Here is a 72,089-nt window from a genome sequence, read left to right as displayed (position 1 = left end):
CGACCCAGCACAGACCTCCACAAAGATTTCCACAACAAAATTTTAACAATACAAGCCAACAAAATGCCCCGTTAGCCATAAAACAAGAACCTAGATCACAAGTTGGATTTAAATCCACATTCCGACAACGACCAATCAATTTTCATGAACAACCATACGATTTCCCCGACTATCCTCCGCACTGTGGGACGCAGCAATATGAATACAACCCAGATGACAATTGTGAAAACGGCCAAGAAAATCAACAATACACAACAGACGAATCTTTTCCTGCACCAACCTTTTCTCACGAAGAGTAGGCAATAAATCACGATGTAAATTTTTCAACGGAATCAGAGTCCAATCAACAAACATAACAAACAATTTTTTACCATTCATCGAGATTACCACCGGTCTAGGAAAAATTCGTCTATTAGTGGACACCGGTGCTAACAAAAATTATTTATCGCCTAAGTGGGTAGACCCGAAATATCGGAAAAAGTTTGTGAATCATCATGTAAAAAATATTAACGGTTCATTTGAAATCGACGAATATGTTGAATGGAACGCCTTCGAAACTCTTCTAAAAGACCAACCTCTTCCTAAACAAATATTTTTCTTATTTAAATTTCATTCGTATGGTTCGGGTCATTTGTATTCGATGAAATCTTAAGAAGGCACTATTTCCCCAATATGAAAAGGAAAATCAGATTATTCATAATTATGTGCGAGATTTGTAATCGGAACAAATACGAAAGAAAACCATATAAGATCAAACATGGCGAAACCCCGTTACCGAAAGCTCCCCTGGACATTGTACATTGTGACATTTTTATAGCACAACCCGACATTTTCTTATCCTTTATCGATAAGTTTTCTAGATTTGGGTCGCTCATCTCGATCAAGTCAAGAGCAATCCCACATGTACGAAAGGGATTGATAAAGTATTTTTCTCTCTATGGAAAAACGAAATTATTAATATCTGATAACGAACCATCTATTAACTCAATAGAAATTCGTGGTTTACTAAATGAACTTAACATACAGCAATACTTTATTCCTGCCAATCACAGTGAAAGCAATGGCATGGTAGAAAGATTTCACTCGACTTTGAGTGAAATCTTCCGCTGTAACAAACATAAGTTTGAGAATGTAAGCCAAAAAGAAATTTTTTTATTGGCATGCACTATGTACAATAATGCTATACACACATCCACTAAACTTAAGCCCAGAGAACTATTCTATGGACTTAAAGATGGAAGTGAAAGATCGTTAGACGTAGAAGAAATGCTTCGAGCCAGAAATTGATTATATGACGCAGCAATTTTAAGAATGACAGAAAGCCAACAAAAACAAATCAGTTGGCATAACAGAAGGAGAGAAGACCCACCTCCTCTGGACCCTGGCCAGGATGTTCTGAATAGACGGCAAGGGATCAAGAAGAAAACAAGAGAATTGTTCGAAAACGTAGAAGTAACCACAGACCCTCACCACTCATATGTAGATGGTTCAAGTCGCAACTTGCACAAAGGCGAATTGCGCCGCGTTAGAAACTAGAACAGTTCTCTTTAACGACGATAAATCAACAATCATATTAATTTTTTTTTCTTTACTCCCGTAGGTTAGAAATAGAACAAAAGAAAATAGTAATTGAACAAGAATATCAAAAAGGGATTTTTGATACCTAAAGGAGGGAGGGGAGGTTTTTATTAACCAAACAAAAAATAAGGAAAAGCTTTTTCGCACAAGAACAATTGATCAGAAAGATAACAAAATTTAGAATGTTAAAACGACCAAAAAGACAATTAACAACCAAACCTTTTGTAAAAATTAAAATATTAAAATTCAGCTTAGATAGCACAATCAAAAAATCAATTATCAGAAAACAAACAATCAAAAATCTACAAGCAATTTAAATAACCCATGAAAATATTCAATTAATTCTCTCCTCCGAAACTATTCTTTTACACTAACACCAATACTAACACTAGTTTTAAAAATTTTCAGGCATAATGCTGCTCACCATAATTTTATTATGTACCGCTTTCCAATCAATACTTACTGAACCGATGCTACATATTATTGGTCCCCTAAACAGTCCAATTGTTCAGATTAAAGAGACAAATTGTAAAATCCAAACTGGTTCTATCAAAGTCATTCACCCTGTAAATTTAGACAAGATAGAAGAGACGATAGAAGAAATTACAAATGCCTTTTATAATAAACTAACCCCTACTAACCCACTACACGAGGTTATAAAATTTCGAATCAAGAAGCTGTATTCGACTCTCTATACGCTGAAACCGCAACGAGCACATAGACGAAGACGATGGGACTCCGTAGGAGCCGCCTGGAAATGGATCGCCGGATCACCTGATGCCAACGACCTGAGGATCATAAATTCTACAATGAACGATATAATCGAACAAAACAATCAACAGTACCAGATCAACGAGAACATTAACAACAGGATCACCCAGCTAACACAAACCATCAACCAAATAGTCGGATCTCTAAATAATAACAAAGACAGCTTGGACACCATAGTTGCAATCACTACAATGCTAAATATCGATGTCATCAATGAACTACTCGACAACATCCAGGAAGCAATCACCCTTACAAAAATTTCCGTCACCAACAATAAAATACTTTCCACACGTGAGGTAAATATCATCAAGTCTGCACTCCAGGATCAAGGAGTGGAAATCAACTATCCAGATGAGGCACTACAGTTCGTCACACCCAAAATCGCCGTGAAAAATGGAGACTTGCTGTATATCTTACAGGTCCCTCAACTCGAAAAATCTACATCAACCATCGTAAGGATTTTTCCACTAATCATAAACAACCAGATCATCTACCAATACCCCAAACACATCATACGACATGGAACAAAACTCTTTACAACGGATAAACCAAAAGATTTTGTTCAGAAATCAATCAACATTAAAGAGTACGAAGACGAATGCATCCGAAAAATTATATTCGGTAAGCAATCTCGTTGTAGCTCGATATACAAAAACGTTACAACCCTACAACTGGTAAACGAAAACACCATAATTGTTTCGAATGCCAGAAATAATACTCTAAAGACGAATTGTGGGCCTGATGATAGAACCCTCACAGGAAATTTTTATCATCAAATTCTCGAATTGCTCCATTAACCAGACCTTCCGAAGCTTGGAAACCCAAGCCGACCTCGAAGTTCTGAACGGTGCATTTCACAATACCCTTATCCATTGGATTCCACTGAAACAACATGACATTGCAGAAATTAGTGACACAGCAGTTAACAACCGGAGGAAGTTGGATCACGTGTACCTGCGGCAAGACAGTTGGAATTTCAAACTGTGGACGACGTTTGGAGGATTTTCCGTGACAACGATACTTTGCTTCATCATCAGTGTTTTTATCAAGCTAAGGTTTAGACGACGAGGATCATCAACCGAACCGAGACGGCTCGATCTTAAGGAGGGAGGAGTTAACGCCGATCCAGTAGAATCACCACCAACACCAACGGGCACACGAGGAGCGGAGTCAGCAGCAGCACCAGCAACACCAGCAGCGGGGTCAGGTTTCACCTCAGAGTCGCCGACGGGTCGGAATACCACCTTAGCAAAGTTGTTAGGGACCAGCATAGGGACGGTTAGGCCTCTGTAGTTAATTATCAGAATAATAAATTTAGTCTAGAGTTAACAGTCGGAACGTGCAGTTCTAATTTTTTAAAAAGAAATTTTCGATCGATGAAAGTTTAATTTATAAACGGGACCCAAGTGGGAAATGATATTCTAGTTTAACTGAAAATCGGTCAACAACGCTGATTTATCCCAGCAATAGAATAATTTCTGTAAAAAAATGTGGATCTGAGAAAAGATTGTTCGATCCGAGTTGTCCAATGCGAAAATGAACTTCGGTACGACATCGTTCTTAACTGAAAGCTAATCCCACATCTGCCGATATCATCCGATCGGCTCTCAACAAATAAAAGATCGAGAAAAATTTAGAAAACCACCTGTCCGATCGGATGATATCGGGTAGGTGCGGATTAAGCTTAAGGGGAGGTTCGTTTAGATTTTGTCGAAAAAATCTATTTTTTTTTACATAAAATGAAAACTACACATGTGCAGAATATATGTGTCAAAGGATATTCCGATACAATACGTATTTTTCGAGTTAGAGCGTCTCGAACGGACCCATGTCACGACAAAATTTTTAAACGCCTTCTCCTCGGAACCATGTTTTGAGAACTCTTGTCAATGATAAGTCTTGTTCTATTCATCCGATTCGCTTCATTCAAACATAGTTTTAAAGTGAATACTTTTCTTTACGGCTTACACCTATTATTGACATGAACAATTGTTTTTGAATAATTTTTAAACGAGATCAAAGTAAAAAAAGAGAAAAAATTAACTTTTTTTTTAATGTTAGGTTAGGTTTTTTTCGTTTAAAATTTGTTTAGGTTAGGTATATGCCGTAGGAAATTTTATGTATTTTCATAATATATGACAGTTACTCATTTCAGTTTACCACGGAAGGCCCTACAATTGGGTTCTTTAATTTTTAAAAATCTATCGGTTTTTATACATCATCTGAAAGAGCTTCGTGTTCTGAGTACAGCGATATTTTTTCGAAAACATACACTTTCATCTCGATTTTAGATCAATATTTAAAGCAAAATAATAACTTCACTGTTTGACACTAAACTAACAAACTGACCGCTCGCTCGCATGCAAAGTGCCACCGATGGTAATTTTTGCAAATGTAATCGTGCTTATTTAAAATAGTTCCAGTGTACCACAATTGATGAAATTATGGATTTGGGTTCTATTTTTAATGCAGATTTCGAATATGCATTTACCTCAATAGCCTTAAAGAACCCAATTGACAGCAGGGGACATTGTTTCGTGCGCAGAGGCCGACGAGATCCGCCATTTTGAAGCCCGCATTTTGAATTCTTCAAAAAAAAAAAAAAAAAAAAACATGTTGTGGTCATCAATGTATAACGCATTAAAACTCAATAAATAGCATAACTTTGTATGTCTTTTCGTTTTCTAACAAAAAATTTGCAAAGTTTGCACGATTTTCGGCCAAATCCAGATGAATCTCTCCTTAATGCAAAAACAGCTCGTTGAAAAGGTGAGTCTCGTTCCACCCCACGGCTGGATGTCATCCATTCATCATGCCATCCACTGCACGACGGAAGAGGGAAAAGTCCACTTTTTACCGCTAACTTGCTCCTGATACCACTCATTGATATGAAAAAATGGCACTCTTTTATAACTTTCCAGGTTCAAGCAGTGTGATCAAGTGGTACTCGATTATGACGACTGGGTTGGGGGGAAAAAGTTTTTTTTTTATGAAATCAGTTACGACATTTTCAAATTGTATTTTTAGATTTAAAAGAGTTGTTCTATGTTAAATTGTAAAATTATTCGTCGATTTATTTTTTATCGATTGGTGTATTTGGATTTTAATTTCATCTAAAAGTGACAAAGTTATACGCGTTCAAAAGCTGACACCTTTTAGTGACGGTTACAATTTTAGATTTTTAATTTACTCCCTGAACCTTCCTGTTGGACGTAGTTCGTGTCAAAACAGTCAAATGCCCTACAATATGGATATTTTCGAAACAGGGACGTCGTGTAGATGATGGAAATCGATTATTGACACCATTTTGGGATCAATATGGCGGATTGTGAAAATATGGATTCCGTCACGTGTAAAAATAGTTACTTCTAAGTGTGCACCTTTGCCGGCACCGGTGGTGTAGTGGTAAGCGTGACTGTTTTCTAACACCCCAATGGGTCTGGGTTCAATCCCAGCCGAGGTCGGTGGGATTTTTCTGAGGCATAAAAATCTCTGGTCACGTCTTCCTTCGGAAGGGAAGTAAAGCCGTTGGTCCCGGCCAATGTGTGTTGTGAATGGGTGCGATATCCTACGCAGGTGTGGAAGCTGCCTTCTTGCACATTCGATTGCCGTCAATGGATGACAATCGATGTCCGTCGGTGATTGGCACTAGATTGCGGAACAGAGACCGACGTTAAATAAAGGAAAGAAGTGTGCACCTTTTTAATTTGTCAACTCATTTCACACGCCCAATATCTGCACACCCGTCCAAAACGTATATCCTCCATTCGTATGCGAGCGGTCAATTGGAAAGACGGGGAGCGTGGAGGAAAACGACATTGACGACGTAACCCGAGTGTTTTATACACCACCCATCGCATCGCACAGCAGAGATGAGATTAATTTCATTATAATTTACGAGGCCCTCGGTGAGCGGCATAAAAGCTCAACGAAAATTAGTGTTATCGAGCTTGAAATGCCATCGTTCGGTACGCCAAACATCGACATTCTGTCCGCCCCTCTCACTCTCTCTGAACTGAAAATGCGTTAAAGTTCCAATGTGCCGGGCCGTTGAGGAGGATAGCGTATTTTTTTTTTGCATTTCCATTTCTCTTGAATCTTTTCGGTTGTTGTAACTGCGCGGCCTAATGACTGGCAATAAACATTAATTCACTAGCTTCCGCTTTTCAACGACTGCGTTCTTCCCGCACTGATGGTTCTGAAAAGGGCGACTTCCTGAAGAAAGGAGCAACAGTCAAACATTTCTGCGCGTTGAGTCAGATCAGTGGTAATGTGGCGTGGCTCGGTCCTACGGAAGGCTCGTGAGAGGGTACAAATGATTCAATTATGAGATGTATGCGCGAGTTTTTCAACGAGGAATGCTGGTGAGAGGGTTAGTTGTATGGTAGGTAGTATATTTTGGAATGTAACAATTTATTTACAGCTGCTGAAGAGGGTAATTCTCGGGTAGCGATATTTCATTCGGGTGAGAGATTGTTATTTGCTTCCGAATCAAATATTTAGATGGTGTAAAGGAATGTTTACAATGAGAATTGAAGTTCTAGACCGTACGAAGGGTTCCTTTATAGGAGGGGTTAACCATGATTAATTTATAATTTCAAGTTGATGCACGAACATTTTCCTGTGAACCGCCACAGTCAGGATAGTCCAAATCATAGCCATTTTTGCTACTGGAGCGTAGGTTTCAGTGTAGTCCTAGACGCGCTTTATAACGGGCAGCTTTCCCAAGTAACATTTTAAGCTTATGGAACACTACAAAGCAACTATAAAACTACATTCATAAAACCCTGGTCAAGGCTATTTTGTCATCAATGTATCCACCAAAACCTCATTAGGACTAGAATATGTCTAGTTGGCCCACCCTGGAGAAGGTTCTGAAGGGTGTATTCTCGAAGCTCTTCAAGGTTGATTTACTGCAAAAAGTTAACTATAACAAAAGCTATTTAGCGACAATAAAAACCCTTTCCGAGCCATTTCCCATAGCTACTTGCTAAATTCACTAGGAAAACATCAATCAAGATAGAAAAGGATTTATCAATCCGATTTTATCAAAATAATTAAAATAATTAAAAAACTGATGGATAAAAATCTTGATGAATATTCAAATTTATTACAATAGTTCTCAAAACGAGGCCACTTATCGTTTTAAGTGCCTTATCAAATTTTATGTGAAATGTACGTGAAAACAACGGAAAAAATAAATCCGCCCTCGTAAAACGTCGATTTGACTAATAATTTTACGTTGAAAAATAAGGTATATTTTTCAGATCGAGCTTTTCCGACTTTTTTTTTATGATTTTGGCATTTAAATGTTTGCTTATTGCTAAATTTACCAAAATATAGTTGTATCCAAGGAAATGTACACTGAAAATCGAAGATTGTAAAAAACAAGCAAACTAATTGTAACATGGCGGTGGCATAAAAGTTGATTTTCATGGGTCATTTGTGAAAAAATTGTTTTACTTTCAAGAAATCCTTAACAAATTCATGAGGTTTTTAAATGGCTTTTATGAAGACAATTTACAGGCTGAATTGTATTTATCTAAAGCCATTTTGCTTGATCCTAATCCGTTCAGATTTATGACAGCATTTATGGAGGCAAAGTTGCCACCAATTACCTACATTCCCTAGCACAGTCGTCAGAGAGTAGTAAGTAGACGAAACAAGTCGAAGTGGCATTCGCCTCCGATCCTCGGGCGCGTGCGAATAGGCAGGATGGAATTGCGTAATATTTTGCACACTCATCGCCATACTCAGAACCACACGCTCCCAACGACCACACCACTGTGTGGTGGTGTTCGATGGTCGAAATTAGTAGCAGCAGTAGCAGTGCTTTCGGCGTGTGGCGTTGAAAATTGTTCAACAGTAACAACGAAAGGCTGCTTGCAAGCAGCGAGCTGCAGAGCCCCCATAAGCAACCATCAAAGGAGGAAGAAGCTGCACCGCTATGCTACGGATCGGAATCAGTAGCTCTTAGTGAGTCGGTGCGAGTCGGTCATCTATGCCAAGCGTGTCAACCTCGCTCCAAACGACATACAGCTCGACAGCCTCATCCGTGTTGAACACCCAGCACAGAATTACTCAACCATCACTACAAAACGGTCCTTTTCAGGGCCACCAAATATTTGTTAAAGAGTATTATTTGGACATTGGTCAAGGTCATCAGTTCCCGCAAGCAGCTAGCTATCAAGGCTCAACCTGTCTATAGAAGGTGTGGAATTGTAGGCCTGAATATATTGGTGCAATTAGTTTTTCCCCGGCTTTCATTCCGCACGATTCGTTTCTTTCGTTTAATCAATCACCCTTGTAGTGACGTCGAAAAGATTGCTTCAATCGGCGCTTACATATGAAATTTAATGCGGATTATAGAATTTTTTGTATGTTACCAAAATTTATGAATGGTTTGCCACTAAATGTTGAGATAATTTATTGATTATTGAATTATCACACTGTAATCCATGAAAAACAGCCTGTTTGTGAGTTTTTGCCTGTTTTCAAGTAAGGAGTTATCAAAAAAAAAACAAATCGTCAGCTGGTATTTCCCGGCGACTTTACAAATAAATAAAATCAAACAAAATCATCATGCAGAACTAGCTAAGATTTGTTTTACTTCATATTTCACAAAATTGCTTTCGAGTGTTAGTCGTCTCCCGCAAAGTTTACATTTTTCCCTCTTCCAATACATACATCAGGGCTAGATAGATCTCCACAGGATCTATAGAATACAGGCAATTTCGAAAAACCAAAATGCACAGCATTACGAAAAGAGGTCAGGTTTCGACCAATAGCAGATAGATTTTAATTCTAGACAAGCCAAACGATTGGAAATGTATCTACCAATCTGCTAAAATGCACACTTAGTCAATTTTCTATAGGTCACTATTGAAAAATACCGAGGGGGACGACTCTATCTACGATGCAGAAAAGATTGCGTTTTGCTGTGGCTGGCTGCGCGCACGCTGAGTGGATAGAAAGAAGATTGCAAAAAGATGATGCGCGATGCAAGTAGATGCGAGAAATGAAAGAAGATTTTTCGACGATTGATTCGCTAGTGTGAGATTTGTTGAGCATCTAGACTTGAGATTTAGATGTGTCGCCCCCCTCGAAAAATACCAAATGTCCAACTGTTGCAATGGTGATCACAATAGGCTGGTAGGAAGTTTTAAAAATCCATATAGAATTTGAGAGAAGTGTTAATAATTCGCTTTGGGTGTATATTCAGTCCCCAGAAAGCCAATAAAATCAAATTTGTGAGAAAATTAGCTCTCACGAGTTCAATCTCTCCGAAATCCCTCCTTTTTAACATATTCTGCACAAACGATACTTTCCGCCCACCCTATTCATATAATTCAGAAGGAAAACCTGTGAGGGGTTAATTGAATACACTTTAATACCAAAATGCACAAAACTTAAAAATTCATAAAGTCAAAATACATTTTAAAGTCGGGTAGATGAATCGAAAATACTCAAGTTGACAGTCCCTTAGATTCTCTTCATCAACTTTCTCTTTGAAATAAATACTACAAATTTGATACGCTTACAAATAAAAAAACGGAATGAGTTAAGATGATTGATCATTTTGTCAAGCTTCTGCATTCATGTTCCATCAGATGTCACTGCTGTTGTCTGCGGTGACATCTATCGGAAACTACACACAATCTGTGTTCCTATAATTGTTCACAGAGGACACTGGCACTGCAGTACAAAACATGTCTGGCAGCTCTATATATGCATTTAGATTATTATTCGAAGTCCCTCCTGTTTTTACACATTTTGCACACAAAATAGCTCACCCCTCACAGAGTTGCCCGCCAAATTTTATGTATGAGGCGGGGCATAAAGTATCTTTTGCGCAGAATATGTAAAACAAGAGGGACTTCAAATGTTAAAGCAAATGCATATATAGAGGTACCAGACATGTTTTGTAGTGACAGATACTCAATTGTATAATCTGTGAAAGGGAAATCACAAATCGAGTGTCAACAAAATACATGGCATTGAGGTCGTGAGAGCAAATTTTCGTTCTCAAATTTGAATTTTTTGGCTTGTGGAAAAATCATTTTTATTTAATTGTAGCTTGTTTAACAATAATTTCTTGGAAAAAAACTGAACGACAAAGTCCCTGATTTATTTCTTTAGGTTGTCGTTCACTTGTTTTTTTTCCCTGAATATGCACCGAAAGCGAATTATTCCCACTTTTCTCAATTTTTATTTTTATATGGTGATTTTTATCACTTCCTACCAACGGAACAGCGCCATATCTGTGGAAAATGGTCGAACAAAATGGTTGATTGATGATTGATCAATTAAAAAATGTTCACATTTGTTCCGTCCACTAGCGGTCCTACGTCAAGCTTCCGTTTGTGCCCCTAGGCACAGACCCTTCTACTTTTTTTTTAAACTTTCGACAATGTTTTATGAATTCAAAGGCCCGCTCACTTAACTCTTATCTGTCAGTCTTTGATGGTGTGCTGGTTCTTCTTAAAGAGTTAATTTGGCTGAAATCGACTTGAATTTTTCATCCTACTTCGTCTATCTTTCGAGATATCCTTGTCATAAATTTGGCTTTTATTAACAATGAGAAACCATCTTTTAATCTCAATTTGTAAACAGAGTAATCGGGGAATTTATGATGCACTTTAAAAAGCCTCAAAAGCAACAATAAATGCTTTTTGCTCTAACGCAACACCTAATGGTTTGATGGTTGCTTTTATAATGATAGAACACGTTTATAAAGTATTTTATCAAGACATTAATAAACAAATGGTAATGACGTTTATGCTTGAATTACAGAACAGTTTTAAGGAGGGATTTAGAACTGTTTTAAATTTATTTTTAAAACGAGACAGTTTTTGACTTTCTTGCCATACTATAAAAGGTTTTTAAAACAGCAAAAATCTGATTTACGAAGCAGGAATTTTTACACTTTGAAAAGCGATATTAAAACTAAATGGATTATTTATTGCCGTTATAAAACCATCATAAATCAGAGAGGATGCTAAATGGTTACTGAATTGTTACCTAGGTTGCCATCTTCATCCTCCTTGATGCGAAACACCCACTTTGTATTGATAAGAACAGCATTGCTTGAGCGTTCCACCAGACACTAGACGTCGTTTTTGTCCCACAGGCTTCCAAGCTTCCAACCCATCGGTCCTTTTTCAGGACTACAAATGACTGATAAAAGAGTTAATTAAAGAGTTCAAGTAAGAGCTTGTATCCTAGACATATCGTCCAGGACACCGATAAGGCACCACAAAAACAGAACTCTCAAATTTCCGAATTTCAACCTATCGAACTTTTTCACTGATAAATAAAGAGTTAAGAAATAAATTTAATATTTACTATACTTGTGACATCAAAACTAACTTTCGTAATTCTACGTCAAATCTACGGTCGTGTCTTGGATGCAACCTCTTACTTTTTTATAGTCATCCTCACGCCTTGAAGATTTACTCCGCAAATCGTTCCTTGATGCCAAGCAGTCATTGATTGGTCTTCCTTGGCATCAACAACCGATCACCACAGGTTGTTTGAGCGTCTCCAGTGACTCGAAAACTTTCCAGCCCCGGAATTTACTGCCAATAATCGCATATCAGTCCCATATGGATAAGAAATCAAGCAAAGATGGGACTGATATGCAAATATGGGTAGTCTAGCTTGAACGAAGCTTTGCTGTGGCTGGCATCCGCAGACAACAGCATTTTTAGTTATGTTATGGTCAACAGGTTAAATATTCACCACAATGACAGTATACTTATTCTAGACAAATTAACATAAAATACTCTGGAAATTGCACTTATTTCTAAAAGGGTAAACATTGAAGTCAAATACAATGAGCATGGGCTCATTCCAGCCGTAGTTGGTTCGTGAGAGGCGGTTGTTAAGGAAAACATGCGATCGTAGATAACGGTGGTGGGTGCAACGCCCCATTTTCCGTGAACCCAATATTCACTGACTCAGCGTAAACGTAAGCATAGAAAAGATTAGCAAATGAATAACCACCACACGCCAAACAGGTGAGAATGTTTTCATTCGGTTATGTAAACGAATAAACATTGAAGGGCAGCGTAACGTTCATAGTGACGCTCCAAATGGGAACAAATAACAGGGCCATGCAGAGTAGCAAAATTAAAAATCAATATAAACAAATGAAGACGCCAGAGTATATCGCTACGTTCGCACAGGGTATATGACTCATGAGAGAGACTAATGAATTAATGAATGAACACTATGTACTAAGAATTAAGAGAGAGAAAATGTCAGCCATATGGAAAGTTCTATTAGCAGGCGGGTTCAGGTGACTTAAGAAAGGCACAGTAGGAGTAAGAACCATAATAAGAAGATCCAGTAAAAAAAATATAGCAAATATAGAATAGTTACCAGCGCATATCCTTGAGTAGAATCTCTTCGATATTATTCTCAAGCTGGTTAAGTAAGAGGGGATGCAAGGCCTCAAATTCCAATATCAATCTGAGTAAGAAATTAACCAGTAATAGACCCCCATACGGTAGGAGCAAATACACAACTTAACAGCAGCAGTGACAATGTCGCACATTTCCAGGGTCAGTTGTTTATAAACAGTTGCTACCGCGTCGTCAGCGATGCGCGCTGGCTTAACTAGGTGCTTCGAGAAAGGTCAAAGTAAACATTGGTGAGTAAGCATCCTACATAGCCGTTCCTACCGCGAGGAGCATTAATTCTTGTTAAAAAAACAGACACCGACTTTCCAAGAGAAAAACTATCTGTCTCGCTTTATATGTACATACTGGAGAAAAACTATTGTGTAGAGTTTAAGTAACAAATTCATGTATAAAAGGTTTCGAAGAATAAAGAATCGGGGCAGTTGTTCTGATGAGTTTATTATCCGAGGTTTGCTAGGTGCGGACGAGCACAGTTCCAACCTCAGGATAACTGATTCATCAAAGAGCTTTTTCCATACAGTAGAAATGGAATTGCACTGTCTTTCATTTTACGAAGAAAGAAAGACCACGCGAGTTGTTGCTCTACGTTGGGCACTTCAACACGGGAGTGAAACATGGATGCGCAACGGAGTATGGGCGCTTCATCTGGTGACAGCGGAAACTAAACCGCTATTTTCAAGTGTTGGAACGCCAAAATTTTGACTGGCTAAAATCAGTAAGTGTTAAAAAACCAAAAAGTGACTTTGATTAAATTACAAAAAAAGGGAAAAAGTGAACTAGTGATTAATAAAGAGTACAGCACATTGGTGCACATCTGGTCAACTATAAAGATATGGGGACTTCATCTGGGAACTTCATCGCAGACTCAACAAGGAATAACCCTGATCCTGCTCCTGATAGGGTGAGTACACAGTTTAAAAAAAAATGGTAAGGTTCTATTCTAGATACACATAAATGGAGCGTCTTATATCATACAAGTGAACATTAAAAATTGAGTAAAGTTCTGATACATTTCATACAATATTATAAATAGTATACATTTCATCTTTGTAAGCAACATTTCTTGCAAGATGCTTAATGCTTAATCAACCACTTTAAGGGAACGTTAAATTAATTTCAACAAATTTAAAAGGTCAGCAGGCAAATTTAATTAACAAAGCACAAAACATGAAAAAAATAAAATTTGTCTTGAATTTACGCTGAAAGCGTTTTTGATCCAATTATATTCGTGAAAAGGCAAGATAATAGCAATATCCATAATTTAATAAGGGACTGAGAAGCAGTTGCATTTTTTCTCGTTTGCTTTGAAAAACAAACAAAAAATGGCAGAGTTCCCAACTGAAAGAGCTATTCAATGCATTCCAGAGTTCAGAGGCGCGGCCTCAGAATTACGATCGTTTTTATACCAGTGCGATTTCTTCGCTAAGAAATTGCCAGTAGAAGAATCGCATGAACCTTTAATTCAGGTAATTTTGATGAAATTGAAAGATCCGGCATCAGGGTATTTCAAACGCATTTATGCGGAAACATGGCCCGAAGTGAGAACCAATCTCGAAAGAGAATTTGGGACAAATATTAAACTGGAAGAAATTTTTCAGAAAATCGAAACTTTGGAGCAAGGACCAAACGAATCCTTTCAAGATTACAAAGATAGGGCATTAACATTAAAAGAACACGTGGATGAATATGAAGAAAATAATGCCAAAGGCAGAGAGTCATATGCACTACGGAATTTGAGGATACATTTTTTGGGAGGTTTGAAAAATAGGAACTTGAAAAATATGGCAAAATCACAGAAAAATAACACCTTCAATGAACTAGTCAAATGTTTACAGGAAGAGTGTATCTACGAAAAACAAATTGAGGATATCGAAAAAAGACTTCAGTGTATTCACATCGCTGAAAAATCAAAATCACAAAGGAACCGCAATAATTGGGATAATCATGTTAATCAACCCAAATATTTTAACCGGTATCAACGAAAACATCAACAAAACAATTCGTTTGATAGAAAATTCAGAGAAAATTTAGAGATTTTCCGAATAATTTCGTTAGGTCTAATCAAAGACCGATCAATGGAAATCAAAATGGTTACAGAGGCACGAGTTACGAATACCAAGAAAATAATAATTTTAGCAGAAATATGAATAACAATAATTCACCGACTAGGTCAGACAATTACAACAGGAATGATAACGGAAACTACAACATAAATTACCAAGGTGAATACAGCAATAGATACAATGACGAAAACCGCATCGAAAATTTCAGTTTCAGAGATAATTTCAACACAAGACATAAAAAACTAAAATTCCGGAATCCTGGAAAGACACATGTTACAGATTCCCAATGTTTTCACGCTGGGATAAAATTTGACCCAATCATTACAACAAAGCATAAATATCCAATGTTCGGCGGAAATAACGGGGATTTCTACTGGTATATGTCAACAGCAGAAAACCCGGAGTTCTTTTGCAGATACTATTTTAACACAAGTAAAACCGAAAATTTTATGCACAAAAGTATAGCATTGAAAGTGGGAGCAAAACTGATAAACCCACTTAGTGTGGCATATACAGAAATAGACGGAGAAGAAGAAGAATCATTTGGAGACATTTGGGTCAATTTAAAAATAGGCAGAAGCAACATACCAATAAAATTTAACTTAGTTCATAATTTAGCTGTACCAGCCACAATAGGCACAGCATTCGCAAGAGATCATATCGAAAGTATAGGTGGGAGCTTCAGATTTGCAATCTTCAAAAGCTTCTCTCATCCTATAAATAAAAAATATATTGATTATAAACATAGAGAAAGTAGTGTGAAAGACATTAAACGATATGTGGAAATTGAACCATACGTTTTTAAAAAGGACATGGTAGGAATCACAGCGGATGAAAATATAATTGAGAGAAATAAGGAGCTCTCAAGTAAAAATAGTCATGAAATAGAATTTAATTTTCATGCAATAATGGGGAAACAAAATAAAAATAAGCAATATAATAACAGCGAATCACCCCTTTATAATATAATATCAAATAAAATAGCACTTAAAAAAATCTATTCTAGAGATAACTTATTTTTTGTCGAGATACCTACATCTAATAGCCCCGCATATAGGCTGAGATGTTTACTCGATACAGGTTCATCAGTAAATCTCCTCAGATATGAAGCAGTCAAATCACTAAGAATAGACCAAGTAAATACAAATGATACTATAACAATAGCGGGAATTGGTGGAAATACAAAAACAATGGGATCAGTTAACATAGGTTTAATCATAGGAAACATAGTATTTCCAGCAAAATTTCATTTAATGACACATTTATTAGTACCATGTATACTCGGAGGAGAGTTCCTTCAAAAACATGTAGCACAAATTGGAAGAAATTTTGAATATGCTATTTTCGAGCTTGACACTTGCAAGAAAAACTATAATGAAGAAGACTGTAAAGATTTTACACAAGTCCATACATTCAATGGAATGGAAATAGATGACCCGTCGGAAAATAATTTTTATCATGAAGAATATAATGAAGAAGGAAGTGAATATGACGACAGAGAAATGTTGGACTTAAATGCTGACATAGACTACGATATTGTCAAATACAAAAATATTAAAATGCTTCAAGGACACGAACGATATAATAAAATCTTCGAACAGATCGAACTTGATCATTTATCACGAAGCGCTTTAGAATCAATTGAATCAATTTTAAGCCATTTTAGTGATGTGTTTTTTCTTGAGGGTGATAAACTGACCCACACAGATGCGGCAGTGCACGAAATAGAAACTTCAACGAACGTACCCATTAATAAACGGCAATACAGATTCCCAGAAGCAACAAAAAAGCAAATTAATGAAGAAATCGAAGAAATGTATAGGCAAAGTATCATTAGACCAAGTAAAAGCCCATGGAATGCACCAGTCTTGTGTATACCAAAAAGGGACTTGGATGCAGCTGGAAATAAGAAATATCGAATTGTAGTGGACTTTAGGGCTTTAAATTTGATAACTAAGCCTTTTGTATATCCAATTCCACTCATCAATGAAATCATGGATAATCTTGGAGATAGTATATATTTTTCAACATTGGATTTAAAATCAGGATTTTATCAAATCCCAATCGATCCAAAAGATGCCGCTAAAACAGCCTTCTCAACCCCAAAAGGACACTTTGAATTTACAAGAATGCCTATGGGATTAAGGAATAGCCCATCAACTTTTCAAAAATTAATGAATACGGTACTATACGAAATCGGAGATGTTCGAGCCGTTGTTTATCTGGATGATGTCATCATTTCAGGAAGAACAATCGAAGAACATAATGAAAACTGATATAAAGTGTTGCAAGGACTACGCAGACATAATTTAAAATTGGAACCGGTAAAATGCAAAATTTTGAAAACGGAAATCAAATATCTTGGTCATATAATAAATCAATATGGTATTAAACCAACCAAAGAAAATGTAGAAAGTATACAATTGATGAAAAGTCCATCTACAGTGAAAGATGTTCGATCATTTTTAGGTACAATTAATTTTTATGGAAAATTCATTCCCAACATTGCAAAGTACAGGAAACCTTTGAACGATTTATTGAAGAAGAATGTAAAATTTGTATGGACACGTGAATGTGAGGAAGCTTTCGAAATGCTTAAAACATGCCTCATATCTGAACCTTTGTTAGTAAGGCCTAATTATGAGGATACATTTGTCATCACCACAGATGCTAGCAATTACGCGATAGGAGCGGTGTTATCTAATGAGAAAACTGTCGATAGACCGATCGCCTTTGCGAGCAGGGCATTAATAGGTGCAGAAAGTAGATACCACACAATCGAGAAAGAATTATTAGCGATCGTTTGGGCGGTTGACTATTTTAGACATTTTATATTTGATCAAAAATTCATTGTTTACACAGATCACAGGCCTCTAATTTCAATTTGGCGGTTAAAGGAAACGTCACCCACATTAACAAGACTGCAACTTAAGCTGCAAGGTCTTAAATGTGATATACGCTACAAACAAGGGAAAGAGAACATTGTTGCAGACTTTTTGTCAAGGCTACCATGCACGAAGGAAAACAAAAACGTCAACCAGATTCAACCAACAAGTTATTGTCAGGGGCAATCAAGGTTACAACGTTGTAAGGTTAAAAAAGGTAACGTAAACATTAAGAATCAACAACATACGTCGGTAGAACAAGAGCAGGTAGTTGCAGTCGTTACGCGACAGCAGCAAAGAATGCAGAGGCAGACAACCGAAACAAAAATAAACAACAGGCGATCAAGCGATTCCACTAACCAATATTTGAGAACTGACCAACCTCAAAGGGACTCAATCTTTAATGAATTAGTTAACATGGATATAAGTGACAATGAAAACACCACAAAGAAAGATGATAACCACAATTTATATAATGATTTCAAAGCAAGCGTAGAACAATCATTAGTAAACACAGATGAACTTATGATTTCAGGGAAATTAACTAATGACTCAGCAGATGCTACATTAGTCATATTAAATAGTAGATCAGCCTACAAGGAAATTTCAACTCTGTGTAATTTACCACATGGATTGAAGGATTATGATAAAAATGGAATTATAAATATACCAAACGAAAAGATTACAGGATTGATTATCGAGGGGAAAAATAACTCTTTGCTCAATGGTAAAAGTTTCCTAAAGAAACTCAATAGGAGCTTTATAGAAGGTCCTGACTATCTAAAGCAAGCAAAACATGTCCATATATTATCATTTCGCAAAATAAAACAGTTTGAAGTATTACAAATGATACAATTCATATCATGGAAATTTGATAAGAAAATTTCTTTGTACAATGCTGACTCTGAACGTATCCAAATAGAGGGTGAAGAAATCGAAACAATTTTACGAGAATTTCATGACGCACCCCTAGGTGGACATGTAGGAGCAAAACGTATGCGAAAGAGAGTTGGATCTCTTTTTACATGGAAAAATATGAGACGAGACATTGAAGATTATGTAAGAAAATGCGATTCGTGTCAGAAAAACAAAATTTGCAAGTCCAACAAAATACCAATGAAAATTACTACAACAGCTACAGAGCCGTTTGAAAAATTATTTATGGATATCGTTGTTTTACCCGAATCGGAATGGGGTAATAAATACGGATTAGTCGTTCAAGATGACTTAACCAGATATTTAAGTGTTGCATGTATGGAAAATCAGGAAGCACAAACAGTAGCAAGAACTTTTGTCGAAAATGTGATCTGTAAATTCGGGTGTCCAAAAGAAATAGTGACAGATCAAGGTGCGAACTTCATGAGTAACCTCATGAAAAACATATGTAAAATTTTGAAAATTAAAAAAATCAACACAAGTGCATACCATCCACAGGCTAATTTAGTGGAACGTTCAAACAGAGAGTTAAAAACCTATTTAAGACAATTTGTTGGAGGGAATCAAAGAACATGGGACCAATTAATACCATACTTCAACTTTGAATACAATACAACGATAAACTCTTCAACAAATTACACCCCATTTGAGTTATTATATGGACGAAAGGCAAAAATTCCCACATCCATTTATAGAAAAGGTAATTCCACAATGGACTATCATGATTACGTTGGTGAAATGAAGAGTATTTTGAGCAACATTCATTATAACGCAAGAGAAAACTTGAAAATATCAAAAGAAAAGCGGAAGGTTCAATATGACAAAAATTCAAATCAATGGCAACCAATGTGGGGAGATTTAGTTTTAGTGCAATCAAACCCTATGGGGGTAGGACAAAAACTACAGAGTATGTGGCGTGGCCCATACACAGTAATGGAAATTCCTAGTGAACAAACCGTGGTAATACAGAATGGGAAGAAATTAGAAAAAATCCACGTCAATCGTATAAAGCGATACAATGATTAATCAATGAACAATGAAAAGTACGCGGAACAAATTCGTCAGTACCGACAAATAATTATTTATTTATCGATTATTATATACATAATATTTATATTATAATTAAGAACAGAGAGACACACATATTAAAATAACAATTAAAATTTGGATGTTCCTCCAGGAGATGACTATGAAAATGGAAAGAATACTGCGAGCAAATAATAAAAATATTAGTGAAAAAAAAAAGAAGTGATAAACTGAATGTTTGTGAGAGAGTGCGTTAGACAAGGGAAGACGTTCCCGGAACGAATGATGTATATGGTGATGATTTAATTGAATAGTAATATAAACAAATAATAAGAATAAAAATCGAATGGATATTATTGACTAAATGATAATGACCCCGGGGTATGTAGATATAAAATTAAGTATTGTTATTTGAAAATGAATTTATGGAATAACCAGAATGATAAGAGACAATTGAAAATTGTAAAGAAAAAGTATATATTAAATTTCAATTGGGATTAATAAGGAATTGAACAAAATGTTCAAAACATGCATATATGGAGATGAAAACATAAAAGCGAAGCTTCAGATAAAGTTTCAAGAAAATGAAAACAAAGGTAAAAACATATATAGTTAATAATAGTAAACAGTATTTTCTAATATAATTAGTGATGAAAACATTTCAAAGAGATACAAAAAAATTTCGACCTATATGTAATGCATGTAGTAATTGAATGATTCAGCTAATAAAACAAATGTATTCATCAAAAAAAAGAGCAAACTATTTTGCAGTACGATTTTGAATGGATCGAAGAGCTTAGGATTGATATTACAGCACACAATATGGGTTAAATTACTGAAAAACAGTTACAGATTTATACAATAATTTCATTAAAAAAAAAAATTAACACGTTGAAAAATAATACTTATGACAATGATGAAAAAAAAAACGGTGACAAACAAGATCAAAGTGGACAAGAAGATTGTACCTACAAAGCGCTTTGGACTAATTGTGTACTAGAATCTCACAGCGAGATTGAATACAAAACAATTTTGAACGGAAAATACCGTCAAAACACAGCATTAATATACTGTAAATGATCCAACGTAAATGATGTTATGGTTGACAATTTATTAAAGGCCGTTTTATTTTTTACAGACCATTACAGATGTGGAGATAAACAATTGGACAATAGCATTCGGAATCCAGAATGCACGAGAATTTATGAATGAGTCTAACTGAAATTTAAGTTTACTTACAGATACCCACCGTTTCCTCTCAATTAGCGAAGACGAGCACTTGCAGCAATTTGGCCACTTACAAGACATTAATTGAATTGACTAAATAAAAAGTTAAACGTATGGCCAGAGGAACCTGGAACCGAGCAAAGATGAATCGAATTACAGATACGTGCCGTTTTAAACCTCATTAGAAGAAAGAGAGTACTTGCTGCAATTTCATGACGTGGCCATTCAGATGCCTTGATTAATTGGTGAGTTACAACTACAGACAAAAAGAGTTAAACGAAGTAACAGAAAAAGTAGGGTAATAAAATAAAAATACTAGCAAAACATGATGAAAGATATCAGAATAAGAAGTATGAGGGAACAAAGGAACAAAGTTAAGAGTAAAACAAGAAGTGTAATATCGACAATCAGATAAAAATGTTCAGTTAAAGTAATTAATTCTGAATTTGTTTGCAGAAAATAGATAGCATACTGATAATTTATTGTGTGGATGAAAATATGAAATTGAAAAAAATAAGAGCAGCAAGCAACTAACGAAGAATATTATTAATCATATCATGTCAATGATATCAAAGTATGTAAACCAAGTTAAAAAAATATTATAGTTGATTCAAAAGATGAGTAGAAAATAATTTGAATATACCAAAGTTATAGTTTAATGAATGTTTTAGAGTGAAATTGATAAAAAAAAATATCCAAAAGATAATTATTGGTGATACAGTGAGAAAGGGAAAATCGATTTTGGATATCCTTGGATGTACCAGGTGGCGAATCTAAGAGACCGTCAACAGCGAAGGAAGAGTCACATTCACAATGGCTAGATGACAATCGAAAGACAAATCATGCGGAAGATTGAAGATTGACGGTGTTGGGTAGGATGATCGGAAAAGTACAAGGAACAGGAAGATGGAATCGAGTGGTTTATCGAGGATAACAGAATTGATCAACACATTATACTGTATAGATGAGATCTTTGGCATAAGCTCATCACACAGCATCTAAAATGACAAACTACTTCAGCAACGGTTTCGCAAACATCATCATAAAACTACAGAACATACAACGTAACGTTGATATGACATAATTAAACATCAAACTCAAAAATGGCAATGAAGCACAATCAAGTACACAACCAACGCATGGTATGGCACAAACAATAAATTGACTAGCTGCATATATAAACACAGATAGAAAACAGTCGTGGATAAAATCCAAAACAAGTTTACATCTTATAACGAAAATCATCGAAGATGTGTAATCATACTACACCATAGAGAAAGTTGAAGTTCTAAATAGCACTAAAAAGTTTCCAACAGAAACATACATAATGACGAGATGCGATCAGTACAAGACATAGATATGAAAGACGATGAAGAGTAACCTGAATGCGGCAAACAACGAATCATAGATGGCGGGTAATGGCAGATACACCCACACCTGATATTTGATATCAACCAAATGACGAGTCAGGAACAGCTTTCAATCGCACGGATGAACGAGCAGAAACGAAGGAGCTTTAACGAAAGGTACAATTTAGGATCACCCTAAGGTTAGGAGAAATATGGCAACAAGAAATTTTCAAATCGAAGATTACCAACTCAAGCTTATTGATAATAATTTTTGCAAAATGATTCTCAACCTCAGTAAGTAAGGGGGGATGAAACAACCCCAAATTCTAACATCAATCCTTATAGTGAATTATTCGTAATGGTTCTATACAATGTTAACATTAAATATCAATTGCAACAAGAATGGTATAACTCAACTAAACGCATAATTAACGTAAGTCAGTTAGGCAAATTAGGTTTTATTTTCCCGCGCAATATTTTGTGATCAATCTTTTCTAGATTAATCTCAAGCTCAATAAGTATAGGGGGATGCAACGCCCCATTTTCCGTGAACCCAATATTCACTGACTCAGCGTAAACGTAAGCATAGAAAAGATTAGCAAATGAATAACCACCACACGCCAAACAGGTGAGAATGTTTTCATTCGGTTATGTAAACGAATAAACATTGAAGGGCAGCGTAACGTTCATAGTGACGCTCCAAATGGGAACAAATAACAGGGCCATGCAGAGTAGCAAAATTAAAAATCAATATAAACAAATGAAGACGCCAGAGTATATCGCTACGTTCGCACAGGGTATATGACTCATGAGAGAGACTAATGAATTAATGAATGAACACTATGTACTAAGAATTAAGAGAGAGAAAATGTCAGCCATATGGAAAGTTCTATTAGCAGGCGGGTTCAGGTGACTTAAGAAAGGCACAGTAGGAGTAAGAACCATAATAAGAAGATCCAGTAAAAAAAAATATAGCAAATATAGAATAGTTACCAGCGCATATCCTTGAGTAGAATCTCTTCGATATTATTCTCAAGCTGGTTAAGTAAGAGGGGATGCAAGGCCTCAAATTCCAATATCAATCTGAGTAAGAAATTAACCAGTAATAGACCCCCATACGGTAGGAGCAAATACACAACTTAACAGCAGCAGTGACAATGTCGCACATTTCCAGGGTCAGTTGTTTATAAACAGTTGCTACCGCGTCGTCAGCGATGCGCGCTGGCTTAACTAGGTGCTTCGAGAAAGGTCAAAGTAAACATTGGTGAGTAAGCATCCTACATAGCCGTTCCTACCGCGAGGAGCATTAATTCTTGTTAAAAAAACAGACACCGACTTTCCAAGAGAAAAACTATCTGTCTCGCTTTATATGTACATACTGGAGAAAAACTATTGTGTAGAGTTTAAGTAACAAATTCATGTATAAAAGGTTTCGAAGAATAAAGAATCGGGGCAGTTGTTCTGATGAGTTTATTATCCGAGGTTTGCTAGGTGCGGACGAGCACAGTTCCAACCTCAGGATAACTGATTCATCAAAGAGCTTTTTCCATACAGTAGAAATGGAATTGCACTGTCTTTCTTTTACGGAGAAAGAAAGACCACGCGAGTTGTTGCTCTACGTTGGGCACTTCAACACGGGAGTGAAACATGGATGCGCAACGGAGTATGGGCGCTTCATCGGGTATTGATGTCGATACTACTCAGAAGAAGATCACCGATGAAGCTCACCATTGCTACGTTACGTCTCGCATCCAAAAGCTCTAAGTAGATGAGCATACAACGGGCCTTATTACGGGTGTCACTACACGGTGATAAGGAAGTGATACTCAGAATAAGAGCCGTGATTGCCGTGCAAATCAAATGGGAATCACTTCACCGTGACGACAAGTGACAAGTTTTCACCGTGAAGTGACATCCGTAATAAGCCCCAACGGCTTCCTTAGCTAGGCAGATTTCTAGGGTCATTCCAGCGAAAATACCTTAAAGCATACCGGATGAACTTCCGTTGAATAGCTTCAATACGCATGGTTTCATTTTGGTAGTATGGATACCACACGACCGTCGAACACTCCAAAATAGGTCGCACCAACGAACAGTATAATGCTTTTAGGCAGTATACATCTTTGAATTTTTTGGCGAAGCGGAATATGAACCCGAGTTGTGAGAAAACTTTGGATACTACGTATGCAACATGATCCTTGAAGCTGAGCTTGGAGATTAGTATTCCCAGATTCTTCATAGTCGATTCTCGTTTCAAAGTTATGCCCGTCAGGGTGTAGTCATGGTGAAGAAGCGAACGCTTGCGGCCAAAGGAAATTACAGAGCATTTCGAGACATTCAGTGACATTCGATTAATACGACACCACTCAGCGAAGACTTCCAATTGTTGCTGCAAGAAAATGGCATCACTTGGTTCTTTTATCACGAAGCAGAGTTTCAAGTCGTCCGCATACGATAGTGTAAGGCATTTCAGGATGGTATTGACGTCATTCATGTACAACAGAAACAGAAATGGCTACCTTTGGACTACCTTGGGGAACGCCGGATGTCACGGGGAAGAATGAAGAAACTTAGTCTCCAATCTTGACAGACATGTTTCGACCAGTCAGGTAGGAGTAGAGCCAAGTAAGCAGGCCATCGTGAACACCTATCCTGTCGTATTTAGCCAATGCAATGTCATGGTTCATTTTGTCAAATGCTGCGGAGAGGTCTGTGTAGATGACATCTACTTGATGGACACGTTCTACTTCATGAATGATGAACGAAGTGAACGTAACCTAATTGGTCGTCGTGGAATTTTTAGGCATGAAGCCATGCTGATCCGTAGAGATACAGTGTGCAAAACTTTGAACCAATTTTTCGAGTATTCTCAGCTACGACGTTGGCTTCTGCCTGCAGTTTAATCCCGACAATACTTGGCAATATGGCCCTTCTTGTGACACCTATATCATTTTTCAATGAATTTATTAGGATTCTGCTTGACTCCTGTGAAGGCAGTAGGTTTCTCTTTACCAGTATACACCATCCGGTCGGTTTTCTTTATTTTTTCGGGCATCAAACGTTCACGAACCACATCTGGAGTCAGCTGGTCTTCACCCAGATTCTCGAACGCAGTTACCAGGGGATCATAGGGTTTAGGCAGGGTCACAAAAAGCTGCGAGACTATGTCTCCTTCCTCAAGCTTCGCACCAGTACACTTGAGTTGCCGAATGAGCTCATCAAAGATCTTTTGATGTTCCTTGATCGACGTTCCTTCCATCATCTTGAGTTTTGCCAGCTGCTTCCGAACAAGAGATTGCGAGGATACGGACGTTCTTCAATGCGGTCCAGTTTTCCTTGGCAGAATTCTTGTCGTGGATCAGATCCAAAAGGTCCTGCAGCCGTTGGTGCATTCTTGGTCATCGCATCCAATAGCTCGACAGACTTCAAGTCCTTCTCCACGTGGAACTTATAATTTTCAAATCCAGTCCCACAAAACGGAATTATTCCGTGGACAGTTTCCTTCCGTGCCCATAACCTCTTGAGAGTAAATCAACGCGGTGGTTTGGGAACGGGAACAATAATTAAACAATTCTAGATAAACATTTCAAAAGGTCATATCTGCATTGATCGATTCTCTTAATCGACTTTCTCTTTCGTCAATAACTCAGCTGCAAAACCTTTCCCTGTTGTATTTGACGTTTTGGACGCTAGATATGAACCTCCTTTATCAAACTATGTGGTAGAATTAGCGCGAAATCTGTTTGCATAGCAGTGGTTATGAAAAGAGAAAGTCTATGAAGAGTCAGTGTCTGTTTTTATCATTTACTATCACATGCAAGGAGTATCGCTTCAACCCAGTGTCGATGAATTGCGTTTGTTTTGAACATCTTCGTAGTTACGAAACGAGCAAAATGAACAAATCGACAGTGAGCATTCATAAGGGCGTATACGCGATGATCGATTCTCTTCTTCGATTTTCTCTTTCGTTAATAACTCGCTAGATTTTACGTTTGTCGGTGCGTTTGCTGTTGCTTTTGATGGCCAATGCAACCTGTTACAACTCTACATTGAATAAATTCTACAAAATTGTTTCGCTTAGCTGTAGCTATGCAAAGAGAAAATCGATGAAGAGAATCGATCATCGCGTATACGCCCTTATGAATGCTCACTGTCGAAATGAGTTTATTATACATCAACGAATACGCGTTTGTTGATATTCACCAGTGCTCGATTATCAAACCCAACATTGTCAAAATCAGAAGCAATCCTCAAAAGCAAAATAATCAACGACATTTTGGGCAAAATGATTATTTTGAATATTGTCGACCACACTGCCTAAATCATCGATATTATCATCAGATCAGCTTGAGGCAATAATTTGCCGTCGACTTATGTCTAAAAACCACGTTCTTCAGCGCTATATTTGTTTAAAATGATTTGCATTTGATCCTCAATATCATCCCGACCAAGATGAAGACGATATCAATATTTACAACAACAGAGGCGATAATGAGAATCCAGCCACGAATGAAAAAAAACAAATGTTATTTTTGATACTCAGAGGTTGCCTAGATCAAGGGAATTTGTTTATATCAAAATTGAAATTCATGCAGGTAGTTGGTCTATCTTTTAAGGTTTTCTTCATTTTCAGCAAAATTGAGTGTAGAAGAAAGGATTTTTATCAGCACTGATGAAGAGAATCGATCAAAGCAGATAGGACCATTTGAAATGTTCATCGAGAATTATTGTTATATTGGTCTGATCTAGTGGAGTGTTACAATTGGAATGGAAAATTGTATCGACTTGTTACTTGAAATCAACAGCGTTGCTAAGGACTTGTTAACAACAAATAAAGTCTTCGGTATCCTCGATTTCGATTACATCAATATGAGATATACCGAGCTGCGGTCCAATGCAAGGAAATGGACAAAGAAAAATGGGGAGCGTATTAGAAAGTAAAATGAATCATGTTGAAACAAATTGAAAAACGATGCCGACTGGGACTCGAACCATGAACGATGCGACTAACAGACCTGTGATTTCTCCACTTCTCTCTCCATGAAATACATTTTACAGAGTTGGTTGGAAATGCTAACATAAAGCTTTAGTGTGATGATTTATTAGCTAGAGAATGATCTTTAGAAGAGGGTAGGTGGATAGTTCCGTTAGAGTACGGCAGTATGAAAATTGAATAGAAGTTGAAAATGAGCGAAGGGCCATTAATGCGACAGTTTTTCAAGATAGACGCACATTTTTGCCTAACCCGTACGATGTACGCGGGGACTTGAAGTATGTCTCCAAGTCCACAGGCAAAAATGTGCGTCCCTCTTGTTGCTCATAAACTGACTGCGGCTGTGGAATAGTTCTAGCGACGTTTTCATCACTACCTAAAGCCCCACGTTGCGAGAGCATTTCCAGTCGATGGTGTGTTATAATGCAGTTCTTCTTTACCCAACTATTGTGTTGCTCCTCACGTCATGACCAACGTGATCATCTCAGAGAGAAAGCAGTAGGGTGGTTGTTGCGTGCTGTACCATCATCAGCATTGTTGACGGCTACTCCCGCCTTGAGTTGTTACATTCAAAGTGTTTTTATGTTACTTCATACGCGAAGTTAACGATGTTAACTGCCGTACTCTAACGGAACTATCCACCTATCCTCTTGCGGAGGATGATAGGAAATGCAAGTAACATTCAAAGTAATACATTGTTGGTTTGCTTGTACCGTACTTGTAGCATATTACATCTATGGTATATCGACCTTGGTGTGATAAGCACCATATCTTTAACAGACCTTGCGTTTACCATTCATCGCTGGCATTTTAGCTGCAAACGGACTTTCCGTTCTCGGGATTCAAGAGAGACGATCAAATAGAACACGATATAATCCATTACGTTGGATAGGTACAAATCACGACCAGCCGAATAGCACAAGGCTTTATTTTCCAATAAATTCTCATGGTTTTATTTGTGTAGATAGAGTTACGGGATGCAAACTAGTCCCTCAACTTGGTATATCAAGCACATACTTTTTCGGCATTCTACAAACGAAGCAATGAGATGAATGTCGTACATTTCCTGCTCTATTTTTAGGAAAATCTGATGCAATGCAATGCATTTGATCGTCTGATTTGGCGTAACTGGTAGCTCGACCAAACATGCTAACAATAACATCAGATAGGAAAATTTTTCCACTACCTGATCATGGTGTTATTAAGCGTGGTCGACCAGTTACGCCAAACCGACGATCAAATGCATTGCTTACAAAAGCAGATACGTCCCTTCTAAAAAAGTAATCGAGTTCCCAAATAACATTAAGCTTAGAACGAACGCAAGATTCACGTCTTGACGAAATAGCCATGAAAAAAGATGCCTTAGTGCTGTGGCAATCAGTGTACTTGTGATAACAAAATTGAATTATGAATATGGATGTTTTAAAATTTCCATAGCCTGTAGAAAGTCCTAAACGATCAAATACACTTCAATGCACAGAGTGTGAAAATCATTCAGCACAAACGACTTCATTCTCTGCGCAGAAAATTCCAACCGAACTTCGCAACACAAAAGTTATCAGTACAAAAGAATTACAATCAAACTTTCCCAACAATCCATTTTTCGGTTTTTTACAGTAATAGGCGGAAAATGGAATCGAAAGAAAAGCCATCTATCCGCTTTCCTTTCACTGTTAGGATTGTACTTTTCGCACACAAGAACCGAAAAGAAGCACGTTCTCATACGTGAAACTTTTCAGGACCATGTTTTCGTTATTTTACGCTCTGCCTCCCGTTTTCCGTCTGGTGTACTTTATAAGGGTAGCCAGACATGAACCGAAAACATGCCAAACAGGAAACCAAACAACAACCTGGATCCGGCTCGATGACCAAGAGGACGATGACGATTGCCACGTACGAAGAGGTACCTGTGGGTCTGTTCACAAATTACGTAACGCAAGAGGGGGATGGGAGGAGTGTAGAAAAGTGATACAATTTGTTTGGATGGTGGTTTGCCCACCATATGACATATGACTCAAAGTCGAGACAGTAAGCCAGTAGTCAACGTAAAGAGCCAAACAATGTGTCGCGCATCAGCGTCAACAAAAATGGTGAAGATCAGTAAAGTATTGTTATACTTTATGACCGTATGATAGGTAAGCAGGAAAGCAATTGCATGTATGAAATATGATAGGGTAGGCACTTTGAATGACAATGCCCATGGTTAAAGAAAGGGGGATATTTAGGATGCGTTTGATTTCATCCTTGGCTGATTTATGTTGAAAAGTTATGGGGCATACCTCCCCCTTAAAATGAAAGTGGTGTAACTAGTCTTAAGGATTGATGCTTTGTCTGACTTTAGGTCTCACAAATATTAAAAAAATGTACCTATATCTTTGTATGTCTCGATTAAGGTACTGTAGCTTATACTTTAATAATCCTATTTCTTGTGGTCTGTGTTTTCATCGAGTACAGTAATATTTAGTAGAGTTATATTAGTTACTTGGTATGGTCCTTTATATAAACTCTCTAATTTGTTTCTGTTTTCATTTTCTATCATTGCCAGATCATTAATTCTTATTTTCATTGGATTAGCTGTGACTTGTTGTTTTTCGTGTCTCTTATTTTTAATCCTGTTAACTTTACGTTTGTTTTAATTGTAGTAGTCTGTGGTTTGAATCGTTGTTCTGAATAGTATTGGTCATGATTATAAATTGGTTCAATATGTGTTGGGATTTCAGGTTATTGGGTAATGTAGCCATTTTGCCAAATACTAATTCGTAAGGGGTATATGGTATATCTGTGCATAGAGTCATGGTGTAGTAAAATGCATAATAAGGTAGTCAATCATCCCAGTCAGTATGAGACTCATTTACAAACTGCCTTTTACACGGATACGAATTTTGTTCATTTAAAACAAAAATATAAATGTTTATACTCTAAACATATGAATTATTCAAAGTAAATTTAAAGCATGTTTAAAACTAAAATATTTATGTTTGAAATAAATTCAAAATCATGTTTATTTCAACAATATAGGATTTGGGTAACTGGTTTTTAGCGTGTGATGCCTTTTTATTTCCTTCTTGTTAAATACATTCGGAAAAAGTTGCCCCAGCTTTGCTCAACTCTACAGAAAACGGCCCGAAAGTGCAAACCGAAGATGGATGTGGAAACCAGCTTGACTAGACCGGCGGAGCGCCACAGTATCAACTTCACTCCGTCGTTTCTGATGCCGATCGCTATATCACCGACACCGAACGTAGAAATAAACTGGTATAAGGACCAGTGGCAGATTTCTGAAAAAAAAACCTTGAACAATTCGTGGGTAAAACAAAGTTCCCAAAACTATCAGTATGTTATCAAACCAAAACCTCCGCAGCAGTATGAAGCCCTTACTGCGCTAACCGGAAGCAATGGCGCAACGGACTTTTGTTTCTCCGAGGCCCGCTTCTTAAGTCACAAGTATGTACTAGGATAATGATGATAGTTGAAAACCAAAAATAAAAAAAATAGAGATCATAAATATGGATTTGCTTTATGCGTTTTACTCAGAATACCTCTGGCGATTTACAAATCAGTTACAACTTGGTTTCTACGTTGCTGTTCAATTTATGCTGGAGGTGGTGGATTTGTGATATCTTGAGTAGTTATAAATTATGACTGCTGTTAAGATAGTTACATCAATAGCCAGCATAAAAGAACAGCAATCATAAAAATATATGTAGAATAATGCAAACCTTACTTTCGTAAAGGAAACTTTTATCTAGGAAACCTCATGAACCCAACCTTTGCTACTTTTAGCAAAAGTGGAATGCCAAACTCCTCGAGCATGTGTGTGTGTGTGTGTGTGTGTGTCAATAACGCAATCGTCGCTACGCAAATCTTTGAAATAACGACCAGAGATGTTTGTGCTGTTACAATTGATGCTGCGTTATATAGGCAATACATTTACTGTTTCAGTGCCAGGTTTTTACGTTTATATCAGGTTCTTGTGTTGGATGTTCCCAAGAACTCGTGACATGACTGCCGAAAGTGTTAAATCAGTCCCGAACATTTAACACTTTCGGAAGTGTCTTTGATTGATTCAACATTTTCCCTACTGAACTCAAGCTTTTCTGAAGTTATTAAATATGTTATGAGCTGAATACACGGATCCAGTGTTTCCAATTTTTTTCCGTAGTGATTTAAAACTTTTTTAAAGTACAATGCTGTTCGAAGTTATTCTGTACGTGCATTTTTTTTTCTGAAATGGTTCAGTACTTTCCAAAGTGATTGTTCGCGCGTAAAACCGACTTTTCGGACACAACATAGAATAATCACGCTTACAACATAAACACAGTTTATTTAGGCGAAAACTAAAACACTGTATTCCTAACGCGAACACTACAACGAAAATTTATTGCGGATAATCAAATGCGCTCCGACGATGTGTAAAGCGCGACGGCTTATTTAATTCTGTTGATATACTGCTCTATGTACTGCATAGCTGACCAGTGATCGAGGGAAATCAGACAGTGGTAGTGTGAGTATACTGGCACTTCGGCTCGGTGAGAGAAGTAGAGAGAAAAATGCACATGCATCGATATTTCTCCACTTATCTCGCTCGAACAGTGATCCTAAGCTTTTTTCAAGTTATGCAGTACTTTTTGAAGTGATTCTGATTTTTTCTAAAGTGATTCCAAACATTCCCAATGTAATATAATCTCAGAATAGCCAGATTTCATTTTTGGAAACGTAACTAAAGTGCACTCTCTCCAACTCGAGTTGTAGAATTATCGTGTTATAAAATAACAATCCCATACAAATTCGCTACCGAAGTAGCCATGACACTCATTTTTATCATGGTTATACAACTCGATATCGAATTAGTGGACATTGAGTTGTGGAAAGTTGACGGTACTTCATCTATGTAGCCAAAATCGAGACCTTTTACGATGTGTCACAATTGAGTGGTTTAGCGATAAGAATCAATTCTCCCTTAAGTGAATCCTGTTGAAAAACTATTTTTAAAAAAATCGTGGAGGTGAGGAGGATCTCTCGGTTTTTAACCGTATAATTGACCTAAATTTGGAGGGGGGGGGGGGGGAGGTAGCTCATCGATTCTTCCGGTTCGCCTCCTAGCATCGTGCTATAAGGTACCAGGCGATAACCAGGGTAGTTGATCGATAGCTCGATGACGTCATTTCGTTGACGTCTGCAATGGGAAATTCTCATAGCAGGCGTTGACGATGGGACGTTGTCGAGTTGTTGAATAGCAACTATCGTGGTAACTCACCGATTACCTGTCGATCTTCCAAATTTGGAAAGACGTCTGCATTGAATTGTCTCATATAATAATATTCCGCCCACTATATCACAAGAAATTGCGAGTAGCTGAGTGGAATGGAGATAAGTTAAGCATTGGGTACAGGACCAAGTCTCCCCTGGGTGGTGCCAAAAGATGAGCGCAATAGAATCATCAAGTTGCCATAAGGCACGGAATGAGACTATTGCATGGCTGGGTAGTCAAAGTCTTCCAATCGATAGTCATTTCAGGTGGATTAGAACAGGTTTAGGTGGGCGTTGGCCAGATTTGGATTTTTCAGATGTAATCCTGGATAGGATCCTGTCATTGAACGTCGCGTGAAAGTGGAACTTAATGAAGGCCTAAGTACTTTTTCGTAGTTTTTAGTTTTCGGATTTGAAAGATCGTCGGTTACAGTGGCCTGCTTACTGAGCAGAAAAAAGCGGTCCCAGGTCCTTACATATCAAAGAGATTTATGGTAAAATCGCTTGTATATCGTGTATTTTGCGAAACTCGTTGTTGTCGTTGGTTCCGGGTTTGAATGGATACACAAATTTTAAGCAACGGTATTATGTGATATGAGGGGCTCGGTGGCCTTAGAGCAACCGTTTTTGCTTACTGAGCAGTACATCATGAGTCTAATCTCAGGCCCATCCACATTCAAGATTCGTCAATCGTTTTATTTGTTAATATGACTAATATAATATATATATAATATATGAGTTATTGCCAGATCAGCTGTACTTACACAGATAACCAATAGACGATGCTTGGGACTAGCAATCATCCTCAATGTGTAAACACTGGTGATCTCTAACTAGGCAATACCAGCGCCGACCGCAGGTCAAGAAAGGAATGGATAGGAATGTGTTGAAGTGACACTCGCTTTGATGAAAGTCGAGAAATCCTCTGCACTTCCACGAGGAATCACTGGGATGTTGGATAAGTGGGTAGGATTTGCAGCAGGGTTCGTTTTGGTAAACGATAAGCTGAATTGACATCCTAACGATAGGGAGGGGTTACTGTATAAATAAATAAAAAGGAATGATCTGGAGCTGCACCAACAGCAACTGGCCTTTTCGTAGACTTTCTTCGACCCTTTAAACACAGACGTCAACATTCCTGATCCTTCTCGTCGATATATAATTAATATAATAAAATATAACAAAATACAAACAACCTCGCTTGCAGTAAGGCAATTCATTTAATCTCAAGCTATATATGAATAATTTAATTGCATGGTATGATTGAACTCAACTTTGCCTATTTAATGAATCCACAATTTAAGTAAAAAATCAATTTGCTAAATAATCGAGGTTATTTGAGCATACAGGAGTTATAAAAACAAGTATCAATGAATAATTCTTGAAATAGAAAAACTCTGCCAAGGTAAAACAATTAACATTGGCCTAATGTATGATGATATTCAATTTATTCTCTGGGTAATCCAAATTCTGCAAACCATAGATCATGTTATATTATAATAAAATAAAATTTGTATAACAATGATTTGCTAATTGATACACCTTCTGCTCCTTCAGGATCTGCAGGACAACTATTTTCTGTAAATGAAAATTATAGTTATAATGATACGATGATATTTAAATATGTGAAATAAAAATAATTTACTAGTCATGCAATATATAAAATGTAATGAATGTAAAATAAACAAGTATTACAAAATAAAAATAAGCTCGATTTTAGTTAACCTCAGTACATTTAACTGATTTCAACTTTGGATATTTTATTAGAATTGAAACAAACACTTTATTTTGGAAATTATCTAGCACATACTACATAAAAAAACTCTACACGATAACAAGGGCAACACCCTTAGCTACAATATGGAACCAGTGTTTTCAATTTCAAAAATGAACAGAGAGTAATTTTTTTTTCAATTATTGTCACTTTAACACTCGTGGGTTTTACTTCTTCTTCTTCTTCTTCTTATTCGCATTTCAAGCTTATTGCTTAGCGCATGTTAGCTTATTGCGTGCTCTCAACTTAGTGTTCTAAATGCACTTCCACAGTTATCAATTGAGAGCTTTCGATGCCAATACCAATGCATGAATTTGTATATTGTGTGGCAAGCACAATGATACTCTATGCTCAGGGAAGTCGAGAAAATTTCCAACCCGAAAGATTCCCTCGACCGGACCGGGAATCGAACCCGCCGCCTCCGGCTTGGTAATACCGTGCCTTTACTGACTAGGCTATGAGGCCCCATACGTGGGTTTTACAGAGAGTAAATTTAATCATCATATTATACTATCAAAGTCACACGCATTATCAAAGTTACCCCGTTTTACGGTAATTATAAATGCGATCCGCGTCGTCTCTTGCTTGAGAACATTTGCATTGTTACGTGTTACGCTTGGGGGAGAGGGGGTATTGGTAAATGTGTTATGTTTGATTAGAGGGGGGATTATAAAACTGTAAATTTTTGCACTACGTAATTTGTTAACAGACCCTAAGTGGACGTGGATGCCAGAATTCAGACACACATACAAAACTTCATAAGAAAGCCGTTCTGCACAAGTTCACATTCTGCCAGCATATACCCTTTCGACGTGTGTGAGTGTATGTCTCTCTTCTCTCTTTTTATGAAATTTATGCATTCGTTTTGAGGAGCATTAGTTTTCCGAAGTCAATTTGCTGCGAATTGTGTAGAGCTATTTGAAATTCAAAAACATCTCCCACCAGGGAGTCGTTTCTATTCAGAAGAAAGCAGGAAGCAAGAAGCAAAATCTCGTCAAGTACTCTGCAGCTAGGAAGGATTTTTTCCTTCTAGGCTTGGATATGATTGTTGCTCATGTATTTTTTTTTTCGGTCGTATGTGTGCCTACGGTAGGCTTTTGACGATGTTGAAAAGGACTAGCAGTGCTCGTTCAAAGATTATGATTTCAGATTGGATCCGGTACTTCGTTTGATATAGTTTGATTTGATTTATGGTTTGTGGAGTAAGCAAAAGTCATTGAGGCGAATGACGATTTTTTCATAGCACACAGTACGCAAAGGCATTGAATATTCCCAAGGAGTATTATCCCAATTACAGAGTAGGTATGCGTTTTCCATTCTTGAATGTCCTTCTTTGTTCCATATTTTCTAAAAGAGCAGCATATCGTTCGTATAAATTAGAAGTTTAGTGTTTTTGAGAATGAAGGAAATGACGTTTATGCATTAAATTAAACGAGAGCCTAAGGGGTCTCCTGAAGTGATTTGAATAGCATTAGATGCCTTTCCGTCCAATGTAGCTATTTGTTGCCGATCAGTTAGATATGATTCGAGCCATTTGAGTAGAACTACCAATTTCCATATTTATTGCGATTCGAAAAGTAGCTTAGGTATGTTAATACGATCGAGTGTCTTGTTGAAATCAGTTACGAGAGTTTCGATATGGTTGCCGTTATGCAATCAGTGAATATGTACAGCTTGAGGCGAAGTAACTGTTACTTTGAAAAATGGTTAGAAAGATTGAACGCTTGCATGATATTTTGTTATCAGTACAGGGTTTTTGATCTTATTTCCTTCCTATTTGCACAACCCATACTTAATCTCTTTTTTTCGAACTGATTTGAACCAAAAAATAGAGTGATTCTAAAATAGATGACTTCAAAATTTATTTACATTTCTAAACGAGTTGGGTTTGATAAATGGTCACAAGTTGTTGAGATATTGTTAGAAATCTAACACTGATACTTGGTTCCAAATTCGTCCTACTAGTTTCAATTCCGTCCTAACGCTTTCATATGCCATCGGTTTTCTAGGTTTTTGTTCGTTCTACGAATTAACGCAGAAAAAAAATGGATTTGCTAAGAGCGCTTCTTTGTTTTGAGAACAATCAGTGTAAATATTCATACGCTCCTATCCAGCTTTCCATGCTCGGTAATGGCGGCCTGTTTGTATGAATAAATGTATCCTTCACTTCCAGTCAGTAATTTTTACTGAGTTTTTGAATTGCGGAACTCTTCGGTAGAATTTAAAAAAATCTGTGAAAAATTTAAAGTTGAGAAAATGTGTTACGAAAGTTTCCAGACTTACTTCTGTTAACCCCATGTAATGATGAAAAATAAAATTTGTCGATTTTATCCTATCTTTACGAATAACAGTAACTTGAATTTCAACCGAGTTTTTCAGTAATCCAAAAATCCAGTAAAGAAAAACTGACTCCTGTAAAAAAATCTAAGTGTGTATACAGAAGTAGCGGACCTGCACTCCATCGAAACAGCACCGCAGCTGAGCTGCAAGTGCTATGAAATAAAAGGAACATCGACTTATTGGCGTTGACGGCGACTCTGTAGCCAGGCATGTAGCCCCCCCCCCCCCCCCGAAATTATTATCATCATGTGAAAAAAAAATCTGGCCCAAGATAATGGATATTTGTTACAGATATCCATTATCTGGATAAGGTTTTTTTCCACATTATATTAAAATAATTTCTATAGAGGGCTTCAGCCCTATAGCCCCCTCCCCCTCGTTTAAAACGTGTAACTGACTCATTAACGCCGAAATCATAGATATACTAGATATTTTTTGCCCGATAGGCCAACAATGCACTATGGGCAAAAATGGGTCCAAAATTACCCAAAATTCAATATCTCAACAGCCCGCTGAATTCCGGTCATGAAAAACAACTTTTCCGAAGGGAAATCATCCGGGGAATCGATTGCACGTGGTCCAATAGACTGGAGAGCCTTGTAGGTATGTGTTTTGGACCATTTTACCCCATTTTCCCCTACTTTTTGGAGGAAATGTTTTTTCACAGCTCTATTTTTCGTAAAACATAAGCACTTTATGCATGGTTTTAGAATACTATGCCTTTAAACAACAGTTCATGAGATATTAGGGGAATACGGGGTACACTTTATAGGGAAGTAAGGGGTAAAAGTGAACCCTCGCTAAATTTATTTTAATTCATAAAAATGTTGAACGATGCGATTGTTTGAATGACCCCAAAGGTTGCCTGCAATAATAAGATTTTTTTTTTCGAAATTTTAAGGTTATTTGGGGTTAAATAAGTTAAATAAAAATTTACTGCTATCTGTTTTAAAATAGTTTCCACTTTTTTTGTCTGTATACAGCGAAACGATATAGTAATTCTCAGAATTGTGTTTAAATTGGCAGTTTTGTTCCTTATCGCAATATATTAGACCCGTATTTTTTATTTTGCCATTAGGGTGACTATTTATATATTAGGGTGGTTCCTTTTCCCTGCCAAGGTAAATAATGAAAAAATAATCATTTGTATTTTTTTTTTTTCTAATAATCAATCATTTTTTATATTTATTTTCAGAATCAGTGGAAACAACCAGTTCTGAATCGATCATTACCACCTACAACGCACCTTTGTCGGACGAAAATGAATTCCTTATACAACTTAAGGATAAATATAAAGAAACAAGAGACAGCAATGACCGATACAGGATTTTAACCACACTTCCCAAAAGTTGGTCTACATATAGAATTATGAAAGAGTTCAATGTTTCCCAACATATGGCCAACCAAGCAAAAGCACTGCAGCAAGAGAAAGGAATAATGTCGGTGCCTGTAAAGAGGTTAAGCAGAGCTTCATTAGGAGAACCAACGATAATGCTTGTTCGTGATTTTTACAATAGTGACGATATAAGTCGTGTTTGTCCGGGGAAAAGAGATTATTTAATATCTAAAAATGATGAAGGCGAAATCTACGTACAAAGAAGATTAGTTTTGTGTAACTTGCAGGAGGCGTACTCCATCTTTAAAAATACATATCCTGATATTAAAATAGGATTTTCCATGTTCGCCAGTAACCGTCCGAAACACTGCGTTTTGGCAGGGACAAGTGGCACGCATACCGTATGCGTTTGTATATATCATCAGAACGTTAAACTTATTTTTAAAACACTACAAAGCAGACAATCACTCCCAGATGGTGTTGATTCCTATCACGATTTGTTTAAAAAAATAATTTGTCAAAATCCAAGTGAACAATGCTGGCTGCAGTGTTGCAAAAATTGTTCAGGAACGCAAATTTTGGCCACAGAACTAATGACTATTCTTAGTAACGGACATGTTGCATCAATACAATTCAAACAATGGCGTCAAGTAGAGAGATGCATTATGGACTTAGTTGAAATGGACACACAGGAATTTATTGATACTTTTTTAGAAAAATTATTCAATTTATTGCCGCATAACTTTATAGCTGAGCAACAGACACGTCAACACGTCAAAAGCAATTTGAAAGCTACAGAATGCATCATAATCTGTGATTTTTCGGAGAATTATTCTTTCGTTGTGCAGGATGCAGTTCAAGGCTTTCATTGGGCGAACGCTCAATGTACTATTCACCCTTGTGCTATTTATTTTAAAGACGAAGAATCTAACGATTTGAAGTTTACTAGTTTTATTGCAATTGCTGATTTCACTAAACATAATCATGTCGCAGTTCGTTTATTTCTTACGCATTGTCTAGCGTTCATAAAATGTAAATTGCCAAGCTTACAACAGATTTACTTTTTCTCAGATGGATCAGGAAGCCAATATAAAAATAAGATGACCGCTTTTAATTTATGCAACATGCAAAAAGATTTTGGCATTGCTGCCGAGTGGAATTTTTTCGCAACTTGTCATGGAAAGGGCCCTTGTGATGCTTTGGGAGGAGTATTAAAACGAAACGCTGCGAAAGCGAGTTTGTAAGGCCACCATATAACAACGGCCCAAGAACTTTACTCATGGGCTATTTCTAAGCCAGATTCAAAAATACACTATCAGTTTTTTTCGGAATCCGATTACAATAAAATGGAAAGAAAATTGAAAAACCGTTATATACATGTGAACCAAATTTCGGGGACACAGTCATTCCATAGTTTTAAGCCTCAAAACGAAAAGTATATTATTGTCAAACGGTATTCATTTTCAACGGAAGAAAAATGTGTGAAATTGTAATTAAAGAAAATAAATGCTTCATGTTTTACTTATTTACTTCGACCTCGTCATTATTTGTAGCATTTAAGTACTTCTCCCAGAATTTTGATACCAAAATTAATAATGTCAAACTGGGGCCTGTTTTAAAGCCACGAAGACTTCAATGGGGGAGGGGAGTCCAGCCACAGTATACGCTCGGTAAAAATATTTTAAAATTTTAGTAAAGTATACGAGGGGGGAGGTAGGATCTGCAATGTTTAAAACTTGGTCTACGTGGTTTATGGACAGCCTCCAGGCTGAACTGAATGTTGCACCCAGCTTGTAAGTTACTCATAGATTTCATTAGTCACAGCTGCTGTGACTCGATTTAGACGCATTGTGAACTACCTTGCGTCTTCATCGTTTCCATGCACGTGTGGTGCATATATTGCGGAACAATAATTTTTTATTTTGTATCTCCAAAACTGCTTCTCCAACATCGCTAATTTTTTGATATGTTATGTAAAATTAAATGATCTTTCAATTAAAAATACTAAAATAAGAAGTTGTTGAAGACCCTCGCAGTGAAAATCAAGAAAAAGCATTTGCAACATATTTTTTTCCTACAAAATCAAATATCTCTGAGTGTTTCATAATTTTTCTTAAAACTACATTAAAACATCTTATATTTGAAGGGTCAATCGTAAAAATCGGTCAAGAGGTTCAGAAGTTATAAATTTTTGAAAAAAGACATTTTTGAAAAAAGACATTTTTGAAAAAAAATGATTTTTTGGACCACCCTAACACGGAAATGGTCACCCTAATGGCGCAATAAAAAAATACGAGTCTAATATTTTTTGATAAGGAAGAACTATACCAATTTTCATGAAATTCTGAGACCCACTATAACTTTTTTCTATGGAATTGCTGTATTAGAATAGCGAGCTAGAACAACTTTTAAGGAAGGTACAAATCGGTTTTTTCATCTCTCTTTACCAAACTCCCCCTTTGGAGAGGGATGGTGAGGGGTGAGAGAGATGAAAAAACCGATTTGTACCTTCCTTAAAAGTTGTTCTAGCTCGCTATTCTAATATCTATATGCAATCTTCACACTGCCGTACTCTAACGGAACTATCAACTCTATGCTTTCATCTACTCCATCTATCGTATAAAAATTACCACTACAGTCTGTTATTTGAAATTAGCATCTTCAACTATGTAAATCGTTGACTTCACGTAGAAGTAATACTAAAACATATAGTCAAAGTAGGTTAATTCTGCTAAATGCTTCACTATTTTGGCAGATGAAACCATGGATGTTTCTGGATTAGAACAGCTATCACTATGTGTGAGATACGTGCATGCGGCTAAGTCATCACCTGTCATTCGGGAGGACTTTTTGGGATTTGTGAGCATTGGGGATCAATCGTCGGAAAATTTAGCATCGACTATTTTGCATCGCTGTTCCAATTTGGGACTAGATATGACCAAGTGCGTAGGGCAGGGATATGATGGAGCTGCAAATATGTCCGGTCATTTGAGTGGAGTACAAACGCGAATCAGAAACCAGTATCCTATGGCTAGATATGTGCATTGCGCCAGTCATAGGCTTAATCTTGCTCTTTCAAATTCGTTGAATATCCCACAAATCAGGAACTGCTTAGGCACTATTTCAAGGCAAGTCTTACAGGAAACAATATCGACACGTATGCCTGACACAAAAAAGCGACGATTAATTCGGCTTTGTGAAACACGATTCATCGAACGGCATGAAAGCGTGATAAATTTCCTTGAGCATTTTGAATGAATTTGTGAAAGCCTAGAGATTATTGCAGAGAAAAGCTGGAAAATTTCAGCAACTTCTTCCATTTATTTGGCAGCTATGGACAAATCAGGATTTTTGATTTCATTAATTGTTTGTGAATCCTTGCTAAGTATTACACTACCACTTTCAATAGTATTACAATCTAAATCTGTGGACCTCATATCGGCTCTTAATCATGCGAGTAGTAAGTACAGGTTTTCAAGGAGAGACGAGCTGACGCTGAATCAAAATTTGCTGAAATTTTCAATGCAGCATCAAAGCTGCATACGTCTATTTTCGATAGCGCAATTACGATTCCACGTGCATGCAAACTAACAATATGCGCAAACCAACCAGCAGAAACACCAGAGGAATACTATCGAAGAGCGATTTTCATTCCATGTCTCGATGGATTGATCCAAAACATGATGGAACGTTTCACACAAAATTGTGACATCCTTCCGGTGTTCCAATTATTGTTGCCTGGTTTTACAAATGTTGGAGAGTCATCCCAACTTGACAAACTTACCTGTTATTTCGGTGATTTTACCAGCGTGGTTTCATTGATATATGATTTTTTCATAAATATGAATCCTCAGTAGACGTGTTTTTTATCAAAGGCAAGTGTCACTCGAACCATAACAGCAATTTATAAAATAACGAACATTTTGAATGGCTCGAGTGACACTTGCCTTTGATAAAAAACACGTCTACTGAGGATTCATATTTATGAAAAAATCATATATCAATGAAACAGTCATCGGTCGTCATTGAAAAGCAATGCAACTATGTTCTGTCAATCTAATTGACTTTTATTGGTTCTGTTGTCTTGTGAATTTTAGCTAAACGGCCTCTTTTCTGATTTTTATCTCTCAATCTATGAAATATACACGAAAACTATGTTGGAACGAAACTTCTAGAACAATATGAGGAACATTATGCCGTACACTACACATTTTTATATCATATGGGTGGAAAATTCGTAGAACAAATACTTTAAAATTCTTCACATTTTAAGATATCTTCGAGCATGAAACTAAGTCAAACTTCAATAAAATCACTTCGAATAGTCAACCTTTGGTTACAAAGTTGATACATGACAAATTAAATTTTGCTATGAAAGTTGTTACAGCAGTTTTCGTTATTTCAGTCTCGAGATACAAATATTGTAAGCCGTAAATTACCTTAAAAACATAAAATTAACTTGAAGCACCTCTAAATCATCATCGATTTTGCTGAAAATTTGCACAAAAGTTAAAATTAACATGACGAACAGTAATCACGGTTGACCCGTTACATTCCGAACATTTCGTTTAAAATGAACAGGTCTAATATGTATCGTGAATCTGTATCATTCGACGTTCAGTAATGCGCACATTTTATTAAGCTTCGGAGTTTTTATGTCATAAAATTAGCCCCCCCCCCCCCCCGAAACCAAATCCTGGCTACGGGCCTGTCTGTAGCTCTTTACTCCTATGGTTAAATCCGTAAGAAAACGTCAGACTGTGCGTGAAACATGACGGAATTCGTACTATCCTTTCACTCCACCGAAAAATCCCATAAGAAACGGTCAATCTTTTCTAGAAGAGACAATTTTTCGACGGTGCCGTCAACGCCAATTATAACTACCTACTTCTCTCTCTTTCTTTCATCATCACCTTCCCGTGGGTCCCTTCGCATTGCTCAACTTTGGGCAATGAGAAGGCGGATTCACTTGCGAGGGAAGGCGACATTTATGATCGACAAATCGCCTATAGCCAATTTTTCTCTATTTATCGTCAGCAGTCACCATAAAGCCTACCCAGTTACTACGTAAGGCACAAATCTAGGGAACTGCATGGAGAATGTTTTGTACAACAACTAAATTAACAGTAATGAAAATTTTCAACTTAAAAACACTAAAATGTATGAAATTTCACCAGTTATTTTTGGTACTTTCAACATACTTTTCAATTTTAATGTATGATAATTAACTTTAAACGAGTTCTTTTCAAAAGAGAATTGATAGCTAAGACTTTAATCTTTCATTTGGTATGATGAAATCAGAAAACCACATTAAGGTTAAAAAAAATATAGCTAACCAAAGTTGGCAATAAAAGAAAACATAACATGTTGATTAACTCACTTAGCAGTCATTTCCGACCCTATGTTTCATGCGGATTTTTTCATAACTTTAGGAGCCCTATCTACCCTGAAAATATATCAGCAATTCCATAGAAAAAAGTTATAGTGGGTCTCAGAATTTCATGAAAATTGGTATAGTTCTTCCTTATCAAAAAATATTAGACTCGTATTTTTCTATTGCGCCATTAGGGTGACCATTTCCGTGTTAGGGTGGTCCAAAAAATCATTTTTTTTTTCAAAAATGTCTTTTTTCAAAAATTTATAACTTCTGAACCTCGAACGATTTCTAACTGATCATTTGTTTCATAACATTCGTTGTTTTATGTGAAGCATTATATCGTACCTACGAGTGAGTGATATACCTACGAGTCTAAGCTGTAACTCATAGGTATATCACCTGTTCGTAAGCAATGACGTCACTTCAAACAGCTGTTTCAGGTAAATAGATGAATATTGCGAATAAATACAAACACCACCAAACATTTCCAAATGTCACTAACACCGCGAAGCCTATTGGGCTGGAGCTTATGTAAAAGTCATTGCCTACGAACGAGTGATATACCTATGAGGTACAGCTTGGACTCTTAGGTACTGATGCAACATGCAAAAAAATTTTGGCATTGCTGCCGTGTGGCATTTTTTCGCAACTTGTCATGGAAAAGGCCCTATGGGAGGAGTATTGAAACGAAACGCTTTAAAATTTGAGTATACGAAGGGAAAGGTAGGATCTGCAATGTTTAAAAATTGGTCTACGTGGTTTATGGACAGCCTCCAGGCTGAACTGAATGTTGCACCCAGCTTGTAAGTTACTCATAGATTTCATTAGTCACAGCTGCTGTGACTCGATGGAGACGCATTGTGAACTACCTTGCGTCTTCATCGTTTCCATGCACGTGTGGTGCATATATTGCGGAACAATAATTTTTTATTTAAAAAAAATTGAATCTCCAAAACTGCTTCTCCGACATCGCAAATTCTTTGATATGTTATGTAAAATTAAATGATCTTTCAATTAAAAATACTAAAATACTTGTTGAAGACCCTCGCAGTGAAAATCAAGAAAAAGCATTTGTAACATATTTTTTTCCTACAAAATCAAATATCTCTGAGTGTTTCATAATTTTTCATAAAACAACATTAAAACATCTTTCATTTGAAGGGTCAATTGTAAAAATCGGTCAAGAGGTTCAGAAGTTATAAATTTTTGAAAAAAGACATTTTTGAAAAAAAAATGATTTTTTAGACCACCCTAACACGGAAATGGTCACCCTAATGGCGCAATAAAAAAATATGAGTCTAATATTTTTTTGATAAGGAAGAACTATACCAATTTTCATGAAATTCTGAGACCCACTATAACTTTTTTCTATGGAATTGCTGATATAAAACCCGGAACCACGATAAACTCTCTCTCTAAAATATAGCTTTATCGGAGTTGAAGAAGGATAATGATATATTGATTGCGTGCTTTGTTGCAATACACATACACTTTTGAGGACATAGCTTGATCGGAATCGAGAAAGTCATATAAAAAAATCTCATTAACACATGTATATATATATCATCTTCGGCTCTACTTCATCATGCAACTTACCAGTTCGCATCGTGCGCCCTATGTTTTTATCGACACAGCACGTTAAACGACTTCCATAATACGATAAGGACGATACAAAGCATTGAAGGACGAGAAGAACGGAATACCTACACTCAAAGATAAATTAAATCTAAAAAGCTTAAAAAGTATGCAGATTCTCGCTTCACATTATTGAGTCCAAGCCATGATTACTTCGGCAGTAGTCATGCATGATTAAATTTGAAATAATCTTTCCAGCATTAAATTTTATTATTTCTAAATATTAATATATAATCAAAAAAAAAAATTAAAATTCAATCAAAATTATTAAAATAGAAACAAAAGTGATTAAAATTTATTCAAAAAAGATAATTTTCAATCTTATCAACCATGATTAAACTGGGTTTAATATCAGATGATTATTTTTAAGAAAGAGAGTATTAATTTTAAATGATTCGATATGATTAAACTGAGTTTGATGTCAAATTGACTAAATTTCAAGCAAAATGGGAATAGTTTAATTTATCAGTGTACCACAGAAGTGGAACTTCGGATCAGAAAGTGGCTGCACTTGTCATTTGTGAACACTAGCGCACCTAGCGGTAGAAGGCATTTTCTAACTGCAGTTAAGAAAGGCAGCATGCTATGATAGTGTGAGTGCACATAGAAAGCCCGCCTGGAACGCTACCACAACACATCGCTTGTTGAGCAGAAAAACGAACCACTTTTGGTTCACCGATTTGTTTGCACTTCCCCTTCCGTTCTGTGAGTGTACGTTTCGTAATGGGCGTTAAAAGAATGTGTGTTTGAAACAGCGTCGCCAACCTTCCAGATTTAGGGGTCGTCCATTGATTATGTCACACATTTAGGGGGAGGGGGAGTTTTGAAAACTGTGACGAGCCATACAAAAAAAAATAAGGTTCTTATAAAAAATGTGACAAAGGGGGAAGGGGGGGTTGAAAATGGGCCAAATTTGCGTGACATAATTAATGGACCATCTCTTATATGGAATCTTCCATATTTTTATGAATTATCCAGACATCCAGTCAATCTCATGATTCGTGCAGATTCTTCCAGAGTTCTCAATTCCCGTTGGTTCACAATCTTAAAAAAAGGAGGCATCAATATTATTGCTCGGGAAATCATTCAGATGATTGATCAAACATTTAGAGAGCTGATCAAGGGGTATTCAACTTTGCACAACTTAATGTGTGCCGAGATATTTGGCAGTGCCGATAGCTAGGCCGAAGTGTATCAATCAAGGGGTGTCAATATCCCATGTGTTTGGCAACCCTGAAGTTAGACTTTTGTGATTGTGTTTACATTTTTAATTTCTCTGATTCATGGCCATGATTCATGACACACAGTAAGCTTCATTCTCATTAGAAACGAGAGCGGAGTGGGCGATGGGAGATGAACTGGAAGCAATCCAACCCGTCCACAAGAAACGTGTGCAGATACCAAGGTGTAGCCTGATCGGTGGACATAATTTTCAGCTGCTGCCAGTAAAATGCTCCCAGACAAAATCAAACCCGGGACTCGAACGGGTGAAAGTTCAATCCCACCCTTGAAACAGTTCTGATCGACTCAGAAGTACGTGACCTCGAAGAAATCACCCAAGCCTATCGTATCGCTGATTATGATGGCCGTTATTACGAGTGTCACTTCACGGTGAAAATAAGTGAAGTGTCCACTTGTCACTCACGGTGAAGTGTTTGCCGTGTAAATCAAATGAGAATCACTTCACCGTGAGTTGATAAGTTTTCACTACACCGTTAAGTGACATCGGTAACAAGGGCTGACGTCTCCTACCACCACCCAATTACATACGTTCAAGCCTACCAAGTTCACGATCCTTTGCAGTTGTGATACCTTCCACAATGTACCACCAATCAAAATCAATGGCCAATGTACCACCAGTGAAAACCATCAAATGTCCCTCCACTTCATACCTATCATAGTTCGGAAATGGTGAGCGATCCAGTTAAGCTTCACATCTGCAGTTCACCAGTACCCTGTGGTTGTTGTTGTTCATCTGCATGCCCTTGAGATCTTGCTGAACAGCAAATTACTTAGTGCCGTCATGCTGGACCTACTGACACCACCGAAACCTCCTCTGCCGCGATTAAAACTGTTGAGAATGAGCCTTATAATTGACTGATTGGTAGGTCACCCATCGCACCGGGTCCTTTTGAGACGAACTCGTGCAACAGAAGAGCGCAGATTGGATCGTTGATGATGGGGTGTACTCACGGAATAGAATGTAGTTGAATTTCTGATTGCATTGATTTCTTCCTCTAAATCCTTAACTGTTTCGCTAAGGCAATCGTACATCGGTCCAGATCCGATTGGATATTTACGGTTAATAGGTATCGGCATCCCTATAAAGTCCTGTAGATTTCCCATCAAAGTCTATACCAATTGAAACCAATGACTGGTAAGGATACCCGAGGAAAACTCAGGGGAAAACACGAAAATTTTCATCCCGTTAGACACTTGGAAATACCGGGACCCAAACCATGCCCAAATACAAAACCCATCACCCACGCCCCCTACGATGTGTTTTTTTTTTCTATATCGTTCGTTTTACATAACAAACTTGTAAATCAAAACAAAAATCCTCTTTAGCTGGCACAATATCGTCGTCCTTAAGAGGATTTTTGTCCATTCAGTTCGTCGATCGAATTCCGCACCTTACTGACCTTATAGGCATTTGACCAACCATTGCTGCAGGGAAACCACTTTGGCCGTCTTGACTGTCGTATCGACCCTCTCGACTGACCATGGTGTGGGAGAACTCTGTTGGCGTCAGGTTCTAATAGAAGCTATTCTGGACGAAACCGCAAGCCACTGTGATTTTCGCTACGAATCAGATGAGATAAACTTAGTTTTGTTGGTTTTGAAGAGATAAGAGATTCATGGTGGAGATAATACTCATAGAATTTTTCTTTGGAATTTTTGAAAAAGTGGCAAGGCACGATCCTCGAACCCAATGTGAAGCCCAATGGAATAAACAAAGAATTCAACCTTAGCAACGATTAGCAAAACGTCAACACTCGACAGTGATGCCGTTTTATATTGTATTGTTGGTATCCTACGTGTCAACCTGTGTCCTAAAGTGCCGAATAGTGATCCATGCTGTGTTTCGGCACACTGTGCAGAGTTGATTACCCCTTGGAGCTGATATATCTTATCCACAGACAAACAGATGCAACTCTTTCTCCTCAATCGCCGTTTACGCAGTTAATGTTGAATTTAGATATTATTAGCATACAGGTAACTCTAAGACCACTGGGTCCCGAAGAAAATCATTATTATTTTTGGCTCACTCAGTACCAGAACAACGGTCCCAAGCAGTCCCAAGCTATTTCACTCACCCCTGCATGTTCTGCATGAATCCACACACCCCTGATGTTATCTGTCAAACTTTCATAGCGAATCAAAACAAACATAGTGTAGTAATAGAATTTCAACTAGAATAGGGTACGTTAATCGTTTGCTTGGGACCAATAGGCTACTAAAGTGGTGAGCCAATTTAAAATCGTTAGTTTCGTATTGATTGTTGTTATTAGTTTCGCTGGCATCGGGTCACTTTGACGTTTCTATACATTCTATCGAATTAACTTGCAACATTGTTTGAGACATTGGCAAGCCAGCTTTTTTTCCGCAAAAAAGCTTGCGTCTTGTCGATAGTGAGTTCCATGACGGTATTTTATTGAACATTAGTTTAACGAGTTTCGTCTGTTTGTTTGTATTTTAACTTTTGAATTATTTTCTGGATGTACCAAGCAATGCGGTAAAGTAAAAAAAAAAAGTTATTGATGAGTATTTGTTACTCTCAAATGAATTACTACTGATTTCTGTACTTGTAATTACTCATAAATGGGTAAAATTTAACTCATTTATTGGGGGGTCCCAATTGTAGCCATTATTGGGTATTTTGCGGTAACCGTGTAGGCGCCTAAAACAATCTATCCATCTAGTGTTTGGCTAGTTGTTCGTGATTCACGAATCGGTATTCTGTTGGCGATTCTTTATGGGAATGGTCGCAATTTTCATTAGCATATAGAACACCAATCTCTTAAAAAATCTCTATCCCAGTAGACCATTCCCAGGCCAAATATAAAACAAACAAATGGATATCAGACTTGACCTTCTCCGAGTAGCATGAAACTTTGCATAACTAAGATCAATCTTTCACATTTTTGCTTAAATTAGGACATTTTGAATCTTAGAAAAAAAAAAAAACTTTAAATGGCATAGGAGAAATGGCAAGGGGTAGGTCACTCCACACACCAATCTTGGTTCAACGTTTTTCTCAGAGTGCCGCAAGTGTGCCGATGGTGCCGGTCATAGAGCAAGCTGCGATTGTTTGTAAAATACCCATCCCGGCAATTCGGTATTTCTGAAACCTTGAATGTTTTGGTTTGAAATCGCAAGGTTTAATCGGATTGAGGATGACGCGGGAAGTGACGGGTATGCGAAATTTTGGTAGCCTTTCGTGATGTGAAAAGCAACGGTCTATCAGCGACCAGAAAGAATTGGAACCGGTGGGGGACATTTTTGGAGACCGGATATAGAGGATGATGAATATGACTTAAGTAGTTTGTTTTGTGTGAGTTGCAGCATTATTTGAATTTAGGGTACTAATGGGGTCTGATAAGCTGTCTCTTTCTCTTAGCCCTGCATTTCGTATTTAGTTTTATAAGTGAACCGAGAAAAGAACTGCTGGTCTGAGCTCCTCTGGTATATTCAATTCAAGAGCCACATGTGAAAAGGGCATACAAGCTTTTTGTAAACAAACCTTTGTAGGCCCTCTTCTCGCCAACCGAGGGTCGCTCACGCAAACTAACAACATCATCGGGAAGGGGAAGCCTTCCCCTATCCGGCGATGTTGATGGTTTGCGTTGGTGTCATATGGGTGGCGAGAAAAGCGCATAAGAATGTTTGTTTACAAAAAGCTTCCCAAGTAGCACACATCTGTCTCAGAATGTTGCCGAAACTTGATAGTGACTAAAATTAGTCCTATCGCAGCTACCTCAAACGGTTTGTGATAAGTGTGCTACTAGGGTTGTATGCCCTTTTAACATGTTGTGCTTGAATTATAGGATGTTCCTGATTATACAGTCAAACAGTAGTAACAGTAAAAGTAGTCCAGCAGTGCTCTCATTTTATTTACAACAACCCAATGCCTACGAGATTGTGTCCAAGCTGTGCCGAATCTAATTTCGGCAGAATGTGCTGAGTGACTTACCCCTTGGGAAATGGATGTAATTTCGGCGTAAATGTCCCTAATTTGGGCCCATACATAAATGCAGCAATCGCCAAAATTTTCAATAGCTGCCAAAAATATCCATTAGTACCGTCCCAATGAAGCATTCATCTAGATAAAATTGATTAATATTAGATTTTTAGCGATGGGCCCAATCTTAGATCCATAGGCCAACATTAGAGAGATTTCTCCTATTAGAGATCTTTCAACAAATCATCACTCAAGAACGTCAGATGCCATCGCAAAATCTGTCTGAGACAAGCTTGTGATTCTGATTGTGTAGTATAGAAGGGGGTCAAGGGCCAGGTCTCCGATACTTTTATGCACCTTACATGCTATAACAGTAGACAGGGGGTGGCATCACAGCATCTTTACCAGCAGGTTAAATAAGTTCTGTGTAATCCACGAATGTAAAACAGGGCGAGCCATAGTAACGTCACCGGTAGGGTAACGTAACGGCAAGACCCCATCTTAAGATTAATGTATTAGCTGCCATAAGGGAAGAGACAAGGGAGGGGGGTTTGTGTCGATTCATAGATAGCTGTAACTTAAGGTGGTTAATTCGAGTATAAGTAAAATATAGGTAAAATTAGTAAGAAACTACCTGATTGTTTATGATGCCTGATTTTACCGTGATGTCGTTGTTGGCGCTCTTGATGACGCCGCCCTCTATAGGTCTGACGATGAGTCCGATGAAAATCCTAGCATGGCCTTTATTTCCTCATCAAGGAATCCCTCGAATTTCGTTGGGTAAAGTTCATCGCTGCTGCTATCGTCTGATACTGTTCCATCGCACAATTATTTAATTTTGGATTGTAGTCAAATTCCAACAAACTTTTGGTCCGATACATGGCTACAGTGGCATCACTAGTGTGCATCTTTCAAAATGTAAAGATACAGACAAGCCCTGGGACCTGGTTGCAGTTAAGCAATCCTCAAGGCTATGCCATTCCCAGGGCAAATCTGTCGGAGAAAAACTTGTATGGAAAACAATTCATTTTCATGAAAAATATACACTGTAGAAAATTAAAATTAAAATTGGGAAAAAAAAGAGTTTAAAACATATACAACAAAAAATTACCATCTTCAATATTTTATCCAATAATTTTCGTTAAAATGCTTATAAAAATGCTACATTCTGTGACATTTTCAAGCAAGAAAATTTATATTTATAAATAATCCATACACAAAAACTTAAACCAAACATTTTAATAGCAAAATTTTGCACAAAAAACGCTTTTCTTAAAATAGTGTTATGTGCAGAATTTTCCCAAAAATTGTTCATTTAAAAAGTTCAAAAAATTGTCCAAAATTTGTTGTTCAAGGATTTTTGTTGATTTTTAAGGGTCCAAGTTGAGTTTTTCACATAATTTAGAATTTTGTTTAAGCCTTTTAATGAAATATATTCAAAATATGTTGAAGCGGGTCATTTTCTGTTATTTATGTATTATGTATTAGTTTGATTATTTTTTTCAAAAAAATACTTGAATTCTTTTACTGTGTTTATTTTTTCCTGAATAGGAATTATTTTTTCATACACTTTCTACTCAGAGGCCTTTTCGAATGGAAATGACATTGTTGAGTTGTGGTTTGTTGACGAATCTCGAATAAACCATTTTGATATGTTTTGTAAGATAATGAAAAAATAAAGAAATGTAAATGATTGATCATAGCAAACAATTATGCATACTTTCATGCAAATCGGTGAAGGTTGCATCAGATTGATTTGTCATTTGATGTGGAACTGCTCAGTAGCCACGAAATTAATTTTTACTATGATTCTATAACTTTAGATCATCCCCTCGATCTGAATTTCTTTAAAGTTCGAAGATTCTAAATGAATTTCTCAGAACAATTTCTTACTTGTCAAACTTTGACCTAGTTATCCAATAGGTTCAATGGCGTACCTAGTGAACTTCAAACAGTTTTAATGGTTCTGAAACTATGAAAATTAAATAAAAATCTAAGATCTTAAAATCATTCGGGATCTCGACCTTGACATTTCTGGAGATGCAAACATTTGTAGAAATTAATAAATACAAAATTAACTAGATTATCAAACTATAAAATGCGAACGTCACCTCTTTTTATACCCCCTCTGTAAACGCCAATGAATTGATCGACAATGGAATGAATTTCGGGAAAAAAAATTCTGAGCAGAAACTCTTTGAATTTGTCCCTTTGGCTTGTCACTCTTGGCGCCACCTCTTCACTACGTCCCTGTATGGAAGAATGGTTAATCATATCGAATTATCGTGCAGCTATATAATTAACTGCACAACATTTGTGACACAAATCAAGAGGAATATTGCATCAGGTCCTAAGTAACATTGATCGATGTAAACGAAGTGAAGTGACCAGTTGTCACTCACGGTGAAGTGATTGCCGTGTAAATCAAAGTCGATGAAGAGTCAGAAAGTCGACGAAGAGAGTCTGTCAATGTTACTTAGGACCTAATCAAATATATTACATTAACAATATAATTCACTCTTTCGCTTAGCTGGCGTTCCAAATTTTTGCGATGAAAGCACCTCTGTGGCCAAAAAGGCTACCAATGTATTTGTTTATCGTCACGAGGGGTAAACCAAATGAAAATTTGTTTAATATTTCAAATGAATGTATTTCATCATATTATTTTATTTGATGACAACAGTGACATGTCAGACAAATGTTAAAGTAATATACACAATGTAATTAATGAAAATAATGTGACTCTTACTTTTGTAATAAGTGCTATATTCGCACCCCTCGACTGTAATTGAATGATTGTTGCTGACCTTTTTCAACGCTAGATGGTGAGTGAAGCGATATTTTGCGGGTCGCCATTGCAATATTTGGAAAAGGCATGAATGGATCATATTGTTAATATGATATATTTGACCTAATGCAATGTTCAGCTTGAAAAGTTACAAAGCTCGGTAGTGTTTGTACTACGGTTCTTTTCAATCAAAGTTAAAAAATCAGGGGAAAATTAAAATTTTTATTTTTGTTTAAGTCTTCTCATTCATGTAAAAGATGGATTCCGTCAAGTGTTGAATTAGTTATTTGTATGTGTGTACATGAGGCTGACGTCCAATTATGAGCAGTTAAGCTATTCGTTGGGAATCAGTTGTCTGTTAGTTGGTCGGTGTGTAATTGAGTTTATCGATAAAATAACCATGATAAATTAAACAAATAAAAGTTCGACTTAGTACATCAATCCTGCTTCCACAGCACAGATCAACACTCTTATTGTGCGCTATTTTTTGCTTTCATTCTCCATTGCATCTCCGTAAGATAACATCATCGCAATGTTTCAACACAACCACTAAATAACCAGCCAACAAAACATAACTTCAACCCACTTTCCTCCTCGGGGAAGCCAAACAACCACACTCTGCCAACAATAATGGCGTCAGAGAATCAATTTTCCACTCCATAAATTCAAACTCGACCGACGAAAAGCACACCGCAGCTACCCCACCAGCGACGTTGGTTGTTCGCTGATAACCGAAAACCAGCAACTTTCTTCATCATTCCTCGCCGCCTGCCACAGTGCGTTTAGGCACCAAAGTGGGGACATCTCCTGAGAAATCAATTTAATATTTTCATCGAATCTATTAAGCGGGAAAATAGTCTTCCAATAGAAGCAGCTTTATGAGCAGAGCTGTGTTCGCAAACATGTTCAACTAAAGTACCTCCCCACTGCACAGTGGGAAATCGACGGACAAATGTCAAAAATGGGAAATTCTCATTCTATATTTTTTTTTTCTAATATCTTATACTATTGAAGAGGTCATTTGTTGGAGCTCTCCTGGTGGCTTGAATTTTGGAAGTACCTTGGAAAATAGTATAGAACAAATCTGTTTCATTTAATGGTGTCTAATCTTACCAAACTCCAACACTTTGACCAGGGTTGACACTAGTCGTAAAAGTTAGATTAAAATGTAAGCTTTTGAATGAGCATAATCTGCTCTAATGCAGACTTGCTCAAGGTTTTGAGATTTTAAAAAGAAAGGAATTTTTTGCACATGTAATTTTGAGCTGCACAAACCCAAATATCAACAAATCAATTGACCCCTTCTTTGCACCTTATTCAAACATAATTCATCGGCCTTTTCCTGTTATTATGCTAGATTTTCTCTTAATGCGAACTAGATCTACAGCTGAGCGTAGCTTCAAACAAGGGCGTAGCCAGGTTTCGAGCTAGGGAGGGGCGAAAAAAAAATTACCATGGAAAATTTGGCCGAATGCCATTTCACCGAACGCCATTTCCTCGAAAGCCTTTGTGTTGCCGAGTTTAGGGGGGGGGGGCAGTCGCCCCCCCCCCTGCCCCTATCTGGCTACGCCTATGGCTTCAAAACCTAATAATTATTATTGAATTTGACTAAAAAATGATTAACAATACACCTTTTTCAGTCAATACTAAAGAGGGTCTAGGATAAGAGAAAAGCGGATTCAAAAACAATCTCCCTTGGCAATCTATGCCTAATTGGTCTCTAACAACACTGCCAATGCAATCAAGATAGGTTCTGCTTGATCTGTTCTGGTTTGACAGTCCGTTTGGCTCAAATCCAGCCAGTCCGCTCCTCACTTATCCTAGACCCTTTCTAGTCTGGACTATTCTCGATGCTAGTCAACAGAGGTAATACTGTTCAAAGATTTTTTGCGAATCCTGAGACTAGTTCCGAAATCACCGGAATGAAATTTGAAATAGTCAAGATTCTTATAGTGCGGTTAATAGGGACCTCACTATAGGAACCGGCATTGACGAATACACGTAGCATATGGGATTAGAGCTAATTGGGGACAAACGCCTATTGTAGGGTAATTTGAAGAGATAACTTCCTGGTGTTTTCTGAAAAGTTATTAAACAGAAAAATTTCCATCTTTTGGGAACATTTAGCATCCGGAAATTCACAAGTCTGATCCTCCGGAAGACCCGGACAATCCGTAAAAGTGGTCAATTCATGGAACTAATCCTAGAGCTCCGCCGTTTTTTCGAAATCGCTCATAGACGTCTTATCAGAACTAATTTGGAGTTGTGACTTGAATATGAATCAGAATGAATTCGAAGTTGTGACTGGAATATGGACACTGGAGACCACGGGATGGTTCACCGAAAGATCTGGAACATCGGTGAAAGTGTTCAATTCATGAAATGAGCTCCGCATTTTTTTTATCCAAACTACGCGTTGGCGTCTAATCAATGCATTTGGAGTCTATGAGTGGTTTCGAAAAAAAAAACCGTCGAGTTCTAGAATCGGTTAAATTAATTGACCACTTTTGTGGATGTTCCACATCTTTTAGTGTACCATTTCATAGCCCCCAGGGTTCATTTTCTGGTCACAAATCTTAATTTTTTGTGATAAAACGTCTTAGTGGTTTCGAAAAAAAAAACCGCTTTTACGGATGTTCAGGATCTTCCGAAGGACCAACCATCCCGTGATCCCCAGCATCCATTTTCTGGTCACAACTCCTAATTCAGACGTCTATGAGTGGTTTTGAAAAAAACCATGGAGCTCTAGGTTCCATTTCAATTATGGACCAGTTTTTCGGATGTTCTGGGTCTTTTAGTGGACCATCACGTAGACCCCAGCGTCCATTTACTGGTCACAAATCTTAATTCATTGTGTTAAGACGTCTATGAGTGGTTTCGAAAAAAAAAACGCAGAGCTCTAGAATCAGTTTCGTGAATTTACCAGTTTAACGGATGTTTCGGATCATCTGGAGGACCATCAAATAGCCCCCAGGGTCCATTTTCTGGTCACAAATCTTAATTCATTGTAATAAGACGTCTATGAGTGGTTTCGAGAAGAAAAAACCGTGGAGCTCTAGAATCTGTTTCGTGAGTTGACGACTTTTACGGATGTTCCGGATCTTCCAGAGGACCATCGCATAGTCCCCAGAGTCCATATTCCATTAAAAACTCTGAATTCATTCTGATTAGACTCCTAAAAGTGGTTTAGACAAATCCACGGAGTTCTAGGATCGGTTTCATGAATTGACCACTTGCACGGATGTTCCGGATCTTCCACAGGACCAGTCTTGTGACTTACCGGAAACTGACTATTCCCAAAAGGTGACCAACTATCTGCTTAACAACTTCTCCAAAGACATCAGGAAGTTATCTCTTCAAATTGCCGTACAATCGGTTTTTGGTCCCAATTAGCTCAAATCCCATAAACTACGTGCATTCGTTGATGCCGGATCGACCGTACTCTAGGAATCCAGTGGCAACCGTACTATAGGAATCCGGCAAGAACGAACCCATACTATAAGAATCTTGACTGTAAATGTTGGCCGAACGCCGACAGCATGTTGGCCACGTTGGATTGCTGTTTGCCTGTGTTGAAAGAGCTAATTCTTCGGAGCCGATCGATTGCCATGGGGATGTATCTCGTTGGTTGTATGACTCCGGAGGCGTCTACGGGCCACTTTGGAAGAGGTTTTATTAATTACGAGACATGAAAAGTCCTCCGGTACCATAGGTCGATTGATTGGCAATGGATTGACCTGGTGCAGTCGAGATATGTCAACCAGTTTCTCCGCAACGTCCGGAGTTCTACCAGCATATGCTGGTTTTTGTACGTGACGATTCTTGCTGCTGAGGAAGATATAGAACTGCTGACTGAGACATTTTTATTTTATTTTCACAGCAAAAATCAAAAAAGGGAAATACTTACGTTTACTTTTGTTGTTGGTGGGCTACCAGACTCTGAAAATGCTGAAAATAAATGGAAAATTATAATTATAAGTTATTTATTATTATTATTTCTCTATAATTACTTCAAGCATTTTATCCTTGAACTTTCTTTCGACGAAGTTGGTCAATGATGGCAGATCGTACAAGTTCTATTTTTCCTTGATTTGTTTTCCATCGATCTTGTTTTCCGTGCTGAGCACCAATGCTACCAATACCCACACCTGGAGCCTACATATCGACCCATCAACCCATGAACCGGGGACTAACGGCTTTACTTCCCTTCCGAGGGAAGGCGTGATCAGAGATGTTATGCCTCAGAACATCCCGGCGGCGCCGACTGGAATTGAACCCAGGCCTGTTGGGGTGAGAGGCAATCACGCTTACCACTACCACCAAGTTCTTAAAGTAGTTAAAAATAGATTTTCCGTGCATATGAATAAGCGTTCGTTTATCTATGGACAAAATTATAAAAATTTCTGATTAATTACATATTTAATGACTTTTTATCAATTTATGGCACGAATAAATAAGACTCGTTCTATTACAAGCGGGGTAAGAAGGACCAACAACGGAGTAAAAAGAACCATGGCTGGTTTTTCGAATTGAACACAACAAGTGCCACATGAACGGTATTATGGTTACATAGATCGTTACTGCATATTTTTAAAATCGGTCAACTGGTTCTGGGGAACAGGTCAATTTTTATAAATGCTGATAGAACCTGTTTTTAATCTTCGATACCAAATATATTAATTACATCAGATTTGAACGATTTCATGCTAATTTCGACAGCTAAAAAGCTTCCAAATCTCAACACTTGAATAAAGAAGATAGATGAGTGCATAAAGTGCGTAAAGATGATTTGTTATTGATTTAAAAAGCAGTATTTAAATTAAAATAACCGTTTGTGAAACATTTAATAAAATGCGCAGATTTGCCCCACTTATGAGGCAAACAAAAAAACGCTCTCGGAACCCTGTAACTTAACAACATTTTATGAAAAATATAATGATTTTTCAAATGTGGGTTTGTTGCCAAATAGTCATAGAATCGACTCACGGTTATAAACCAAAATTTGATGTTACGGTTAAAAATATTCTTGAAATTTAAAAGAAAGTGCTTACTCCTGCCCCACACGTTATCACTGTACTGCGTGCGCCGTGCTCTGTGACGAGATATCCCGCTCTCGGTAATTCAGCACATCAAGTAGCTGCTGATCGTGTAGGACAATGACGATAGAAGAATCTGTTTCTGCAGCCAATTATAGCAGATCCACAGCGGGTTCTACTGTGGCCATATGGCTCTATGATTGCCGTTTTGAGAGCCACTGGTTAAATTTCGTAGAGTAGATGTGATTTGATATGGCGCTATATAAGAGCAGAGTTGCGACCTAACACAATCACGCTCATCAAACAGCTGATGGTAGTAACGCTTGGTACATTCCTATTCTCGATGACCATCCATACCTCCACAGTCGCGCGTGCCGAGACGAACTTGGAATTCGTAGGCATTGTTTTCATTTTCTTCTGTCGTTTCGCTTTTTCTTATCATCGTACTGCAGAAGTCTTCACTGTTTTCGTTGTGCTTTACATCATCAGCAGCGAGTGTTAGGTTTTGCCTGCGACCATTTCTGGTGATTGTTGTTTGCCATGGCTCTACCTCTCACTGCGTGACAAAACGTTCTGTCAGCGATAGCTGGTTGATGCGTTGACGAGTATCGAGTGAGTGTCCTGATATTTTGCATCACTGGATACATCAAATTTAACAATACGGATCCATGAACCGGAATATCCGGAACCGGTTCTACGATGACCATATGGCTCTTTGGATGTCATTTGCATGCCATTTATCATATTTCGTCGAGAAGAAGCTTGATATGGTTATGATAAATATCTGATTTGAACATGTGGAATCGGAACCAGTTTTATGGTGCCCATGTGGTTCCATGGTTGATGTTTGTAACGGCAAATTGGCAATCTTTGAAAAATTTTACAAACATTGCAAATTTTTCAAATTTGAGAGAGATATCAAATTTGACCATGTGGATCCATAATCTGGAACATCCGGAACCAATTCCAAGGTAGGTCTTATCATTTTCGAGAGTTCCACGAAAAAAAAATCAATATATTGTCGCAATGATAAGTAAGATAGGGGAAATGGATGTAATATCGGCCTAAATGCCCCTAATTTGGGCCCATACATAAATTCAGCAATAGACTAAATTTTCAATAGCGACCAAAAATATCCATTAGTACCGTCCCAATGACGCGTTCATCTAGATAAAATTGATAAATAGGAAGATTTTTAGCGATGGGCCCAATCTAAGATCTTTAGGCCAACATAAGAGCCATTTCCACTATATGAAAAGGAATGAAAAAAAACACCCCCTGCCAACACTTCACGGACAGAAAATTGTTTGCATTGAACCAAAAAAAAAAACTTTAGGATTCTTTTTGTTTTAATAAGCCACTTTTCAACTGCAACTATTGTAAAAATAACAATATTCTATTATTAAGTCAACAATAGTTAATTTAGCATTCATTTGCTTTGTCCATTCCCCGGGCCATGAATACAAAAATAACTACCAACCACTCCCTCGTTTTCACCCGGACAAAAATGTAAAAAATAACAAAACTTTTCTCGTTTGATTCTGCTCTTTTCCGCGTTCCACGTAAGTATTGTTTTTAATTGTGAAAAATTTTCCTTGATTTTTTTTTCGTCGATCTTGTTTTCCGTACTGAGTACCAATGGCGGGTTACCATATCAAAAACTTGAAAAGGAGGACATTTCATTTGAGGTTTGGAGATTAAGGAGGACAATGATTCCAATTAACATTAAATGATGACAATGAGTTTTTATCAAACTCTTTTATAATGTGTGCGCTATCACAAAATTCATGATTTGCAAAGGTTCAATTGAGATCGTTCATAACTTGTAGTCGTTACCAATTCAATTCATCTTCTCGTTATACTCCTGAAAAGCTGATCTAGCTGATTTGCATGAAAACTACAGCTTTGCAGCCTTAAAACCATCCCAACTTTTATCATGTACAAAAATCAGGATACATGTCATCGCTGATTGAAGCCAACATGGAACATCAAAGCAACCTGTTAATTTTACCATTGATTCAGCATTGGACTCTAAGACCGCTGCCATATTGGGAGCGAAGAGGCGCGCTCAACGTTCTATACAAAATAATTCATTTTATTGATATTATTCCTTACATTCGATTTCACGCTTCGTGTGCCTCTTCGCTCTCAGTATGTAGTAAATCGACGTATCTGCTTTTGTAAACAATCTCTTCAATCGACGATTTGTCTTAACTCCTAACTCACCCACGCAAACAAACACTCAAACTTGCAAACAAACAAACTTGCTCTTGTACCAGACTTATTTCTGGCGGACCAGGAATCAATTTTGACAAACATCTCGAAAATCACACGATCAACAACAGAGAGATTTTCGAACATTGTAATTTAAGTAAAAATGATATATTTGCACTGACACTTCGAAAATAAATTATAATGTTCGAAAATCCCTCTGTTGTTGATCGTCCGATTATCGAGGAATTGTTTGTCAAAATTGATTCCTGGTTTGTCTGCTATAATTGTGGTGGAATAGCAGGTATATTTGAAAATTTTCCATCTGTCAAATATAAGTTAAAATTCACCAAAAAGACCGCAGCCTAAATGTAGGGGGTTAACAGCTATAGTATACTCCTAGTCCTAGTCCCACCATCGAATGGCATTTGCTAGATAAGATGAGATTGCGACATAATTAAACAAATAAGCTCTGCAAACATAGTTCTTTGATTACAATTTTATGAATATGTTACGGGAAAAAAAGGAGGACATTTTCGGGCAAAAGGAGGATGTAGAAAAATTATTGAAAAAGGAGGACATGTCCTCCTTTAGGATACCATCCCGAGCAAAGTAAAATATCAAATTGATAACAAGTTCTATTATCCGGTTATCACTTTTTGATAACTGAATATGTTATCATTATGGTTGAATTAACAGCCAACATAACAAAACTGGTAACAAAAAATTGCTCGTTGGATATCACAAAAATAACTAATTTTGTTATCATTGATAATATCTTGATAACAAATTCTGTAAGCCATACAAATTCATTCCATAAATTTCAAATCATGTTATCATTTTGATATCAAAGCCTTACGCTTATAACTGAAATATGATAGGGATTAAAAGTACTATTTTTTATTGTTTCAATGCGAATAATATTTAAAGTTTTGAACTAACCTTGCATCGTTAATAAATGTATAGTGAATTTTTCATGATAACAACTGATAACAAAATTGATCAAGGCTGATAACTAAATAAGTTATGCGATAACAACTGAAAACAAAATGATATCTGGGATAACAAGACTTGTTATCTAGATGATATCGGGTTGTTATTCTACTTTGCTCGGGATGTGGTAACCCTAGTCCAATGCTCCCGACGCACAGAGGAGTGTTTGATCTTAAAAGGTGATAAAAAATCTAAATCCTCGATTTTTCAAGAAGATTAACTGAAAATGTGCTAGAAATATGATTTTAGATGAGTTGCCATCAATATAAGTGAAAAAAGTCAATCCCCCTAATAGTGCACTTTGAAATTTTCTCTATTTATTCTGTTTTTCTCAATGTGTGTGTGTTTGTTTGAGTGTGTGTGTGAGTATGTTTGAGTGTATCGTTACAAACATTTCGATCACATATCATTGGCATCTGAATCAAAACCCTCTCCGGAACATTCTTCAGCACTGCTTCCATCGCGATCGCTCCCCTGCCGTTGAATTTTTGCCAACATCTGTAGCGTTTCTGTAGGAAAAGGTTTGCTCGTCTTTCTTGGTGTTTGTCTAGAGGTGCTGAGGAACGGATCTGAGCTGAGAAGAAGTTTGTTCAACACATCCCTGTTGCACTGGATTCTACAAAATTGAGTCTGAAGTTTCGAAAATGTGTATTTCTTGCTTCCGCAGCCTCCTCAGAAAGTTGACCGATCTGTAGTAAGGCATGACGGATAACTTCTGCTCCATGAGCGAGAATCATATGTAGTGTTGGTGTCATAGGAAGCCAACCGTACAGTTCCACGTACAGCTTGGCGGTTTACATTACAAATGTGGCAAACTTGTCAGCGTAAACTTGGTAGCAACATGATATTGTTTCAAGAATAATTTAAAACCGGTGAATGAGACGAATATCAACGTCAAGTCCTGTTATGGCTGCTGACTTTTCTGGATTTGCAAAAAAAAAATTCGTGACGTACTGCCGTTGTTAGTGTTTCCAAAACCAGCCTTGGGAACGTCAACTATTAGCCCCATTTCAGATTCTGAACGTCAAGCTTCCTGCGCTTAACTATCTGTTTCTCTTCAGGATCTCTGACCTAATGTAACTAAAATAGTTAGTTTGTAAGAAATATGCAACAACGATTCAAAAAATCTAATCCTTGCATGTAAAATCGACTATCCAAATTTGAACGATTCTGGATTAGAAGGCTGAAGTTCGTCAAGACTGTTGAAGGTCTTAGAAGTTTTTCCACAAATGTAGCATCTCATTGTCAAAAAAGTACTTGTAGCAGAGTAACATACTTTGCCGTCCACCATTGTTGGAATTAAGACATGACTAAATTTTACTAATTTATCGTTGTTTGTCCTGATCTCCGTTTGTTGCAGATTCTCTATTTGTTTCTGAATATACGAAATTTCCTCTACCGTAATATCGTTAGTTTCTTTAACAAAACGAATCCTTATTGGACGGCGATATCTTCACGATGACGGAACAGGATTATGCCATACCAACTATAGTAATCAGTCGAACTGTTACTAATGAACTTTGGATAATATTTGTATCATCAGCTTGCGCATCGTCAAACTTCTGCATATACTGCGAATTTCGGAACCTGTAAAGGTTTCTTCCTTTAAGTAACAGTGATTCTTTGCTTGTTTCAAAACCGAATAACATTTTTTTGACGTAGAACTACGTCTTTGATTTCTATATGGGGGTACCATTTGTGAAAACCGAAAATGGAACATGTAACAAATTAAGAAAGATTTTGAACGATAATAACTCAGCTGCCCCTGGTCTAGTTTCAATAATTGTTTCATCAATCGATCGGAAATATGGCTACGCGTCGATAACAATGCTTCCGAATGTTGGTTTTCAACAAGAAACTTTTGAAAAACTGATATATGTCCAGCATTGTCCAAAAGCGTTGAATTAACTAACAAATCCACCAATTACCTACATGCATATGCTGCTTCCTAAACACAGTCGTCAGAGTGTAGTAAGTAGAAGAAAAAAGTCGAAGATGCATTCGCCTCCGATCCTCGGGCGCGTGCGAATAGGGAGGATGGAATTGCGTAATATTTTGCACACTCATCGCCATATTCAGAACCAAACGCAAATTCTTCGAGATAACCACCATCCGTCGTCTGGCTTGCCGTGGCGGTGTCTGACGTCTCTCCGGTCTGATTTTCGAGGTGTGCTGAAGATGTTCCTGAAAAGTGAGATCCGTGATGCTGTCACCTACATTAAACACGCCAAGCGTAAGCGGCCATGGATGTAATCTACGTTTTGAAGTGACAGAGACGCACTCTGTTTGGCTTCGGAGGTTAAATCATCACCAACTTTGGCAACAAAACGGCTCTTTTCAGGGCCACCAAGCTTCTTACAGTAAAGAGTAGGAATAGAATTCATCTGCCTGTTTGTCCATATTCAGAACCAACGACCACACAAAATGCTCATGTAATCAAACTGGAAGCAGGGGTACAAATTATTTTGATCAACCTTGATCAACTTTGAATCGCCACGGCCGGATATTTTCGATTGAAGCAGCAACAATCTAGCATCTAATTCGACGAAGACGGCAGGAAAAATTTGTGAAGCCGAGTTATTTACGAAAGAAAGTATCTATGAAGAGAATCGATCAATGTAAATAGGACCTATTGAAAAGTGACGCGAGATTTGTTCCTGGAAAATGATGTCCGTGATGCTGTCACCTTCACTAAACACACCAAGCGTAAGTGGCCATGGATGTCCTCTTCAATAAAACGGCCCTTTTCAGGGCCATCAAGCTTACATCAGTAAAGAGTTGGAATAGAATTTATCTGTGCTTGTTTGTCCGTATTCAGAACCACAAGCCCCCAACGATCACACAAAATGCTCTCCAGAGTTGTAATCTTGTAACCAAACTTGGAAGCAGGGGTGCAAGTGATTTTGATTTATTCTCTTAATCAACTTTCTCTTTGAAAAAATTACTACAAATTTGGTACGCCTACAATTCAAAAACGGAAAGAGTTGAGATAATAGATAATTCATCAATTAAAAGAACTTAATGCTCTTCACATTTATGCCGTCCACTAGCGGTCCTACGTCAAGCTTCCGTTCGAGCCCCTAGACACAGACCCGTCTACTTTTTCCTTTGGTTTGTTTTCCGTCGATCTTGTTTTCCGTGCTGAGCACCAATGCTAATGACGCCAGGGTGGCAGCTCCTACACCTGGTGCCTACCTATCGACCCATCAACTCATGAACCGGAGACCAACGGCTTTACTTCCCTTCCGAAGGAAGGCGTGATCAGAGATGTTATGCCTCAGAACATCCCGGCGGCGCCGACTGGGATTGAACCCAGGCCTGCTGGGGTGAGAGGTAATCACGCTTACCACTACACCATCGGCGCTGCTATAACCGATTAACATGGGTAGATCGATTTATCTGCCATGTGAATAACTTCATATTGCTTTATCGTCAAGTCAGCCTCAACAAAAAAAGCTAAAGCTTCTTCAGGCTTATGTTGACGAGGATATTTTGGATGGGGGTTAAGTATAACTCGATTAAGTTGCGCAGCTTTCGAGGGGAATGCTGCTACTGATTTTATTACATTTGCAGCAGCTGTATTGCCAACAGCTCGCTGACCCATTTGAGCAGCATGTGTCAATCTGGGAATCGGTTGCTCTGAGTTCTGAAGTTCACTTGAATCTTCAAACTTCTTAGTTGGACGTCCATGCCATGCCGGAGGAACCTAAGAAGTGAATTGAATTTCAGAATTCAACCATTCGTGGTTGGCACTGGCACTGGCACTGGCACTTTTGCGATAAAGGGAGGCAATCCATCTTTTTTTGAAATCGGATTTGAAGTGGCAGAACTCACGCTTAAGTGTAGCCTTGTCTTCTTCGTTCGCAGAATAATTCACCACACCCGAGCGCAGCAACTTCTCCCCGATGGACGGAATTTCCCCGGCAATCGTCGACCGGCTGGAAGCGGACGGATCCGTTAAATAAATCTGTCCGAGGAGACTCAGGGGATCTCCACGTGGACACGGTCCATCCGTCGGTTTGTTAACCTACTGGCACGGCAGAGTAACCGCCATCGCACCGGCGTGAGAAACGCCATTCCTCGAGCTCCATTCATCGGATCACCATCGACGATCACTAACGAGTGTGTCGAACCCGTCGATAGGTCATCGACTGTGACGATCACGTAAGCCAACGATCATCTGGTGAGTCAAGCCTTTTTTACTTTGGAGTGTGGCGTCCGGCGAGGGCGCCAAGGAGTGATTTTTAGCCAGTCTAAGACTGAGGAGCGAATAGCGCTGAGTTTCTGTGACACGCTTTTCCGGAACTCGTGATGTGGCATTCCCGCCTGTAAACTATGTGCGCGTAAGATTTCCGACGCCACTCCATTGTCACCAGGAGCGCAGACTCGTTTAGAGCTGAGTTGCCGATATGGTGACGTCACAGATAAGAGCATATCTAGATAGAGCTGGAATTAGGGTGTAACAGCTTTTGTAAACAATGACTTCTATCGACGATTTCTAGGAACTCAAGGCACATTCACTCAAACCATCGAGTAGGGGAAGTCTTCCTCTATCCGATAGTGTTGTTGATTTGCGTAGGCGAGTCTTAACTTTCTAGAAATCATCGAAAGAAGTCATTGTTTACAAAAGCTGTTACTCCCTAATTCCAGCTCTATCTAGATATGACCACGTTAGTTAGGAATAGAGAAATCACACACACACATAGGTAGGAGAGAGGAACTAACACACACAAGTTTATAGAAATCGAGTGAAATCCAACCAATCACCGGCCACCCGTGGCACTGTTGTCGTAGTGGTGAAAAAAAATGTAAACATCTGCCAAACGTGACTCACATCCGAATTTTCACTTTTTAAATTAAAAATTTGTCTTGTTTTGTACGTTTTTGGTGATCATACATCTTTTAAAATTGTAGGAACATTGGCCTTCTTCATAATGACAAATGACTTCAATGATATCACTGCTTGCAATCTGGGAAAAAAAAGTTGATTTTTCAGACTACGTAAACACAAGCTCCACCGCTTAACATTTTCATGGTTGTTGCAGGATCGTTGCATTATCCCGGGATGCAACGAGAACAAATTTCCCCTTTTTCGGGTTCCGAATTCGGGGAGCAACAAATTCGTGCAGTCGAGAAAGGTTGCCACTGTTTACGGATCAGGGACAGTGCAGATATGCTCACATCATTTTGTTGGATATAAATCTCAAAGTTTGTTGTCGTGGGGTAATTTGGGATTATTTTCATGTGGCCGCTACCCGGGATGGGAACTTTGCAGCACAAACTCATTCTCCTCAATTCTTGCTTTGCTGCTGATCTACTGGTGTAGCCCAGGCACACAGTATGCTAGGTCTCTAAATCTGCTAGCACGGAGTCTCCAACATAATCTAGTATATCTAGTGGACGTCGATTTTGGGATGGGAATGTGCAATCATTCAAAACGTAACCTAAATAATATCTAGGCATCAAAAATCGCATTTTCGTTATTTTTCAATAACATTGCAATGAAAATTAACTTAACATTATATTATTCGACAAATTTCCTGCATGAATCATCCATAATAGTGATCTTATCTAACTATTTCGATTTTTTTTTTAATAATTTATCATTCATACTCTGGAATTTGAACCGGCTGTCATGAATTTATCACCATTGACTAGTACTATTTCCCGCCACTAGTGACGCATAAATTTCTCTTGGATTCTACTATAACGTGTACATAAATTTACGTAGGTTAAGTAAAGTTGAAAAACCCGTTATTCCGTCAATATACCGTCTGAAAAGTTCGTAGCAATAAATGTTTTCTTAAACGAACAGGGGGAGAGGTAGCTCATCGATTCTTCCGGTTCGCCTCCTAGCATCGTGCTATAAGGTACCATGCGATAACCAGGGTAGTTGATCGACAGCTCGATGACGTCATTTCGTTGGCGTCTGCAATGGGAAATTCTCATAGCAGGCGTTGACGAAGGGACGTTGTCGAGTTGTTGAATAGCAACTATTGTGGTAACTCACCGATTACCTGTCGATCTGCCAAATTTGGAAAGACGTCTGCATTGAATTGTCTCATATAATAATATTCCACCCACTATATCACAAGAAATTGCGAGTAGCTGAGTGGAATGGAGATAAGTTACGCATTGGGTACAGGACCAAGTCTCCCCTGGGTGGTGCCAAAAGATGAGCGAAATAGAATCATCAAGTTGCCATAAGGCATGGAATCAGACTATTGCATGGCTGGGTAGTCAAAGTCTTCCATTCGTTAGTCATTTCAGGTGGATTAGAACAGGTTTAGGTGGGCGTTGGCCAAATTTGGATTTTTCAGATGTAATCCTGGATAGGACCCTGTCATTGAACGTCGCGTGAAAGTGGAACTTAATGAAGGCCTAAGTACTTTTTCGTAGTTTTTAGTTTTCGGATTTAAAAGATCATCGGTTACAGTGGCCTGCTTACTGAGCAGAAAAACGCGGTCCCAGGTCCTTACATATCAAAGAGATTTATGGTCAAATCGCTTGTGTATCGTGTATTTTGCGAAACTCGTTGTTGTCGTTGGTTCCGGGTTTGAATGGATACACAAATTTGAGCAACGGTATTATGTGATATGAGGGGCTCGGTGGCCTTAGAGCAACCGTTTTTGCTTACTGAGCAGAACATCATGAGTCTAATCTCAGGCCCATCCACATTCAAGATTCGTCAATCGTTTTATTTGTTAATATGACTACATGGTAATAACAGCAACTCGGTGATTAAAAAGGTGCTCGTCTGCCTAGTGGCAAACGTTTTTGCTTACTGAGCAGAATACCGTGGGTTTAGTCCCACGCTCCTTCGCGTTATATGATCGTTAGGACATCAATTCAGCTTATTGTTTACCAAAACGAACCCTGCTGCAAACCCAACTCTCTTATCCAACATCCCAGTGATTCCTCGTGGAAGTGCAGAGGTGTTCTCGGCTTCCATCAAAGTGAGTGTCATGTCAACACAATCCTTCCCATTCCTTTCTTGACCTGTGTTCGGGCGCGGCCGGCGCTGGTATTGCCTAATTTAAGATCACCAGTTTTTACACATTGAGGATGATTGCTAGTCCCAAGCATCGTCTATTGGTTCTCTGTGTAATTACAGCTGATCTGGCAATAACAGAGCAGCAACCGTGGGCGGTCAATCAAGCTCAAGCTCAAGCTCAAGCTCACAAATGTTTTCTTAAACGAACAATCTCCCTAGCTTTAATTGATTGAATGCATTAGACATCACTTCGCGTTCTCCGTCGTTGAGAGTTTGAATGTTGGGGATAGTACCCAACAAACAATTTGAGTTGATCAACAGCTGAATAAGCTATTTTTTAGCTGAAGAAGCTTACGTTTGCCTGAATAAGCTCTTATTCACACCAAAGTTTGTTGGGTAGTCCACTTCCAGATCAGGGCGACGTCTAGTGGCAAGTGACGAGACTGCCGATGTGGATAAATTCTTTTTAGTAGAGGCCTTTTTGGGATGCGTGAGCTCTCACCGACTCTCTGAGTGATTATAGTGTTGTGATTTTACGGAGATAATAGGGTTTTCCCGTTTGGACGGTTAGTTGAAAGCCGGCTTGCCTGATCCGTAAATTCTTTCTAGGAAATTTAATGGACTCGCCCTTAAGCTGGGTTTAGACTAGGCAAGTCAAATGATCAACTCAGTCGAATTCAATTGGCTTGAAAAGATGAGCCTAGTTCAACTTTTTTCAATTAAAGTGAGTTGATCAAGTCAGTTGAATGGCATGGTTTACATTCAACTGACTTGATCAATTGACTTGCCCTGTATAAACCCAGCTTTAAAAGAGTCTCAACCGGGCAAATTTACATTGGGCGTGTGGTCTTCCATGTTGAGTGGCGCTTAAGCCACGCGTTTTAAGTAGGATCGTCCGGGCTGGCAATTTTTGAAAATAAAAAGTTTGTCCCGGGCTTTACGGTTTAGTATAAGGTCTGTATCCACATTAATCCGGACACTTTCAAATCACTGGAACTTTTGAAATATTGCACGTAGGAGTGAAAAATTTCACAGCTGGGAGTCATTGATGAAAAAGGACTTTGATTGGTGTTTACATTCCATGTTTAGTGTTCAACATGGCGACGAATGAAAAAACACGTGTGCGAGCGGATTTTGTACGGATGTAATGCAAATTCTGACTTGTCAATACGAGATTTTGCAAACAAAATTGGATTTAGGGTAGGTGTTCCAGTAATAGTGGTGTACCTATAGTTGCGATATGGAGGTTGTGCCGGAATAGTTAGGAGGATCCGGATAAGATTATTTTTCATCGGTAGCTCTCGTAAAATAAAGCATATTTGCATATTTCAATCTGAAAATTTGCCCAAAAGTGACGGAAAATAATTAATTTTCCTTAAGATTTTTACTCCTCTGCACCTATAGTTGCGGTAATGTTCCTATAATAGTGGAACACATAAGAAACCAACGCATTCCACTATTATAGGAACCAAAGTTAGCAACTACCACAACTAATGGAACAGTGTTCCTTTTAATGGAGGATGTTCTTTCTAAAATTTTATGCAATTTTATTACTATTTAATACTTTTCTATCAAAATAGAAGTTGAAAGCTATAGATTGACGTATAACAATTGTGTGTACATCGTATATTTATTTCTTAACTGATAAATTGGCTTAGTACCTCCACTACTGGCTCACCCACCCTACCTAAATCCACTGTTCACGGTGTGCTCAAATCATTTTCGGAACGTTTGATGGTCGAGAGGAAACCGAGAAGTGATAAATACATTTGAGTGCTGATCCTGTCATGGACCGAAAGGTGAAGAGAAAATTGAAGGAAATCCCGAATCCCTCTGTTCGAACGGTGACTCGTAAAATAGGAATGTCACCTAGTTTTGTCCAAAAATCAAAAGTCGTATAAAGTAAAACCAGTCCCAAACCGCAACGACAAACAGACTCGACGTTTGTACTACAAATATTGAACGAAGTGTTCATGCGCTGTTGTGGACGATGAAACTTATGTCCTGGAGGATTTCATGCACCTTCCAGGGCTGGTTTTCTATTCTGCTATGGTCAAAAATTCTACCGCTGAGTATTTCAGGATGAAGAAGGCATCGAAATTTCCGAGGAAATTTCCCAGAAAATACTTCATTTGGCAAGCAATTTGCACAATCAACAAGGAGATTTACCAGAAAGAGTGCCTGCAGAAGCGATTACAACTCTTCATCAAAATCCAAAAAGAAAACCCTTTGTTCTGGCCCCATTTGGCATTAAACCATGACGCTTAAACTGTGATGGAGTGGTACCAAGCACAAATCCACCAAATTGTCCAGAGTTACGTCCAATCGAGAAAGCTTGGGCTCTGATGAAGTGGAGGCTTTCTGGAAAGAAACAAGGAATCAAAGATATCAAACACTTCCAAAAAATTTGCACAAAGACGGCCACCACGGTAGCTGAGGAGTATGTAGAAACCCTAGCGGATGGAGTTAAACGCGAAGTTCGAAAATTTTACGCAAATACCGAATAACTATGTTTTGACTTCGTGAATTTTAAAATCATATCTCATGAATCTAAAATAAACAATTACAACTGAAATATAATGCGAAATTTGTGTTTTACTTAAGCTTTGAAGTGTTCGGATTATTGTGGATTCAGACCTTATTTGCAGCTCAATTTTGCTGAGCGCACAGTAATTCAAAACTTCCCTTATGCATTTAGGAGCACAGGTTTAATAAGAGAAACACACGTAGATTGATATTTCTGCGCCCAGTTAGTATTGAATGAAAGTTTTCAGAGTTGGTTGCTCATGGAGTAAGCATGAGTAACCACCAAGATTGCCTCACTTTCTTGAAAACAACAGAAATAATGTCTTCCAAGATCTTTCTAATAACTAAAAATTTCTTTATTTTATCCATTTGATGTTCACCATAATAATGAAACATTTAAATCTCACTGGAAGATCTCCTTAAAAAAATACTTAACAATATTATACAAAATCTCTCATGACGCAAAAAATCCACGGTGTCGCTGGAAAAAAAAAAACTACAAACGTAAGAGGGGCACCTTAGATTTCGTTTGGTGAGTGTTGACACCGTGAGCCTACGGCTTAAATCCTCCATAATAAAGTAATTAAAAAATGAGTAACATGTGTTATTATTGCTTTTGAAATTGCCCCACTGTGCACTGGGAGGATTCGAGGAAAGTAGTAAATATGAACCAAACCGAGCAACATTGTTCGACAATGTGCGGTCACCAAACAAGCACTCGTGGAGCTATTTTGGAGGCCCTGGAAGAAATTCCACTTTACCGTTGCTAGGCTACTGCTGTTGCACTTCTGTCTCACAAGGATGTTTCAACGGGCCATCGAAGACCGCCGCCCGCACCGCTTGCCACTGACTGTATTATGGGATTCGTAGTTTGCGTCTTGCGGAGACAGTGGTGCACTGTGTACTCAAACAAGCATTTGGAGAACTCTGAGCAACAGAAGTCTCTCGGGAAGCGAGCGAATCGGATCGTAAAATAAACTATAAATAATATTGAAAGTTTTTGCAGTTTCTGTTCCGCTCGAATGCCACCGCTGCTATTATGGAAGCCGTTATATGGTGGTATGGTTGTAGTTTTCTTGATGTGAAATGAAATCCGTACGCGTTGACTGCTTGCAATATTTACCAGTGGAACTGTTGTTGCTCAATTTGGAATCAATGGAGCTTTGCACCGGCAAAGAGCTTCGGTGCACTTTGAGAGGCTCTCTGGGTAATGGTGTACTGGTTTCCTCTTTGAATGTTGGATTGTTCACTTTTAGTCTTCAAGTAGGATGCCCCATTTTTATTATTTTTTCTTACTTACTTTCGTTTCCTCGGTATCTTCCGGGACAACGTGAAAAAGTTCTTGATTTCCTTGTTGAAGCTCCATTGCCACAAGCGAGGTCCTCCTTTGCGGGA

At 37.9% G+C, this 72,089-nt stretch overlaps 2 protein-coding genes across 2 annotated transcripts in view; one reads left to right on the top strand and one right to left on the bottom strand.

Moving 5' to 3' along the window:
* The first annotated feature begins 29,062 nt into the window (after positions 1 to 29,062).
* Positions 29,063 to 41,119, top strand: LOC135702321 (uncharacterized). Its single transcript, XM_065223349.1, has 3 exons — positions 29,063 to 29,155; positions 37,898 to 38,626; positions 41,057 to 41,119. Exons 1-3 carry the CDS (start codon positions 29,063 to 29,065, stop codon positions 41,117 to 41,119), a joined length of 885 nt encoding a protein of 294 aa, XP_065079421.1.
* Positions 41,120 to 64,848: 23,729 nt separating this feature from the next.
* The window catches only part of LOC135702320 (putative nuclease HARBI1), a 16,730-nt gene continuing 9,489 nt past the window's right edge, over positions 64,849 to 72,089 (bottom strand). The window contains exons 6-7 of the mRNA XM_065223348.1: positions 65,009 to 65,201; positions 64,849 to 64,880 (exon numbers count right to left, since the gene is read on the bottom strand). Coding sequence (XP_065079420.1) covers positions 64,849 to 64,880; positions 65,009 to 65,201 — 225 coding nt within the window. The remainder of the gene's footprint in view (positions 64,881 to 65,008; positions 65,202 to 72,089) is intronic.

Source organism: Ochlerotatus camptorhynchus, unplaced genomic scaffold (genome assembly GCF_037179485.1).
Source record: "Ochlerotatus camptorhynchus isolate MF236.1 unplaced genomic scaffold, CSIRO-AGI_Acam_v1.1 ptg000191l, whole genome shotgun sequence".
Classification (NCBI taxonomy): domain Eukaryota; kingdom Metazoa; phylum Arthropoda; class Insecta; order Diptera; family Culicidae; genus Ochlerotatus; species Ochlerotatus camptorhynchus.
The sequence above is the reverse complement of the archived record's forward strand: the minus strand, read 5'-3'. Positions and strand labels throughout refer to the sequence as shown.

Bases quoted from the DNA above. Each gene is read 5' to 3' on its own strand.
- LOC135702321 (XM_065223349.1), top strand. From the start codon at position 29,063: ATGAACCGAAAACATGCCAAACAGGAAACCAAACAACAACCTGGATCC. The intron at 29,156-37,897 runs GTACCTGTGGGT...CTTATACAACTT, and splicing joins CGATTGCCACGTACGAAGAG to AAGGATAAATATAAAGAAAC. The intron at 38,627-41,056 runs GTTGAAATGGAC...CCCACAAATCAG, and splicing joins AGAGATGCATTATGGACTTA to GAACTGCTTAGGCACTATTT.